Here is a 72,089-nt window from a genome sequence, read left to right as displayed (position 1 = left end):
CTAGGAGGACCACTGTGCAGCAGGGGGAGGACAGACCCAGGGAACCGACTCTCCCGGAGGCACTCACAATTGCCCTGGGGGCTTACCAACAATCCCAGAACAAGATGTGCCAGATCCTTACCAACATGCAGGAGAACAAGCAGCTTCAAGAGGAACACCATCTGGAGATCAGGGAGGCTTTGCAGGCCCTCAACACCACCATGGTCTCCATAGCAGTGGTGCTGGCAGATATGGGCAACATAATGAGGGAATGGACAGCACACCAGTGGGCCCTTACCACTAGCCAGTCTACTGACCAGCCCTCCACTTCCGCTGCAGCTAGTGGGCACGAGGCCCTACCACAGGACCCACAGGCCACCAGTACCCCTCCCCCTGCAGAAGGTGAACCACCCAGCAAAGGTTCCCTGCGACCCAGACAGAAGCCAGAGACACTTGCCAAGACCAAGACCACCGCCAGGAAATGAGACCGTCCAGAATGTCCCACTCTATCACCCTGTCCACTTTGATCTGCCTTTGCTCCTCTTCATATGGACCCTTGGACACTGGAGTTGTGCGACAAACAGACTGGACCAATACCCTGATCTTTCCTCTACCATCATCCCCTTCCATTGCACTTTTTCATCAATTATTTGCACTACAATAAACACTCTTGAACACAACTTGAGTGAAAGTGTTTTATGTGATGAAAATGTGCATTTATGGAAACAGTCACATCTTGTGCAAATGATCAGAAACACTGTGATAGCATACAATTAATGACATGTCGCTGTCTGTAGTCATCACATCAGTACACAGTTGTTATATCATCAACATCTGCAAAAGGAGAACCCATAGGTGACAGCAAGTTGAGATGCAAAGGAAGTGTCTGCCATCCTGCTATAGCCACACCGAAAACATCAATATTTAGAGGAATGGTCAGTTCCACTGCCTCACCTGTGTGTTATTAGAAGTATTGAGGTATAACTGAAGTTATGTTGTCCACATCCTCATACTCTACCTCCTCATCGTCAATGTCCTCATGGTCCTCTGCTGCCACAGGGGCATCTCCAGTCTCCTCCTCCGGCAAATAAGGCACATGTTGTCTAAGGGCCAGGTTGTGCAACATGCAGCATGCTTCTACTATCTGGCAGACCTACGGGTGAGTAGCATAGTGATCCACCTGTCAAATGAAGGCATCTGAACCTGGCCTTCAGGAGGCCTAAGGTCCTTTCAATAACTCTCCTGGTTCACCCATGCGCATCATTATAATGATTCTCAGGCCCTGTCCTGGCATCCCTCACAGGGGTCAGGAGCCATGGTAGGTTTGGGTAGCTAGAGTCACCTGAAAGTATTGAGGGACAATCATTAGCATAACACACTGCTATGGGGTTAACACCAGAAGGCATACACTGACATACATTGGGTGGGGAGTCAGGCTCACATATTAGCCGCACCCAATGCCTCTGTAGTTGTACCATCACATTTGGGATGCTGCTATTCCTCACGATGAAGGCGTCATGAACTGACCCAGGATACTTGGCAGTGACGTGAGAGATGTACTGGTCCGCCAGGCACACCATTTGCACATTGAATGAGTGGAAACTCTTCCAATTCCTGAACACATGTTCATTCTGGTGGTGGTGGGGGGGCAACTGCAATATGTGTACCGTCAATCACCCCAATAATATTGAGTATATGTCCCATTACATAGAATCCTGCCTTCACAGCAGCCAAATCTTCCACTTGGGGGAAAGCAATGTAGCTCCATGTGTGTTTGACCAAGGCAGACAAAACCATTGCCAGCACGGTTGAGAACATAGGCTGTGACATTCCTGCTGCCAAGCCCACTGACACTTGGAAAGAACCAGCTGCCAGTAAATGGAGCATTGATAGGACCTGCGCAAGAGGGGGGATCCCAGTGGGTTGACAGATAGCTGATATCAGATCAGGCTCCAACTGGGCACACAGCTCTGTGATTGTGACCTTGTCCAGTCTATAGGTGCGTATTATGTGCTTGTCCTCCAGTGTAGGCAAGTCCACAGGGGGTCTGTACACAGGGGCTTGTCTCCTCTTCCTATTCATCCACAGTGGTAGGTATCCAAAGGACACAAGAGTGAGTAGGGTGTCAAAATGTGAACAATAGAACCACCACCTCAGTGTACATTGAGCATTGATGTGATGGGACAATGGGAATGGCAATGTATGTGCAAATTGCAGCAATGACGCAGCTATGGATTATCTGATGGTAACTCCACTGACGTTGGGCGTCATGGCAGAAGGCTGTATTGCACTGCCGTTCAATTCATCAGTGGCTAATATGGGGTTCTAGGGAGTACAGTGGCCAATGGAGATCACCGGCCGCGGTGACGGTGTACACTACTGCGGACGTGGCTGCCATTTTCAATCTAAATCTGCACTTGATTCCTGACTTTCCACAGGACTACACCTACACTGTATGTGCTGCTGTGACCTGTGTCTGGATCCTGCCATAGCCTGCGTGACCGGTGACAGGGCCCCTGCCTTCACTTCAGAGGAGTTGGAGCGCTTGGGGATGGGGTTCTACCCCAGTGTGGATAGCTGTATGGGCCTCCAGACCAACAGGTGAGTACACCTTGGGCACGATGCATGTGACAAGATTGCATTGGGATGAGTGTGCAAGCATTGTGTCATTTAGGGGGGTGGTATGGCTAATGGTAGTGTACATGGTGGGCGCTGGGTGATGTGTGTGCCAATGGAGATGGAAATGGGATTTGTGGGCCATATGTGTGACAGGCTGGATGGTATGTGTAATGGTGACCTCCTGTCTGTGTATTCTCTGGAGGTCAGCGCCCATCAGAAGAAGGGATTGTGGTGTGCCATTGTCAAGGACGTGCAGACCCTGGGGGTCTACAGCAGGCAGAGCACCCACAGTAGGAAAAGGTGGGAGGACCTAAGACGTTGGCCCCAGAAGACTGCTATGGCCCGCTGGGGATACCCTCCCAATGAGAAGGGAGTGCCTGTCGGAACCTGGCCCCTCTGATGGCCCGCATACTGGCAGTGGCCTACCCAGGGCTGGATGGGCGCTTGAGGGCATCCCAGCAGCCACAAGGGGTGAGTACATGGGCGTTACAACTATAATTGGTAGGTGGCATGGGATCCTGGTGGTGCGTGTGAGTTAGTGAGTGCCCCTTACTATCAGCTCATACATTGCGGTGAGATCCAGCTCAAGGATAATTGATGTATTGCAAAATCTGGTAACCTAGCTAGGCTGCAGTCCATGTCAGACAGGACTTAGTGGGTCCCAGAAGGGATGCAATTGGCAGTGGTTGGCTCTCATCTTGCTGTGGTACCTAGCCAAAGGAATACCAGGGTGATGCATGGTGCTCAATCCTGATCCCTGTGTGTGACGGTAATGTGTATGCTATCTGTGGTGTTGGTGCTGTAATGGACCCAGTGCTCCCCCAGTGCTCCCTTTCTCTCCTCCCTTTTTTCTTCTGTCATCCTGTCCATGTATTTATAAGCACCATCTGGCGAAAGAGCAGGGGCTCCAGTGACAGAGGGAGCTGCATCCCACAGGCCTCAGGAGGCAGAGTCCACTGACGCCGAGGGAAACAGTGGTACGAAGGGCGAGGGGAGCACCACGGCGGTGACAGGAGGTGACAACACTGACTCTGATTCTCCCTCCGATGGAAGCTCCCTGTTGGAGGCAGACACATCTGGGACCACCCCAGCTACAGGTACAGTCGCCACCCCGTACCAGTAGCACCCTCCCAGCAGCCCCTCACCGAGTTGCCCGTGCCCAATCACCCAGGAGGGTGGGCATCCCCTTTGCCCCGGGCACGTCAGGCTGCCTCAGTGAGCCCTCTTGCCCTCAGTGAGGAGGCTATTGACCTCCCGAGATCCATCTCTTCAGGGCAGTCAACCATTTCCGAATGCCATACAGGGGCTGGCATCCCAGATGCAGCAATGCAATGCATTCCTAGAGGTCAGTCATGGTGGATTGGTGGCCCAACAGAGATCGTTTCAGGCTCTGGCTTCCTCACTGATGGCAGCCATTGTCCCTGTTACTACCGTCCCCCCTCCAACTACCACTTCCCTGTCTCAGTCTCCTCAACCCCAACCCATCCCTGGCACACATACAGACAGGCATGCACACAAAACATCAGACAAGAGTGGAACAGACAAATATGTGCAGCACACTTCAGGCCACAAGCACTCACACAAACAACAGACAGTTGCACACACAACAACATCTACTGCCTCCACTGTCTCCCCCTCCTTCTCCTCCTCCTCGTCCCTCACAGTCACATCTGCACTCACACCCGCAGGCACTGCATCAAAAGCCACCATCACAACACCAAGTAGCACACCCACCTCACTTGCAGACTCCTCCACAACATTCATCCACATGTCCCCATGTCCTCTCCCACCCTGTCTGCCCCCCTCATAAGAGACACAAATGCATGCACTCAGATTCTCAACAGTTATCCACCTCACATCAACACACTGCCCATGCACCTGCACTCAAGTCCAGCAGACATACACCTCCAACAACCACTCCCTCAACCTCCACTCCCATCCCTCCTCCCGCCCAACCGTCCTTAAGAAGCTTTTCCTTGCCCAATTTAACCTCTTCCCTCCCCCTTCACCCCCATCCTGCCCGTAAGAGCAGGGTCACAACGACCCAGCCCAGCACCTCAGCCAAACAGTCCACAGAGACAGTGGAGGCACCTCCTAGTTGTGGAGGCAAGAAAGGGAGAGCTCTCACTCCACCACCCAGTGGTGCTGGTGGCGGTGCTGGCAGTGGTGGGGGTCGGATTCAGCCCATCCCCTGCAGCCTTGGATGGCTGCCCACTGAGGCTACTGCTGCTGGCAGTGGTGCTGGTGGCGGTGCTGATGGCAGTGCTGGTGGCGGTGCTGGTGGAGGAGCAGGCAGTGTTAGGGGGAGGCTCCAGCCCTTCCCCTGCTGCCTCGGAAGGCTGCACCACCATGGTTTGTGTTGGGGGCTCCTACTGAGTCCCTACACCAGGCCACTTGTCTCTACTGTCTGCTGTTGCAGGCCCCTTGCCTCTCCTTCCTGCCGCTGGGGCTGCCTCCGTGCCCTTCCATCCTGCAACTGGGGCTGCCTCCTTGCCCTTCGGTCCAACAGCTGGTGCTGCCTCCTTGTACTTCCGTTCTGCACCTGGGGCTGACTCCTTGCCCTTCCTTGGCGCACTTGGGGCTGGCACCGTGTCAGTCTGGCTGAATGGTGGAGGGGATCCTTTCCCACCCGGAGTATTTGGGGCACTACTGTGCCCGTGGACTGGGTGGCCAAGGTGTTTCCTGGGTTTTGACCGCCCTGGCCTGACGTGAGGGATGAGGAGGAGGGTGGAGATGAAAAGCTTCTTAGGGACATTGGGGCGGGAAGAGGGAGATGGTTTGAGAGTGGAGGAAGAGGGAGTGGTTGTAGGCGGTGTCAGTCTACTGTGTTTGGGTGGAGGTGCATGGGCTGGATGCTTTTGTGAGGTGGATGGCTGTTGGGTGTCTGAGTGCTTGCGTTTCTGTACATTGGGAGGAGTGGGCACAGACACAGTGGGTGAGGACACAGAGGACGTGTGCATGGATGTGGGGGTGGTGACTGCCAGTGAGGGGCGTGTACTGTTAGGTGTGCTGGTGATGGTGGTAGTGGATGAGGATGTAGTGCATGCAGGTGTGAGTGTAGATGCAACTGGGAGGGAGGTGGAGGACAAGGAGTAGGGGGCCACAGTGGAGGCAGTGGATGTTGGTATGTCTGCTTCTGGATGGTGTTTTTGTGAGTGCCTGTGGGATGAAGTATGGTGCTTGTGTTTGCCGTTGTCCTGGGTGCATGCTCGTCTGGCTGTGTGCTTGGGATAGGTTGGGGTTGAGGAGAATGGGATTGGGAAGAGGAAGTTGGGGGGGGGGGCTGGAAACAGGGACAATGGCTGCCATCAGAGAGGATGCCAGAGTCTGGATTGATCTATGTTGTGCCACCAAGCCAGTGTGAATGCCCTCCAGGAATGCATGTGTTTGTTGCATTTGGGCTGCCAGCCCCTGAATGGCATTCACAATGGTTGACTGCCCAACAGAGATGAATCACAGGAGTTCAATAGCCTCCTCACTCAGGGCAGCAGGGCTAACTGGGGCAGGACCTGAGGTGCCTGTGGCGAAGGAGATGCCCACCCTCCTGGGTGAGTAGGCACGGGAAACTCGCTTAGGGGCTGCTAGGTGGGTGGTGCTGGTACGGGGTGGCTGCTGTACCTGTAGCTGGGGTGGGCACAGAAATGTCAGCCACCACCAGGGAGCTCCCATCGGAGGAGGTATCTGTGTCCGAACTGTCTCCTCCTGTCTCCGCCATGGTGCTCCCCTCACCCTCTGTCCCATTGGTGCCCTCACCATCGGTTGATTTGGCTCCTGGGTCATGTGGGATGCAGCTCCCTCCGTCGCCGGTGCCTCTGCTCCTCCGCCAGATGATGCTAATGCACATAAGGACAGGGTGACAAAATAAAAAGGGGGGAAGAGACAAACGTAACACTTTGTCAATGGCACCAACAACACCACTGTTGGCGTACACGACACATTCACACACAGGGAACAGCCCCACGCACTAGGCAATGTACTACCAGTCACAATGCTAGTCACCAGCCCATGGATAGGGACACCTAATGCCAATTACAGCATAACTGAGACCCACAGACCCCTGCCCAGTAGTGGATGCCTATTAGCTTGGTTGGAGTACTTTCACATCAGAACCCTGCCCAACATGGGACCTACCTTGCAATGCCAGATTTGGGCTATGGGCACCCGCAGGGCCCACACGCCCCACTCGGATACCACCCCACCAGGCGCAAGTTGCATATTGGGGCACTGTACTCACCCCTTTGTTGCTGCTGTGATGCCCCCAAGTGCCCATCCAGCTCCGGATAGGCCACTGCCTGTATGCGGGCCATCAGGGAGGTCAGGGTTCGACAGGCACCCCTTCCTGCTGAACCTCCGTGCTCTTCCATGCCCAGCATCTCAGGTCCCCCCACCGTTTCCAACAGTGGGTGCTCCACCTGCTGTAGACCACAGGGTCCGCACATCCTTGGCAATGGCATGCCATACACCCTTCTTTGATGGGCACTGACCTGCAGGGAAATAGACACAGTGAAGAATATTAGTCCGACCATCCTGCCTGTTACACTCATGGCCCAGCTCCTTCCCATCCCCATTAGCAAAGACATGGACGACAATACATGCTGCACACTGCCCATGGCCCATCCGCCACCCACCCCCTACATGAGGCCTTCACACACAGCACTCCATGCATTCACGTCCCATGCATCTTACTCACGGTGTACTCACCTGTTGGTCTGGAGGCCCATACATTCGGTACTGGGGTAGGACCCCATCCACCAGTCGCTCCAACTCCGCCGAGGTGAAGGCAGGGGCGCTTTTCCCAGTCACACGAACCATCAATTCCAGACACAGGTCACAGCAGCACATGCAGTGTAGGTCCTCTCCTGTTGAAGGTCAGGAAGCAAGTGAATAATTAGATAGAAAATGGCGGTCACGTCCGTGGCGGTGCATAACGTCCCCGCCGGTGTACATCACCATTGGCCACTATACCCCATAGGGCCCAATGTTAACCAATGAGGAATTGAAGGGCGGTTCTCGACCGCCTACTGCAACGGCACACAACGTCAGCGGAATTACCTCATTTCCACCTGTCTTTCCATACAGGTCAGGCAGATGCCATTTCGGGTGTCAGGGCAGGCCATGGATCCTAATTGCGTCACAGTACGCAAATGCACCATCTGGACATCTCCAACAAAATACTGTCACAATCACAACATGCATTAAACTGTTGTGGTTGGAATATAGAGATAATGACAAGCTGCTCAATATTTTACCCCATAGTTTACAACCACTGCGGATTCATAGGAGATGGAGACATCCCCCATGGACAGACCCCTGGTGGACTTGGCAACAATGGAGGTCAGGCACATTATCCTCACCTATAGACTTGACAGGGCCACAATCATGGAGCTGTGTGCCCAATTGGAGCCTGACCTAATCTCTGCTATCCGTCACCCCACCGGGATCCCCTGTGCAAGTGCTGTCAGTGCTCCATTTGTTGGCAATTGGCTCCTTCCAAGTGACAGTGGGCTTGGCAGCAGGAATGTCTCAGCCAATGTTCTCATAGTGCTGACCAGAGTGTTGTCTGCCCTGATTAAACACATGTGCAGCTACATCGTTTTCCCCCAGGTTGAGGACTTGGCCACAGGAAAAGCTGATTTCTATGCAATGGGGCAAATTCCCAACATTATTGGGGCTATTGATGGAACACATATTGCATTTGCTCCCCCCCCAGCAAAATGAACAGGTGTTCAGGAATTGAAAGAGCTTTCACTCCATGAATGTGCAGATGGTGTGTTTGGCGGACCAGTACATCTCCGACGTCAATGCAAAGTATCCTGGGTCTGTGCATGATGCCTTTATTCTGAGGAATAGCAGCGTCTCAAATGTGATGACTCAACTCCAGAGGCACAGTTTGTGGCTAATAGGTGAGCTCTCGTTCCCACCCAGTATATGTTGCTGTATGGGTATGGTGTGGGCCGTAAGGGTTAGTGTGTGGCTAACAGTTGTCCCTCGATATTTGCAGGTGACTCTGATTACCCCAACCTCTCATGGCTACTGACCCCTGTGAGGAATCCCAGGACAAGGGCAGAGGAATGTTACAATGAGACACATGGGTGAACAAGAAGAATTATAGAGAGGACATTTGGCCTCCTGAAGGCCAGGTTTCGTTGTCTCCATCTAATAGGTGGATCCCTATAAAAAAAAAAAATAAAAAAAAATACCCTTCGATATTAGCTTTCCAACATAAAACAGATCCAGGAAATGAAGTAGTTTGTGGTATCCTAAGGGGTACATCATGAGTGTGTGATCTCCTGTTAAAAGCACCCAAAGCAATTTGCATCACGATTACTAAGGATAAACAGTGACACTGTGAATCTCTCATAATCTCCCCGAACTCCCAGGAAGTTGACTGGGGCTGGTTTCCTCATAGATTAAAGGATGGTCTAAATCTGTGCTCCTAATTCTGACATGGAATTTAGGGAAAGAAGACGTGAGCGGTCATCAAACTGTCTTGCAATTTTAACCTGGAACATGTGTGGTCCTACAAAGATCGTTCGAGATCAGAATACATTACTACGGGAGAAAGTACGTTCCATAGCAGCAAGACACCAGCTCTCCAGAAATGTGAAGTTTCACTGTCTCACCTCCTCTCGCACAACTCACAGAATGGGAGGAGCGGATACTGGCAATACTGTGTCCTGAGGGACTCGCTGGAGTAGCCGGAGGATTGGACACTTGTAAGTCAACATTTAATACTTATCACCCCAATACCTTCATGCTATCTCACACCCTCACCCTCACTCCCATCACTCTACTCCGTCCCACAGACTGCACCCAAACATCTCACTAATCCCAATGCCAAGCCCTACATGGCATACCAATGCATGGACACCCCTCGCCAGCCCTGCATGGACACCTATCACTAAAGCATGCACAGCATAGGGAAACTAACAGTCCCACAATACATCATCATACACAAGCAAAAGCTGGCAGGGTGACACCAACCATAGAGGGGAAGCTACAGAAGTACAAATGTCATACACTTGAAGCATAATACATCACTGACAGGTACCCCAGCCATGTCAGTGGAGAGGAGGTGCCACCACAATCCAGTCCCCCAACGGAAGAGGCCCCCAATGTTGACAGTAAGTCTGGAATTCAGGATCTGGAGGACCTACCTGGCCCATCAGGGACCACTTGACAGTCAGTCACCAAAGCCCACTCACAGACCACCAAAGAGCCTCCCCCATCAGGAACCCCACCACAGCACCCACTCAGCGTACCCACACCTCTGTCCTCAGGACACGTCAATCAGCAGTGTGCCCATCTGTACAGGGACCCCAGGCCACATCTCACAGCCAAGACAATCAGGACCTGGGGTCAGTGGCAGTGGCACATTGTTCAGGGGACAGAGGCACAGGCCAACAGGGACACTGGGAAGACTGCTGTGCACCAGGGGGAGGCCAGGGCAAGGGAACCTACTCTCCAGGAGGCACTCTCCGAGATCCTGGGAGCCTATCAACATTCCCAGGACACGATGGGCCAGATCCTTGACAACGTGCAGGAGAATAGGGGACTGCAGGAGGGACAGTATCGGGTGATCAGGGAGGACTTGCAGGCCATCAACACCACCCTGATCTCCATAGCAGGAGTGCTGGCTGACATGGCCAGCATCATGAGGAAAGCTACACCACACCAGCGGGCCCATACCACTAGCCAGACCATCAACCAGCCTCCACTTCCGCTGCCGCTAGTGGGCAGGAGGCCCCGCCACAGGACCAACAGGCCACCAGCTCCCCTCCCCCTGCAGAAGGTGAACCATCCAGCGAACGTTCCCTGTGAACCAGACAGAAGTCAGAGACAATTGCCAAGACCACTGCCAGGAAATTAGACTCTCCTGATTATTCCCCTTGTGTCCAACTCTGTCACCTTGTCCACCTTGAACTACCATTGCTTGCCTTCCTATGTCCCCCTTGGACACTGCACCTGTGCTACAAACAAACTGGAGCAATACCCTGGACTTTCCTCCATCATCACCCTATGCCATTGCACTTTCCCCTCTATTTTTTAGCACTACAATAAACACCCTTAGATAAAACTTGACTACTAGTATTTCATGTATTGCAAATTTGTATTGATTGAAACAGCTACAACCATTGCAAATGAACTATGCCTAATGAGAGTATAGAATGAATGACCTGTTGCTGGCTGTTGTGATCACATCAGGACATTGTTTTCATCTCACCAACATCTGTAAAATGACAATCCATAGGTAACAGTAAGTAGGAGAAACAAGTGGGTAATGCCAGCATGCCAATGCCACACAGAATACAACAATACTCATAGAAATGTGAAGTTGCACTGTCTCACCTGTGTGTCATTGGAAGTACAGACAGATCTCTAATGTTCTGTTCACATCCTCATCCTCTGCCTCTTCATCCTCACTGACCTCAGGGTCCACTGATGCCACAGGGGCATTTCCAGTCTCTTCCTGCAGAAAAGGTATATGGCGTCTGAGGGACAGGTTTTGCAACATGCAGCATGCCACGGCTATCTGGCAGACCTTCTTGTGTGAGTAGCACAGGGATCCACCTGTCAGATGGAGGCACCTGAACCCAGCCTGCAGGAGGCCGAAGGTTCTCTCAATTATCCTTCTGGTTCACCCATGTGCCTCATTATAACATTCTTCTGCCCTTGGCCTGGCATTCCACACTGGGGTCAGCAGCCACAATAGGTTTGGGTAACCAGAGTCACCTGCAAATATTGAGGGACAACATTTAGCCACACACAATCCTTTTTGGTCAACAGCATAGGCATACACCAACATGCACTGGGTGGGGACCAAGGCTCACCTATAAGCCACACCCTGTGCCTCTGTAGTTGGGCCATCACATTTGGGATGCTGCTATTCCTCAGGACAAAGGCATCATGCACCAACCCAGGATACTTAGCATTGACCTGGGAGATGTACTGGTCCGTCAGGCACACCATCTGCACATTCATGGAGTGGAAACTCTAACAATTCCTGTACACCTGTTCATTTTGCTGGAGGGAGGACAAACGCTATATGTGTTCCATCAGTCGCCCCAATTATATTGAGGATATGTTTCATTGCATAAAAGTCGGCCTTCACAGTAGCCAAATCTTCCACCTCGGGGAAAGCCATGTAGCTGCACATGTGTTTTACCAGGGCGGACAAGACTCTTGCCAGCACTATTGAGAACATTGGCTGTGATATTCCTGCTGCCCAGCCCACTGTCACTTGAAAATAACTATTTGCCAGGAAATAGAGCACTGATATAACTTGCACAAGAGGGGGATCCCAATCTGATAACGGATAGCTGATATCAGGTCTGGCACCAACTGGGCACACAGCTCTGTGATTCTGGCCCTGTCCAGTCTATAGGTGAGTATTATGGTCCTGTCCTCCAGTGTAGCTAAGTCCACCAGGGATGTGTACATGGGGGTATGTCTCCATCTCCTATTCATCAGCAGCGGTAGGTATCCAAGGGACACAAGAGTGAGTAGGTTGTCACAATTGGAACAACTATACCACAACAGCAGTCCACATTGTGCAATCATGTTTTGGGACAGTGGAATTTAAAAGTATGTGTATTTTATCCTGTGGTGCAGCAATTATCGATAGGCCTGTTCACCCCCCAATGAAGTGTCCTGTGTGGAGGGACTGGTGGAAATGAGGTAATTCCACTGACGTTGTGAGCCATGGCGTGAGAATATAGTGATCCGCCGTGCAATCCCCCATTGGATAATATTGGGCCCTATGGGGTACAGTGGCCAATGGGGATGTACGCCGGCGGTGATGGTATGCACCGCTGCAGACGTGACCACCATTTTATTTCACATTCCTCACTTGTTTCCTGACCTTCCTAAAGAGAGGACCTACACTGCATGTCCTGCTGTGACCTGTGTCTGGAACCTAACATGGCCTGTGTGACTGGGGAAAGGGCCCCAGCCTTCACGTCGGAGGAGTTGGAGCGACTGGTGGATGGGGTCCTACCCCAGTACGGACTGGTGTATGGGCCTCCAGACCAACAGGTGAGTACACTCTGGGCACGATGCATGTGGCATGAATGCATGGAGTTGTGTGCGAAGGCATTGTGTAAAGGTAAGTGGGGGTGGCTGGATTTCCTCTTGGCGGTGTACATGTTGTGAGCTGGCCTATGTGTTTTGCAATGTTGATGGGATCAGGTATGGTGGGCCAAGTGTGTGACAGGCTGGACTATTCGTTTAAAGGATTTCTCCTGTATGTATTTCCCCTGCAGGTCAGCGCCCATCAAAAGAAGGGATTATGGCGTGCCATCGGCAAGGAGGTGCGGACCCTGGGGTCTATGGCAGGCGGAGCACCCACTGTTGCAAACGGTGGGAGGACATGAGACGCTAGGCACGGAAGACGGCGGAGACCCAGCTGGGGATGGCCTCCCAACAAGGAAACGGTGCCCGTCGGACTCAGACCCACCTGATGGCCCACATACTGGCAGTGGCCTACCCTGAGCTGGATGGGTGCTTGAGGGCATCACAGCAGCCACAAGGGGGTGAGTACAGTTGGTACCATTACAACTTATGGCTTGTGGGGTGATATAAGGGTGGTGGTTGGGTGTTAGTGGGAGACCCTAAGGCCAGGCCAGACATAGCAGCATAGGTCCTCTGAAGGGTAATGGTTGCATGGCAAATACAGGTATCCTAGATTGTTAGTATTCACTTCCAGGCAGGGCTGCGTGGGTCCCAGGTGTGCTGCAGTTGTGGGTGTGTGCTCCTACTCATGCCTTGGTTACTAGCCATATCACTGGTAGTGCACTGTATAGTGTGTAGGCCTGCTCCCTGTGTGTGAGTGTGCTGTGTATGCCAATGGTGGTGTTGGTGCAGTCATTGACCCAGTGTATCCTTTGTCTCTCTCCCCTTTCTTGTTTTGTCATCCTGTCCTTATATGCATTAGCATGATCTGGCGGAGGAGCAGAGGCACCGGTGACAGAGGGAGCTGCATCTCACAGGACACTCGAGGCAAAGTCCACCAATGCCGAGGGAACCAGTGGGGCGGAGGGCGAGGGGAGCACCACAGCAGAGACTGGAGGGGACAACACAGACTCTGATACTTCCTCCGAAGGGAGCTTCCTGGTGGTTGCTGACACCTCTGTGACCACTCCAGCTGCAAGTACAGCTGCCACCCCGTACCAGCACCACCCTCCCAGTGCCCCCTCAGCGAGTTGCCCGAGGCTGGGCATCTCCTTCACCCCAGGCACCTCAGGCCCTGCCCCAGTAAGCCATGCTGCCCTGAGTGAGGAGGTTTTTCACCTCCTGAGATCCATCTCTGTAGGGCAGTCAACCATTGTGAATGCCATCCAGGGGCTGGCATCCCAGATGCAGCAATGCAATGCATTCCTGGAGGACATTCATGATGAATTGGCGGCCCAACAGAGATTGATTCAGGCTCTGGCCTCTTCTCTGATGGCAGCCATTGTCCGTTGCTCCCGTCCCAACTTCAACTTCACAGTCCCATTCTCCTCAACCCCAACCCATCCCAAGCCCACAAACAGATGAGCATGCACACAAGACAACACCCAAGAGTGTCACAGGCATCACATTTCATCCCACAGGTACTCACACAAACGCCAGACACGGCAAAATCCACTGCTTCCACTGTCTCCCCCCCTCCTCCTCCACCTCCCTCCAAGTTACGTCCACACTCACACCTGCATGTACTGCATCAATATCCACTACCAGCATCACCACACCAAGCAGACAAACACCTCACTGACAGACACCTCCACAACATCCATGCACGCATCCCCTGTGTCCACTCCCATTGTGTCTGTCCCCCCTCCTCAAGGACACAAACGCAAGCACACAGACACCCAACAGCCATCCACCTCACAACAGCATACAGCCCATGCACATACACCCAAATTTAGCAGTCATACACCTCCAACAACCACTCCCTCATCCTCCACTCTCATTACTCCCTCTTCCCACCCAAACGTCCCTAAAAAGGTTTCCTTTCCCAACTTGACCTCTTCCCTACCCTTCCCCCCGTCCTGCACATATAGGCAGGGTACCAAGGACACAGCCCAGCACCTCAGCCAAACAGTCCACGGGACAGTGGTAGCACCACCTACTCGTGGTGGTAAGGATACAAGACCTACAACACTGACGCGGAAGGAGCCAGCACCAGCTGTGATGAAGGGGAATGAGCCTGCACCAGCTGTGAGGAAGGGGAAGGAGCATGCACCAGTTGTGAGAAAGGTTAAGGAGCCTGCACCAGCTGTGAAGAATGGGAAGGAGCCTGCACCAGCTGTGAGGAAGGGGAAGGAGCTTGCTCCACCAGGCAGAGAGGGGAAGACCCCATCTACCCCTACCAGAAAGGGTAAGGGATCCCCGACCCATAAACAGGAGGACAAGAGGCACTCTATGCCAGCGGAAGCTGTTAGGCTATCACCGCCACCACCACCACCACCGGCTTTCACGGGGCCCCCACCACCAGCCGTGGATGTGCAGTCATCAGTGAGTGCACGGGCTGCCCAGGAGCCTCCCCCAACCACCACTACCATGCAGCCATCACCGCCGGCAGATGCTATGTAGTCCACCCTCCAGGGGCTAATGCGTAGGCTGCCCCCTCCAGTGGGCAAGACAACCACTCGAGAGACTGTGGCCTTGTTCTTCACAGGACAAAGCAATGGGCATGTTGCCCCCTTCAGAACCAGTGGGCAAGACACCCACTTGACAGACTGTGGCCTTGCACTCCCCAGGACAAAGCAATGGGCATGGTCCCCCCTCCAGAACTAGTGGGCTTGTTCCCGCATCCGGCTGAGGTGCCCCCCTCCCCCTAAGGTGCCTGCCTATTTGCAAACTGATGCCCCTGCAGTGTTCTATCCGAATGTGCTCAAGATTCAAGTTGAGCCTTAGACTGTGCCCTGTGGCCAAGTGGGCCCTTTGAACTTTGGACTGGGCAGTGTCCCTTTTCTGTACATGTGTACATATCTGTTTCATTTCCAAATCAACTTATTGATTTTGATGTTTATCTGATTACAGTCACTTTCATCAATTCTTGTTGTCCTTGCATTATTCTGCCGATTTTCAGGGACAAATTGTTTTTGTAGTGCTGCTGGTTGTGTGTATGGTGTGTGTGTGTAAAACAAAAGCATGATGGACGGAGTGCTGAACAATGCAAACACTCACTCTCAGTCACAGATATGGGTTTAATCCATTGTTTTTTTGCTCACCATGCCACTCCAGTTTGGACCCAGCCATGTGCAAATCAATCTTGACCCTGTTCCTCATGGGAACAGTCCAGCCCAAACTGCCAAGCCAGGTCCTCCCTGGACCGGAAACAAGCATCCTGGGACCGACTTCACCCTTCATCAGCCAGGCTAGCTTGAATCCAGTGGCACAGTGAGCAAGGGACCCACGTCTGGGCATACCCTTCCCACTTAGGGCAACTTTAGAAAAATAAAAGGATGATGGACGGAGTGCTGAACAATGCAAACACTCCCCCCCAGTCACAGATCTGGGTTTAATCCATTGTTTTTTTGTTCACCATGCCACCCCAGTTTGGACCCAACCATATGCAAATCAGTCTTGACCTGTTCCTTATGGGAACAGTCCAGCCCGAACTGTCAAGCCAAGTCCTCCCTGGACCGGAAACAAGCATCCTGGGACCGGTTTCAGGGTTTCACCCTTCATCAGCGAGGCTAGCTGGAATCCAGTGGCACAGTGAGCAAGGGACCCACGTCTGGGCATACCCTTCCCACTTAGGGCAACTTTAGCAAAACAAAAGGATGATGGATGGAGTGCTGAACAATGCAAACACTCACCCCCACTCACAGATCTGGGTTTAATCCATCGTTTTTTTGCTCACTATGCCACCCCAATTTGGACCCAGATATATGGTGTGTGTGTGTGTCAGGTGTGTCGTGAATGTGTGTGTCACTCTCTTTTTTTCCCTCCAACCCTTGCTTGTGTGCTAGGCGGCTGTACTCACCGTTGTCGTCTTCGTCGGAGTTGGTGTTCCAGGTGGAGCATAACATAGAAGATCATCGGGAAAACTTGCAGTTCAGGTTCCATGGCGGCGTGGTTTTCCCTGTATCTCCAGTGGTGAGTCCATTCACTTCTGAGCTCTGTTTCCACCAGGCTTTTGTTGGCGTTGGTACCACCCTTGAAAAGGTGGCGGTTTCTTGTGTCAAAATATGGTGGGTGGAACTTTGTATTCTGCCTGGCTGTTATTGGCTACACCCGTGGTGACTGTTGTTTCTGCCCTGGCGGTTGGTGTGGTACGTTGGCTGCCTATGGGAGATATCACTGCCATGGTCATAATTTGGTGGTAATTACGCCAGCCTGTTGGCGGTATTTACCGCCACTTTATCACCCACCACCAGGGTCGAAATGAGGGCCAATATGTATTTTTGAGACTTGGAGTAAATACCATATCCCCATTGACTTTTTCCAAGTATTTGCAACCCAAGCAGTCTTGTGCAGCACGTTTGGCAGACCATCAGGTGCTGTCAACAAATACCTTGACTGGCATAAAAGCAAACAGGAGACTGCTAAACTCAGCCTGACCATTCTTTCAAGATATTGCAATAGAAAAAATAGCTACCTTTAACTTAATATACAGGATGCATCTGCTAAATGTCTTTCTCAATGTACACAACATTGATCAAAAAGGACTGGTGAAATGCTTCCTAAAAGAGTTAAAATCAGTAGTTTGTGTTTTTCCATAATTTAGTGTGATAATGACAGGCACCCTTTAACTCACAATAATGGATAAAGACAGCTCTGTGGCACACACAAATATGTACAACACCCTCAGAATGAATCAACGAAAGCATGATCCTTTGGAAAAATAAATTGCTGATTATCTTGCAAGATGTCTGCTGGTTCCCTTGACGCTTTTGCAGTAAACTCTGAGCAACCCGCAGAATGACTCACCACAAACTGAGCAGAAGATTCATTATAGATTATACATATATATGTCACAATCTTCCCACCCGCTGCTGGGGCTTTTCTGTTCTACAGTGTTCTGAAATTGATCTTAACCCTACAATAGCAACCCTCAATCTTGCATCCTTAGGAACCACCAACTTATTCTACCTCTATATTAGTCAATCGAATAACAAGCTAGTTAAACTCAAATTGTCGTCTGATGCCAAAGAGGAACTGCTCAGGTGGAAAAAATCTTGGCATACTATCCCATGGAAAGAAAAGCTATTGAGTGCAGCATCGCTGAGAAACATAATATCAATTTGGCTAGAATTGATTGAGTCTTTTCAAGAGGTGTTCTCCAAGCCCCATACTGTTAATTCAATGCTTCATGTTGTGCAGAACATCAATCGCCTAGTGCATCATAGTCATAAAAACAAAAACAAATGATTTTCTTGAAAGCTCATGACATAAAAGACACAGCTTCCAGCAATACAGAAAAATATAAACAAAGATATCCCTGACTCTCCTTTTATAGAAAAATTCTAGGTGCCTAAAAACCACTATAAAAAGAAGCTGTGGAAGAAAAGACCAAGGGGAAGATTTAAGAAAATTGGAGCTGCACCTACTCACTGAATCCACAAAGGAAATAAGTCTTGACCAGACTCACATCTGGATACAAAAGACTCACACAAACTGTAACACAAGAAATTCCATACATGGGACCATGTGTTCATGTGCTAAACAATACATTGGAAAGATCACTAGACCTGTCAAAGTAAAGATAACAGAACATCGTAGTGGCATCCTATGTAAAAGAACTACCACTAGGATGAGCACTCACAACCTCAGTTATAACCATACTCCCAATGACATGCACTGGACCAGTTTAGAAGCACACCAACATATAAACGAACAGACTCTTCCGGAGGGAGAAAACCTGAATATTCAATTTGGCCACAGATAAGACAGGCTTGAGGGATGATATTCCTTGAAGATGGATAATTACGTTCCAGTGCCTATCTCAATCATCATTGGCAATGGTATATGACTTGTGAGACATAATGGGTTCACACAGTTTTTCCATACCTATTATCACTGACACATGACCAGTAGGACCTCAATATTAGAGTTGGATATCCTTTGCCATTATGACCTGATGATTGCACACTGCTTATCTGAGGAAGGCTTTTTAATTTAACTTATTTTTCCACATTTACAATGGTGCCTAGCAGGTGGCATACTGCCTGTTTGAGGAATGCTATTTAATTTAATTTATTTTTCTGTATTTTCAGTTGTGCTTAGGAAGTACCACAGAACCCTTTTGCGAATCATGGGCATTGGATTTGATAATACCCTTTTCTGTTCGAAGATGGCAGCCCATTTTCTGTCTCAGTGTGACCATGAGACAATGCCCCACTATTTGCTCGTCTTTTTCTGATAATGGAACCTTGCCTGGCCCGGCGGGCATTATTGTGCTTCCTCGAGGTAGGAAAGGGCTGTTGGTACCTATTCCCAGCATTCATGCTAACGGGTAGGTCTGACTCACACTCCCTAAATGCTGGGCTATCTCCCAAGCATTCAGCTATAAGATGGTGATGGATACGCCCCCTAAGAACTTTGCAGGGTTGCTTCAGCATTTTCCAAGCCTTCATCAGTGACTCCTGTATGCCATTAGTACTTCAGTGTCCAGGATAAAAGACCTCTGTCCCTGCTCCCTCAGTACTTTCAGGGGAGCATAGAGGCCTAGGTCACTGCTTTTTGGGGCACTCAGGACTATGTGAGCATTTTGGTGTAACTTTCACTTCTTTGATACGTATTGTCAAACAGGACTAATGTCAATTCTTTTCTTCCTTCAGTTTTATTCCCAGCTAGTGCGGTCTATGCCAGAAACCTAAGGGGTCAGTAGTTCATCAAATTTTGGTAAACTACGTCACAATTACAGCTTACACAGATAAACAACATTACTTTGAACCCTTATGTGTGATCTGTTGGAAGTGTATTGGATTACCTCACCCATGTGTTAACTGCCTGTTTGTTTGTTTGTGTATCTCACTGTAGGAAAGTCCTTTTTTTTGCCTGATCACCCCCACTCTTTCTGGATAGGTACTGGTGGTTACTGACTCTTGGCTGTGCCCTGGGTACTGCTTACCAGTCCCAGGGCCAGTGCTCTGTGTAAAATGGATATGCAAATTAGGCTAATTATAATTGGCTAAGTTAACCTACCTATAAGTCCCTAGTATATGGTAGGGCATGTAGGTTTAGGGACCACAGCATAGGTGGTGCACACCTAGGTGCATTGCTGAGGTGCCCAGTGTCATTTTAAAAGCAAGCCTGCCTTGCTGGCTGCTTTTAAATTAAAGTTATATGCAAATTCGACTTTGGAATTAAAGGTACTTCCAAAGTTTTAAACTACCTTATTTTTACATATAAGTCACCCCTAAGGTGTGCCCTATGTGCCCCTAGGGCTGGGTGCCATGTAACTATAAGCAGGGACTTTATAAAAATAGATTTATAAGCCCTGGTGAGGTAAAAACAGCCAAATTCGTTTTTCCCTCATTGAAGTAAATGGCCTTCATAGGCTAGAATGGGCAGACTTTATTTTAAATTTTAAAGTCTCCTTAAATGTTACATACCAAGAATTTGGTATCAAATTGATTGTTATAATAAATCCCACAACTTCCAGTTGTTGGATTTAATATAACTAGTGCAGGTAAAAAGTTTAGACTTTACCTAAAAAGTTGCCAATTTCAGCTCTGCATTGTTTTTGCTGCTGTGCTCTGATTGGCCAGCCTGCAGCAGCTTCTGCCAGGCTACTTTAATGAGGTGTGAAGTGGCCTGACTTCACACAAAGGAATGTGCTTGGGGGAGAGAATCTCCCCTCAGCAGATGGGGAAGCAGGAAGGGGGAGGGCTGCCAAACTGGTCTTCAAAGGCAGAGCAGGACATCTGGAGCACCCAGCAACACCCCCACATCCTGCAACCCCAGACAGCTAGGTGCCCCCTTGATTAGATTAGGAGAGGGCAGGAGAGGGGTGTGTTTATGATTTTTAGCCACACCAGTGGGTGGGCTCAGCCAGATCTCTCCTCCAAAAATCAGATTCATCCATTTTGGATTTTTAGAGACTATTGCCTTCTGGGATGGATTTTTTCCACACTTCCCAGGAAGTGGTCATCACAGGGGGACGACCCTGTCCCTGATTGGAGGACCAGGGCCCCCCTGCTTTTCACCCAGGAGCAAGGATAAAACTGGCAGACCTGCACCCACGCCTCAGATCCCCACCAAATTTCAAGAAGAAAGAACTACAAGAAGAAGAAGGACTGCCCTGCTGGACCCCTGGCCTGCACCTGGACCCTGCACTCAGAAAGACTGCACCAGCTGCACACTTGGGCTTCACCACAAGAAGGACTTTGCCTGGCTTCCACTGGTTCAAGGAGGGACTCCCTGTTTGCTACAGGTGAAAAATTGCTAACCAGAGTCCCCTGCACCAACTCCTGAAAAAGTGACCAGCTGACCACTGCCCAGTGGCCAAAAAGGAGTTTGCGCCAGGTGCACTCTGGGAGTTGAAGTCCGCACTTCCCAAGGACCATCACAGAACTTCTGGACCCTTGGGGTGAGCTGTGGACCCCAAAAGAACCTTAAAAGAACATCTGGGTGAAGCCCCAGAAGTTTGGAAAAGATTGGAGAAATTTTAGAAAAAAAGCTCCATAAAGTGACCGACTCGACGCGGAAATTCTAGCCGGCTTGCCTCAACCGCGACCCGGCCTGACTTCGTGGTTCGTCCCGGTCAAGAAAAACATCCGAAAAAAAGACTACGTCCGAACGTAAAAAGTTGACCGGGACCTTCCAGCCATCGTATCCGAGAAGGGCTCCACGGACGTCGGATCAAGATCCAGGTTTACCCCGGTCGAAGGATTTTCATCTCGAAAAAACGACTAAGTCCGAAGGTAGAAATCACCACCGAGGAAACCGACTTCGCGTATCCGGACAAGGGCTCCAGGAGGTCGGATCCAACTGGCAGGTTCGTCCCGGTGAAGAAAAACTTCAAAATAAAGACTAAGTCAGAAGGTAACTTTTTAACCGAGGCTTCCCGCGACCTGTAGCCGAGCAGGGCTCCATCGCGGTCGGCCTGAAAGTTTGACTTTGTCCCGGTCCTGGTGCAACCAGATGACCCGATTGGCGCTTTTTGTTTCTATGCGCTAGAAAATAATAATACTTTAAAAATTCATATCTCCGGTTCCCCTGAACCGATTTTAATCGTTTTTGTGTCATTTTAAAGATAAAAATATAAGCTATTTTTATAAATTGGTTTTGGATTTGTAAACTGTTTCCTGTGTTTTATTTAATTACTGTTTTGTGATATTTGAATGCTTTACACTTTGTCTCCTAAGTTAAGCCTTGACGCTCGATGCTAAGCTACCAAGGGTAGAGCTGGGATTAATTTACTGAGACCTAACTGTACTTTTGTGGAGGTTTGTGGCTTGTTGCTAGGTGTAGGTACCTACCTGCCCTATCAATAACCCATTTTCCAACATAATTAGAAGCAGCGACGGGATCCTGTACTTGTGTTCAATATCACATTACAGTTTTAGATAAAACAAATTAAAAATCCTTTAAATTGTCCTAGTGCAAAAATTGTTTTTAATTTTTAATTCTAATTTTTTTTAAATTAATTTGGATTAATTTCAATTATTGAATTTTTGTAATTTTTCTAAATTCTTGTTTCCAATTTTTGCAAAAAGCTTTTGTTGACACAAAACTAGGGAACCATGGAGCTTGATCTGGCTAGCCTACCCACACTGACAGTAGTCCAGCTTAGGGGGTTGTGTATTGAGAGGGGGTTGCCTGCAACCACTAATCTCAGGAAGGAAATCCTGATTAAATCCCTGACAGCATGGGCTGAGGCCCAAGAGGTAGAGACAGAGGAAGCTCCAGAGGAGGAACCAAAAGAGGATGATGCTAACTCTAACCACTCAGGGGAGGAAAGGCATCAGACCCCAAGTGAGGAAGAGGAGGAACGGTCCTCACTGGACACAGTCACTAGGGGCAGACCCAAAGCTAGTGGTAGGAAGAGGGTCCTTTCAGGAGGAGAGAACCCATCCATCAGGGAGAGAGAGCTGGAAGCCCAGCTAGCCTACATAGCTTTGGAGGCAGATAAGCTTGCCCTAGAAAAAAAGAAGTGGGCAAGCAAAGAAAAAAAAGATGGAAGCAGCGAGAAAGAAACTGAGGTGTCCCTGGGTGGGGGTTTTGCCCCCAGATTACCCAAAGGGGTGGTTCCTGCCTATGTAGAGGGGGATGACATCGATAAGTGGCTGGGGGCCTTTGAGAGGGCCCTCCAGATGAGGAAAGTCAAGCCTCAGTACTGGGGTTCACTCCTTTGGGAGTTAGTTCCCAACTCTGGGAGGGATAGGCTCCTAACCATGAGTGGGGAGGATGCAGACTCATACCCCAGTATGAAGAGATGCTTGACTAAAAAGTTTGGTCTAACCCCAGAGCAGTATAGGCTTAAGTTTAGGGACACCCAAAAGACAAGCACCCAGTCCTGGGTGGACTTTGTGGACATTTCAGTGAAAGCACTGGAGGGCTGGATACAGGGCAACAGGGTAAGTACCTTTGAGGGGCTGTACAATTTGATTATGAGGGAGCACCTTCTAACTAATTGTGTCCAAGAGAGGCTCCGCCAGTATCTAGTAGACTCTAGGTTGACCAACCCCAGAGAGCTGGGGGAGGCAGCAGATGACTGGTTAAGAACTAGAGTTAACCAGAGACCCCCAGGGGGTGATCAGAAAAAGGGAGGACATGGTTCTTCTCAGGGGAAGAACCAGGGGAAAGATGACAAAAAACCCAAAGAGTCCTCACAAGAGTCCCCAAAAACTTCTCAGGGAGGGGGAGCCCCGAGCCAATTCACTTCTAAAGGGAAAGGGTATCAGGGAAAGAATTTTGATCCTGCTAAAGCAGGAAGGTTTCAGGAGCTTGCTAAGGCCGGCAAGTGTTTTGACTGTTATCAGCCAGGACATAAAAGAGGAGATGCTATCTGCACCAAGAAGCCCCCCACTGGTGGGCAATCCCAGGGGATTGCTAGTGTAGGGTTGGGGGTGGAAGTTGGCCCAGGGGTGGAATCAGGGTACACTGAAGTCACCTTAGTATCCGTGGGTGGGGTGGACATTGCAACTATGGCCACCTTACCTCCCATCATGCAGAGGTATAGGCAGAGGCCTAAAGTCAATGGGACTGAAGTGGAAGCTCTGAGAGATACAGGAGCCAGTGTGACAATGGTCACAGAAAAGCTGGTTTCTCCAGAGCAGGTCTTACCTGGTGTCTTCCACCAGGTGACTTATGCAGATAGCAGAACCAAACTCCATCCCATGGCTATGGTAAGTCTGGAATGGGGAGGTGTGACTGGCCCTAAAAAAGTAGCTGTAGCTCCTGCCCTCCCAGTAGAGTGTCTGCTGGGAAATGATCTTGAAGCATCTGAATGGTCAGAAGTGGAGAGAAGGGTCCATGCAAAGATGCTGGATCTCCCTGAATGGGTGTGTGCTGTGACCAGGTCACAGGCAGCACAACAGGGAAATGCTGGACACTTGGACCCTGGAACAATGGGCCAAGCCTCCAAGAAGAAGAGAAAGGGCACTGGGTCTGGCTTACCAGCCCCAACAAGTACAGAGGGTCAGGAAGAATCCAACCCTGAGGGGGAGGATCTGAACTCTGAGGTAGGGACACCTTCCCTGCAAACTCTGCCTGACTTGGCAGAACTGCAAGGGGCAGGTGGGCCCACCAGAGAAGATTTGTGCCAGGGACAAAGAGAGTGTCCCACTCTTGAGGGCCTGAGACAGACTGCTGCCAGGCAAGAACAAGGGGATACCAGTGGTACCCACAAGGTTTACTGGGAGGATGGAGTTCTCTACACTGAGGCTAGGACCCTCAAAGAAGGGGCTACTAGGAGAGTAGTGGTCCCCCAAAAGTATAGAGAATTCCTCCTTACCTTAAGCCATGATATCCCCTTAGCTGGTCATTTGGGACAGACCAAGACCTGGAACAGGCTGGTCAACCATTTTTTTTGGCCTGAAATGTCAGAAAAAGTCAGGGAGTTTTGCAGCTCCTGTGTCACCTGTCAAGCCAGTGGCAAGACAGGGGGCAAGCCAAAGGCTCCCTTAATTCCACTGCCAGTGGTTGGGACTCCCTTTGAGAGGGTGGGGATTGACATTGTTGGTCCCCTAGACCCACCAACTGCTTCAGGTAACAGGTACATTGTGGTGGTAGAGGACCATGCCACCAGGTACCCTGAGGCAATACCCCTCCGGACAATCACTGCACCCACAGTGGCTAGGGCCCTACTTGGTGTGTTCACCAGAGTGGGATTCCCAAAGGAGGTGGTCTCAGATAGGGGCACAAACTTTATGTCAGCCTATCTGAAAGCCATGTGGGAGGAGTGTGGTGTTACTTATAAGTTCAGCACACCCTACCATCCACAGACCAATGGTCTAGTGGAAAGATTCAATAAGACCCTGAAGGGCATGATCATGGGTTTGTCTGACAAACTCAGGAGGAGGTGGGATGTCCTCCTCCCATGCCTGCTGTTTGCCTACAGGGAGGTGCCACAGAAGGGGGTTGGATTCAGCCCCTTTGAGTTACTGTTTGGGCACCCTGTAAGAGGCCCATTGTGCTTGGTGAGAGAGTCTTGGGAAAAGCCTCTCAAGGAAGCCAAGGAGAATGTGCTGGATTATGTACTAGGCCTGCGGTCTCGCATGGCTGAGTATATGAAGAAGGCAAGCAGGAACCTGGAGGCCAGTCAGGAGCTCATGAAGCTCTGGCATGATCAAAAGGCTACCATGCCTGAGTATCACCCAGGACAGCTGGTGTGGGTTTTGGAGCCCATGGCTCCTAGGGCACTACAGGCCAAATGGACTGGGCCCTATCCAATCCTAGAAAAAAAAGGTGAGGTCACCTACTTGGTGGACCTTGGCACCCCCAGGAATCCTCACAGGATCCTGCATGTTAATAGGATGAAACCCCACCAGGACAGGGCAGACATGACCATGCTGATGGTCACTGATGAAGGGAAGGAGGAGGAGGGTGAACCTCTGCCAGACCTCCTGTCCTCAAAGGAAAAAGATGGGTCAGTGGAGGGAGTGGTACTCTCTCCCAAACTGACAGATCAGCAACAACAGGACTGTAAGCAAGTCTTGGGACAGTTTGCTAGTCTGTTCTCCCTGACCCCTGGACTCACCAATTGGTGTGTCCATGATGTTGACACTGGTGACAGCTTGCCTGTCAAGAACAAGCTGTACAGGCTGTCTGACCAGGTCAAGGCCAACATCAAAGCTGAAGTGGCTAAGATGTTGGACCTGAAGGTAATTGAGCCCTCTGATAGTCCTTGGTCCAGTCCAGTGGTACTGGTACCCAAAGCTAATCCCCAAGGTGGGAAGAAAGAATTAAGATTCTGTGTGGACTACAGAGGTCTAAATGCAGTCACTAGGACTGATGCTCACCCCATACCTAGAGCTGATGAGCTCATTGACAGGTTGGGGGCTGCCAAATTCCTGAGCACATTTGATCTGACCTCAGGATATTGGCAGATTGCCTTAAGTCCAAGAGCTAAGGAGAGGTCAGCATTTTCCACACCAGAGGGCCACTTTCAGTTCAAGGTGATGCCCTTTGGGATGAAAAATGCTCCTGCCACCTTCCAACGGTTGGTGAATAGAGTCCTATCTGGGTTGGAATCTTTTAGTGCAGCTTATCTGGATGATATAGCTGTATTTAGTTCCACCTGGAGGGACCACCTGGTCCACCTGAAGGAAGTGCTTCAGGCCCTGCTTCAAGCAGGCCTGACTATCAAGGCAAGCAAGTGCCAGATAGGGCAAAGTTCTGTTGTGTACCTGGGCCACCTTGTTGGTGGAGGCCAGGTACAACCTCTCCAGCCCAAGATCCAGACTATCCTGGATTGGGAGGCTCCAAAAACCCAGACTCAGGTCAGGGCCTTTCTTGGCCTGACTGGGTATTACAGGAGGTTTGTTCAGAATTTTGGGACCATAGTGGCCCCTCTGACTGAGCTTACCTCCAAGAAACAACCCAAGAAGGTCATTTGGACCCCAGAGTGTCAGAAAGCTTTTGACACCCTAAAACAGGCTATGTGTTCAGCACCAGTGTTACTGGCCCCTGACTATAGCAAGGAGTTTGTAGTGCAAACAGATGCTTCAGAGGAAGGGATTGGGGCAGTGTTAGCACAAGTTAATGAAGAGGGCCATGATCACCCAGTTGCCTTCATCAGCAGGCGACTACTCCCCAGAGAGAAAAAATGGAGTGCCATTGAGAGGGAGGCCTTTGCTGTGGTTTGGTCCCTGAAGAAGTTGAGGCCTTACTTGTTTGGCACTCACTTCCGTGTACAAACTGACCACAGACCTCTCAGATGGTTGATGCAGATGAGGGGGGAGAACCCTAAACTGTTAAGGTGGTCCATTTCCCTACAGGGGATGGACTTCACAGTGGAGCACAGACCTGGGACTGCTCATGCCAATGCAGATGGCCTTTCCAGGTTTTTCCACTTAGCTGATGAGGACTACCAGGGTGTAGGTTAGTACCCATCACCTTTCATCTGGGGGGGGGCAGTGTAGGAAAGTCCTTTTTTTTGCCTGATCACCCCCACTCTTTCTGGATAGGTACTGGTGGTTACTGACTCTTGGCTGTGCCCTGGGTACTGCTTACCAGTCCCAGGGCCAGTGCTCTGTGTAAAATGGATATGCAAATTAGGCTAATTATAATTGGCTAAGTTAACCTACCTATAAGTCCCTAGTATATGGTAGGGCATGTAGGTTTAGGGACCACAGCATAGGTGGTGCACACCTAGGTGCATTGCTGAGGTGCCCAGTGTCATTTTAAAAGCAAGCCTGCCTTGCTGGCTGCTTTTAAATTAAAGTTATATGCAAATTCGACTTTGGAATTAAAGGTACTTCCAAAGTTTTAAACTACCTTATTTTTACATATAAGTCACCCCTAAGGTGTGCCCTATGTGCCCCTAGGGCTGGGTGCCATGTAACTATAAGCAGGGACTTTATAAAAATAGATTTATAAGCCCTGGTGAGGTAAAAACAGCCAAATTCGTTTTTCCCTCATTGAAGTAAATGGCCTTCATAGGCTAGAATGGGCAGACTTTATTTTAAATTTTAAAGTCTCCTTAAATGTTACATACCAAGAATTTGGTATCAAATTGATTGTTATAATAAATCCCACAACTTCCAGTTGTTGGATTTAATATAACTAGTGCAGGTAAAAAGTTTAGACTTTACCTAAAAAGTTGCCAATTTCAGCTCTGCATTGTTTTTGCTGCTGTGCTCTGATTGGCCAGCCTGCAGCAGCTTCTGCCAGGCAACTTTAATGAGGTGTGAAGTGGCCTGACTTCACACAAAGGAATGTGCTTGGGGGAGAGAATCTCCCCTCAGCAGATGGGGAAGCAGGAAGGGGGAGGGCTGCCAAACTGGTCTTCAAAGGCAGAGCAGGACATCTGGAGCACCCAGCAACACCCCCACATCCTGCAACCCCAGACAGCTAGGTGCCCCCTTGATTAGATTAGGAGAGGGCAGGAGAGGGGTGTGTTTATGATTTTTAGCCACACCAGTGGGTGGGCTCAGCCAGATCTCTCCTCCAAAAATCAGATTCATCCATTTTGGATTTTTAGAGACTATTGCCTTCTGGGATGGATTTTTGCCACACTTCCCAGGAAGTGGTCATCACAGGGGGACGACCCTGTCCCTGATTGGAGGACCAGGGCCCCCCTGCTTTTCACCCAGGAGCAAGGATAAAACTGGCAGACCTGCACCCACGCCTCAGATCCCCACCAAATTTCAAGAAGAAAGAACTACAAGAAGAAGAAGGACTGCCCTGCTGGACCCCTGCCCTGCACCTGGACCCTGCACTCAGAAAGACTGCACCAGCTGCACACTTGGGCTTCACCACAAGAAGGACTTTGCCTGGCTTCCACTGGTTCAAGGAGGGACTCCCTGTTTGCTACAGGTGAAAAATTGCTAACCAGAGTCCCCTGCACCAACTCCTGAAAAAGTGACCAGCTGACCACTGCCCAGTGGCCAAAAAGGAGTTTGCGCCAGGTGCACTCTGGGAGTTGAAGTCCGCACTTCCCAAGGACCATCACAGAACTTCTGGACCCTTGGGGTGAGCTGTGGACCCCAAAAGAACCTTAAAAGAACATCTGGGTGAAGCCCCAGAAGTTTGGAAAAGATTGGAGACATTTTAGAAAAAAGCTCCATAAAGTGACCGACTCGACGCGGAAATTCTAGCCGGCTTGCCTCAACCGCGACCCGGCCTGACTTCGTGGTTCGTCCCGGTCAAGAAAAACATCCGAAAAAAAGACTACGTCCGAACGTAAAAAGTTGACCGGGACCTTCCAGCCATCGTATCCGAGAAGGGCTCCACGGACGTCGGATCAAGATCCAGGTTTACCCCGGTCGAAGGATTTTCATCTCGAAAAAACGACTAAGTCCGAAGGTAGAAATCACCACCGAGGAAACCGACTTCGCGTATCCGGACAAGGGCTCCAGGAGGTCGGATCCAACTGGCAGGTTCGTCCCGGTGAAGAAAAACTTCAAAATAAAGACTAAGTCAGAAGGTAACTTTTTAACTGAGGCTTCCCGCGACCTGTAGCCGAGCAGGGCTCCATCGCGGTCGGCCTGAAAGTTTGACTTTGTCCCGGTCCTGGTGCAACCAGATGACCCGATTGGCGCTTTTTGTTTCTATGCGCTAGAAAATAATAATACTTTAAAAATTCATATCTCCGGTTCCCCTGAACCGATTTTAATCGTTTTTGTGTCATTTTAAAGATAAAAATATAAGCTATTTTTATAAATTGGTTTTGGATTTTTAAACTGTTTCCTGTGTTTTATTTAATTACTGTTTTGTGATATTTGAATGCTTTACACTTTGTCTCCTAAGTTAAGCCTTGACGCTCGATGCTAAGCTACCAAGGGTAGAGCTGGGATTAATTTACTGAGACCTAACTGTACTTTTGTGGAGGTTTGTGGCTTGTTGCTAGGTGTAGGTACCTACCTGCCCTATCAATAACCCATTTTCCAACACTCACGTATTTCACGATTTGGTACATTCATAGATGTAATTTCACCATGCCATCTAACTATAAAAGACTGCCTAATGCATTTTTGTCTTAATCATAGGTATGCCGATTTGGATACCTTTACTATTTCAGGTCTGTTTTTAGACATACCCAGGTGCACTACAATCATTAAGGGTTATGTTAGCATTTTATGTGATTGGGAACTTTAGGTAATAATTCACTTACCATTCCCCAATCACAATTAGATTAGGGCCCTGATTTAAGAAAAGTGGAGCTGCACCTAGTGCAGCACCAATTTCTTGCACCCCTTAGCACCCCCTTAATGCCACCATGTGTGCGCCGTATCTAAGATATGGCGCACCATGGCAGTCGTTAAGGGAACTAAAGTCAACATTTTTTATGCTAGTTTGGAGCTTTGCAGGATGAGTGTCATCCAATTGAGGCCCATTGAAAACAAGGGTATGCCTCCTTTTAATACCTGCTCTGAGCAGATGTTAAAAGTGCCGAAATAAGTGACACAATGCACTGATTTTTCAGCCCCCCTAATGTGGGAATGCCCACTTTGCAAACATTATGCCTGTCACATGCATAATGTAGCTCAAAGGGTTACAAAGAGGCGCAATGCATGTATTACGTCACTGAAAATATGGTGCGCCCATTTTGGCCTTGTTGGGGCACATTAGCGTAACAAAAAAAAACACTATGTGGCACAAGGAGACAGTAGGGGCACTTAGATCAGCCTCTAGGTTTCAGGTCCTGAAGCACTGCCTTGATCGATAGCAAGAACCATTGGCAAAAAACATGTTGACCTATATTAGAGCCATTTCATGAGCTGCATTGGATCGTTCCCTCTACATTGAGCTACCCACTGCTTTTAGTCATCATAATTAGAGGACCCACCTATTGAATTTGCTAGGGTACCTCTTAGATGTTTTTAACTCAATTTACACCAATCTATACTTAGCGCACCTCCTCCTACACTTCACAACAGCAACTTATTTCAAAATACCTCCCCAAAGAGCCCCCTCGAGGGGCCCATTGGGATTGCAACACTGGTCCAATGAGGAGCTGGCCGATGAAGAAGCATGACACCCATCTGGGTGTATGAGAGCTCTTGTTTCTGAGCAATCAGATCTTTCTTTTGACTCTAGAGGAACTACATACCCTATTAGACCATGTAAATGGTATGTGATCTTCAGTATTTAAAACCGATAAAGAATATTAGGTCTGACCTGCCTGTTCAGGGTCTCTTTTTTAGAGCATTCAGTTGTGGACTCCTGGCAGGTTTCAATCTTGCACCCACTCTACAAGAACAAGGGTAGCAGATCAGACCCTTCCAACTATATTAGACATTGAAGGAAAAGCCCATGCAAAGATTGTGTTACAAGAACTTGAAATCTGGGCTTCTAGAAAGAATATCATCCCCTTTTTCCAAATTGAAATTAGACCAAACTGCAGCACCATTTATAATACTGTGATAATTTCCTTCTTAGTCCACCAAGCAAGAGGTTCTTGAGGCCCTCCACTATATGCCTGTTTTATTGATTATACTGCAGTCTCCAGATTGGTTGATCAGCACATACTGTGAAGTAAGTTAGCAGCTTCGGGCATTTTATCTACTCTCCTTCAAGCAGTACTTTCCCTTTACTCTCATACCTGAGTTTGGGTTAAGGTTGTAGAAGGGGTCACAAAAAGATTTACACGAATAGGAGCTTAAAGCAGGGCTGTGTCCTTGCCCATCTATTGTTAAACCTCTACACTGCTGGTATTGGGCCAGCCCTTAGGAAGGCAGGGTAATTTCCAACTAAGATCCTAAATACACATTCACAAATTTTACAGTATGCAAATTATATTGCCCTTCTCCATTCTACATATATAGAGCCACAAAGGGCACTAATGAATTACATGTTTATGATTCTGCAAATAAGGAAGAACTGAATCTTTTTTAATTCAGTATAATGAAATTCTGAAAAGTCCAGAAGTAAACTAAGAACATATGGTTTTCATGCACATGCCAGATAAGGTATTCCTCATGCGAAAATATCTGAGCATATGACCTAGGGAGAAACATTCACCAAGATACCATCAGGCGAGTCGAAGAGTAAAGGCACCTCAGTGGCATATGTCTTTTACCAAACTTCAGAGTCCTGCAGCCGTAGCAATTCTGCATGTCACAAGAGTAAAATGAATTCCATCTATTTCATATAGTCATCAGGGCTTTGCCGGCCGTTTTGCCTCCATATTAGAACTCATATAGTGCAATATAGTGGCAGGACCTTGAACTGGCGAGAAAGGCAAAGCTGGAATAACTGAAATCAATAATGATGTCCATTCTGATACAAGATGCTTCTTCCACAAATTTATGGGCCTCCTGCTTTCTGTCCTCTGTCAAAGTCATGGAAGTCTGGTCAATTTGGGAACATGATCTCATGCATGCAGCCTTTAAAGCTGCCCTGACAACAGAAGTCCTGCTGCTTAGAAGGCTAGCTGATGTATCAGCATTGGCAACTTTTAAGGACACACTATGGACTCATATAACACAATTTCACCATACTATTACTTATTGGCACCTTTGTGTAGCTCAGTTACACTATCTATCATTCGTTTGCGGTTCTTATTACTTCACATCAAAGAACTGAGTGACAGCATTCACAGTGTTATGGGTGTAGATTACGTAAACATGAACAAGAATCACTGGCACATATCACCTGCTTATGTACAGGAATGCACAAGGAAAGACACTTTTTTAAAACAGATTTAAAAAAAAATCTTAGACATTGCAATGATGGTCTTAAGCATTGTTTAAACAGTGAGCAAATCATGGGTCTATGTCAAGCTGCTGGATTGTTTTTAGAGAAGTCTCCTCAAAACTTGCTTTGTGTTAATGCATTTTTCCCATGTGTATTGCATTGCATTACATTGTTGTTTTTGTTATAGTAAAATAATTTTATGGCTGCATTCTAAAACTGAATTATAAAGACGTTTAACTTATTTAATTTAATTCTTTGTACTCCTATTACTGGAACAAAATAGTGATTGTTTTAAGGTGTCTTTTATGTAAGATTTAGTTCATCAATAATAAAAAAAAAATATTATGTATTTTTGTGAATTGTGTTTTTCAACTGCATGAATGTATTATATTGTATTTAGTTATTTATAAACCGCATTCCGGCAAGAAGCATCGAAGCGCTAAACTGAGGAAGTAAACGGGAGAACAAAGTGCTCCTCCAAAAAAGACAGCGTGTCTATTGCAAAAAAAGGCAAGTTTTCAGATTTTTTCTAAAAATGGTGTGGGTGGCTGTTTGATGAAGCGCAAGAGGTAGTGCATTCCATAGCCTTGCGGCTTCTACCATAAACACAAGGTCCCCTCATCTAGCCCTATTGCATCGGGAAACCGGGATCATATGTTTGGAAGAGGATCTCAAATTTCTGGTAGGTTGGTATTGTCGCAGGGTATACTTCAGGTATTCTCAACCCTCAAACTGTAAAGCTCTATGAGTTAAACAGAGTGTCTTGAAAATAATTCTCTTATTAATAGGTAGCCAGTGTAGTAATTTCAAACTGCTACTGGCAGAAGAGGACTGGGGAAGATTCAAAATCAGACGGGCCGCCGTATTATGAATGGACTGTAATTTGCCAACGGAAGTTTTATTGGCATTTAACAAAAGTGCATTGCAGTAATCCAGTCTTGAAGTGACAAGAGCCAGAACGACCAGCGTTCTTTTCTTAAGTCTTCCTCCAAAAAATGCATAATTTTCCTAAGAGGTTTTAGGTTCCAAAAGCAGACTTTGACAATTTGGTTGATCTGTAGATTAAAGGAAAGAGAAGTGTCAAATATAATGGCAAGATTTTTGGCAGAAAGACTGGGTGAAGGGCACCCCCCACAGGCTTCTGGCCACCAACTGCTGTCCCAGGGAATATTATTACATCCAAAGCTCAAAATAATGGTCTTATCCCCATTAGGTTTAAGCCAATTGCTAGCCATCCAGTTATTGATTGCTGCCACGCAGAGTCGAAATTTCTCTCTGGATTCTTCCCAGTTGCGAGATACAGGAATAATCAACTGAATATCATCAGCATAGGCTACGATCTGGAAACTGAAAGAGCGTACCAGGCCCGCTAGGGGCGCCACATACAAATTAAAAAGGGTAGGGCTACGGGATGACCCCTGCGGCACTCCACAAGGAAGTTGAAAGGGGGAGGCACGTTGCTCACCACAGGCCACTGTAATGGTTATATCAGATAGAAAAGGTAGTTTCCAAGCTTTGCCCCTCTTTCCAGCCTGATGGAGGCACCAAAGTAAAATGAGAGGAGAGATGGTATCAAATGCGGCAGACAAGTCAAGTAAAACTAGAATTGTGCCTTCTACCATATCCCCTCTTCTGCGGATTGTATCCGAAGTAGAGATTAAAGCCGATTCGGTGCTGTGAGCATGACGGAAACCATGTTGGGAGGGGTCCAGCCTTCCGTTTGCTTGAAGGAACTCAGCGAGCTCCTGGTTGAGGTGTTTTTCTAGCATTTTGGCCAGGACGGGTAGAAGTGAAATCGGGCGGAGGTTAGAAAGATCTGTGGCATCTTTGCCAGGTTTTTTAGTAAGCGGAATAACCGTGGATTGTTTCCAATCTGCAGGGAAACTACCTTCCAGCAGGATTTCTGCGAACACTGGCCCCAAAGCAGAGGCAATCAGAGTGGGAGCTAGTTTTAAAATACGTGGCGGGCAAGCATCATTAGGTGAGACGGATTTCACCGACAACAATAGATCTTCAATTCTATTGACAGAGAGAGGTTGAAAGCAAAGTAATTGCTTACCTAAGTCGGAGTGTGGCAGAGCTTCGTCCCATTCATCCTCTAAATCCGGGGGGGGGGGAGACCTGAAATCTATCAGCAAATTGACGATTTTGTCGTTAAAAAAGTCAGCCACCTTTTTGCAGTACAGAGGTGAATTCTCTGAGACAGGAAATCCTGTACTAATCGGCATGGTCGTCAGAGCTCGTATTGTTTTAAACAATTCTTTAGGTACGTTGATCGCCTCTCTAATGGCTTTGGAATAATAATGTGTTTTAGCTGACCTGATGGCCGACTTATACTTTCTGAGAGTGTCTCTGAGTATATCTCTTTCCTTTTGAGTTTTATTCAATAGCCATTTACGCTCCTGCCTGCGATAAACACTTTGCAAATTTTTCAACTCCTCTGAGTTCCAAGGCGCTGAGGGAGGCCGTTGAACTTTAAGGATTGCCAGAGTCTGAGGGGCAAGCAGGTCAATAGCCCTTTTCAGACCAAGATAAAAAATCTTTAAGTGCGTACGGTCGTCTGCTTTCGCCTGATCCCAGCCAAGTTTGAGCGCCTGAGAGAAAATAATCTTGTTAATTTTATGCCATGGACTTTTTGCAGCCGTTAATGTAAGTTGATTAGGAGTGGGGCCAAGTCTAATTAACTTAAAAGATAGCAAATAGTGATCGGTCCAATCCAAAGCTCTATTATCATATCTGGAAATCTGTCCCGGTCTAGTAAAGATAGCGTCAAGCATGTGGCCCGCAATGTGGGAAGGCGACGTGACTCCCAAATGCCAGTCTAAACTCTGCATGAAGCTGATAAAATCTATAATGGCTGGGTCACATACGTCTTCCAGATGTAAGTTAAAATCTCCTAGAACAGTAGCATTCTTTACTAACATCAGCGGTTCAAGAATAGAGGGCCATACGGCAAGGAAGGCCTTTTTGGGGCTGGAGGGGTCTGTAGAGGAGGAGGCCCTCCATTAACATAATATTTTGAGATTTGATTTTAAAATAAGAGCCTTCACATACCGGCTGTCTGCTTTTGAGCAACTCCAGCAAACAACTCAAATAATTTTTAAAAATGATGGCAAGCCCCCCTCCTCTCTTCTCACCTCTAACTTGTCTCACACAAGAATACCCCAAAGGTGCTGCATTAAGAAAATCTGGGTTGGAGTTGGCTCTCGCCCAGGTTTCAATAATGAAGAGGCAATCGAGGTTTGATGTCTTAATCAACTCATGAATTTCGAGAGCATGTTTGATTAAGGAGCGAGCATTAATTAAGCCCCAGGTCACAGCACTATCTGTAATATCATGCGGAGGCTTAGCAGTCTCCTTACTGGCGTCTTGATAACTAGGAGCGCAATCTTCAAGGCTAGTTCTACATTTCCAGCTACAAGAATTACAGACAGTAGCTTTGTCCAAGGAGAAATCTATACGCCTGCAGTTCTGGTTAAGGGAATCCTTGTGAAAAGATCGAAGTTCGTGATTCAAATAGGAAATACAGCTAGGTGTACAAATATTTTGATCACGGTGGCTGGCCCTTCGCCCTTTCTGGATGCGGACGGGCGCAGACGTCTGCAATTATGCCACCGGGATCCCCAAACAATAATTGAGTCAGCCGGCAACTAGACCGCTGACTGACATGACACTCAAAATGGCTGCCAAATCAAAAAAAGCCACCGAAAGTGAGGCGGGCTCTAACTGACCCAAACCTCAACACGCCGAAAACCGGATGAAAAAATAAAATCACTCATGAAAAAACACCTACAAATTAAAACTTAAAAAATAAGGCTAGGAGTATAATAAGGCAAAAGTTCATTTGACACGAACACATACAAAAAGTCAAAGCACAGCACACAACAAAATCAAATAAAAGTAAAAAGAGGACGCACAATAAATCCCTTACTCGTCAGGAGGCGCGTCTGATTCAGCATCCGCATTTATGCCAACGGGATCCCCAAACAATTATTGAGTCAGCCAGCAACTAGACCGCTGACTCAGATGACACTCAAAATGGCCACCACAGCACACATAAGTAAAAAGAGGTCGCACAATAAATCCCTTACTCGTCAGGTAAGTTTCTATTATTTTTATATCATATATGTTTTTTTAGTTACAAATAATTTTTTTAAATATGTTTTTGATTATATAATTAAATACTTCTTTAGTGGAGCACTAAGTGTAAATGTATTCATTGCAAAACAACTTTCTCTAAATGATTTAGGGCCTCCTTACAAGGCTGGCGGTCTTGAGCCCTCCAGGCACACATTGAGGGTCGAACTGCTGCACTCCTGGCACTCTGACTGCCACATTATTACACTGGCTGTCGCACCACCAGATGACTGTCACCACCAGCAGGAATATAGTTCCTGGAGGCATGGCAGTGGTCAGACTCGTAGTCATTCACATCAATGCTGAGTTCAGCGTCGCTGTGCTGATCATGAGTCCAGTTTCTGTCAGCTTTTTCATGGCAGGGGCCCGCCATGAAAAGGCTTGTGGAAACCCAGTGCTGAGGGCCTCCATGCCAACCATGTAGTGGACAGCGCAGGGGCCTCCATGCCCAGCACCCTCAGAATGCACGCTGTCTAGTACATCAGTGTGTATTTCGAGAATGCTGAGAGCGCCCTCTGTGCAACGGCATTGGCCTCAACTTTATGAGGAGCCAAGGACAATGCTGCCACACGGTGTCTGCTGTGCTGACCGGTAGAAACCTCAGAACCTTGTAATCTGCTTTGGGGGAAGATGCCAGCTCTGTGGGGGTCCCCTCTCCACAGGGCTGGCAGGTGGACATACATTTACCTGCAGTATAGGATGCATTTCCTGCTGCCAAACTTGAAGCCTTGCCTACCATCACTTCAGCTGGGGTCGGACTTTATTCACAAGCCTCCTGTGCACTTCAGAGGGCTGGCCATGCACAAACATACTGTGATGCATTATTAAAGCACAGACATTTACCCACAGCGTGGGATGAGGACAGTGCGCAACCGGGCTTGCACCTGGGTGAAGACTGGGGCAAGACCAGGCCCATCTATGTCCATCATCTGCTGGTAGAGGCCGGGCGGGGCCACTCCTCTTGCTTTTAGTGGTCCTATCTCAACTTTACTAATTGAAGATATGTTAACAGGTTACACATACTAGCACATCAACAGAGAAGACAAACGTTGCATCCTCTGGCAATCAGGAAAATCTCCTATCAACAAAGTCATCTATTACAAATGATCTGTCGACTGTAATAGGGGTGATCACCTCAGAACTTCAGCCAGTAGAAGAGAGAATAGACACAGTACAAAACCAAGCCCACAATCCCCCTTTGGAACTGGAGCTAATTTTTCTAATCAGGGCACAATATCAACGGCCACAATTTTGAACAGTTTGGAAGTATGGCAGCCCATGAATGGGCCTTTAAACAGTGTAGTACTACCTTTGCCCCCTCCTTCATGGTTTAGAGATGAGCAACTGGTTGGGAGGCAGTTCTCAGTACTGGTAAGTCCTCCTGCAAAGAAAAGGAGGTAGGCTGGGAGCAGAACACTTTGTAATCAGGATAAAAGCCAGCAAAGAACATATCAAACAGAGGTCTTAAGATCAACTTTTAGGGGGTCAGATCAAGAAGATGATAATGAGTCCCTTGTGCTGAGATGTTTAACCAGTTTGCGGTAAAAACAGAGTTCAAACTGGATGACTTATGCAGGAAATTTGAACCAAAATTAACCTTTATAATAAAGAAGGAGCTGAATGTCCTCATTAGTCAATATTCCCCATTAAACCAGGGGTCCAGAATATAAGACCATGCTCAGAGTTACATCAGCCAGTGGGGCACCCTGCAATGAGCTGCCCTGTTTTGGCCAAGCAGCGTGTTAATGAAAGAGAACCCTATGTGGCAGGCCCCAGTCAGGTTCAAAGATAGAGGGTTGGCAACCTCTCAGTATAAATCAAGCACCACTGACATGGTTTAGCACATGAATAGAACATTAGAAAGCCCCAGTGTAAGATGTTTACAGCTACAAACTGAATGTACCCCTTATGTTACTGTTTTTACAAATGTATCATCATTTCTGGAGGGGGCACAAGAGGATGATGAGTCATTAAAACAGAAGGCCGCTCATTGGCTGCGGAATATAGCAGTGGTACCGGGGGACCTGAACAACAAGATCCTTTATACCAGAAGGGTGCATTGGGTAGGGCATTTACCCCAAAATACAGAGGAGGACTGTGTAGTAATAAATTCCTGAATTCGTGAGCTTACTGTTACACCATTTAAGGGTGGCACCTAGAATCCATATAGAAGTCCATTAGATTTATTTTGTATACTTGGCCACATTTAGACAAAGAGCCCCTAACACTTCATCTTATTTGCAAAACAAGTTTAATGTACCTCTGAGGTACCACTTTGCCCCTCTGAATTATCTGGATATGCCAGATTGACAACAATTACTAGGAACAGTCATCCCGCAAATAAGGGAGGGGGAGCCCCTTCGGGAAGGGACTCATATAAAACAGGAGATACATTCTGGTGGGCCTTTAATTTAAAAAAAAAAAGGTATAGCTTGTCAGACAAAATGGGTTTAACTCATGGAACATAGCGGGTCCCTGATCTAAGTTAGATGACCCAGACTGGCAGGCTATGTATCTGTGTTTCATCTGTTGCCAAGAAACGTGGGCTACAGAGCTACTACACAAAGAGAGGTACTGCTCCCTGGAATAGCCAGCTCTCCCATTTCATGCGGGGAGAGCAAAGGTTGACTTGCCACTTTTGTGTCCATCTCATTGGAAGGTGTTAAATTTGTACTGGTATGGTCCTCACATTTGTACTGGTATGGTCCAACAACACTATCCACTGTTCGCTCCACACAGACCACCTGTCATAATAACAATACCCAAACCCTGCATTCAAAGACATCATCTACAAACACTCTTCCCCTCTCCTCACCAATTATACACAACCATACAATCCCCACATTTCACTCCACCACACATATTACCTCTTCCGGTCATCTCAACTAATACGTACTTCCCTGACACACACCCATCACCTCTTACACACCTCATACATTCATCTCCAAAACACATCAACACCCCATCTAACACTCAAATTCCACTTAGCAGCACTAACTCACATACAAATCCCTCACCAAAAACAACTACACCAATATCCCCTCTCATTATTCCACAAAAACAATACCGACCACAAACATCAGCACATCAAAGCAACACAAACTTAAATTACACTCATTGTCATACCCACTCCCACCCCCAGGACTACACAAAGGATACAAATTCCATCCTATCTCCACCCCTACCCCCCGAACTCTTCACAAACACCTACCACAAGCAACCCAACTCAGCAACTTTCATTCACTCGCCTCTCCTCCATTGCACAATTTAGAGCCTTACATCATGATCCACGTGCTCCTCCACCACCCCTAACCCATACTCCATTCACACTAAACAAACGCAAACAAAATAAAAAACATGCCACTCATAGCAACCTCGCATCCCCTTGTCTGTTACATAATAAAACTACCCTACAAAAAACACTACACTCCTCAAGGCTCTCTTAGCCACCAAGTCCACCACCCACACACACAGACCAAACAAAATGCCTCCTTAACCTGCTGAAAGAGGAACACTATATTGAAAAGCAAGACTATTGTGAGCCTCAAACAGTTATCACAACTAGCAACACTCCTGCTTCAAGCTCACATTACACTACTTACCCTTCTACTAAACAAAACAACACTACCACTAACACACCTTATCTAAACTGCCAGCTCATAAATGCTCGATCACTCTAAAAAAACAAGCACCACATCTACGACCTGCTCACAGACACACAACCTGACTTATTATTCAATACAGAATCCTGGTTGGGAGATGACATGGCACCAGTGTTGCACAAAGCCCTTCCTCCGGGCTATCAAACCATCACACAAAAACGTATAGGCAAGAGAGGAGGTGGACTAGCTATTATATTCAAACACGCAATGAACCTCAGTAAAACAGACAACATCTCCATACAAGGTTGTGAAGCCCTCCTTACCAGATGCCACCCTACTCCAACTTCCTCCTGTAACTTTCTCCTCCTTTACAGACCTCCAGCTAACAACTCCACTTTCCCAGATGCTTTTCTTGACACAGTCTCAAACCTTATTACACTATACTCCAATCTATGCATTCTTGGGGATCTAAACATTTGGTTTGACAAACCCAATGTGCCCCATCCAAAAGCTATCACCAGTGGCCTACTCGCATTGAACCTACATCAGATTGTACACAATCCCACACACATTGCTGGTCACATCCTAGATGTAATTTTTGCTAAACCTGAACTCGTTACTATTCATAGCATCACACCAACCACCTGGTCAGACCACCATATGATAACTTTCCGACATACAACTCCACAAACCAACACACCCCACAACTACTTACATACATACACCTATCAACCATGGAGCAAACTCAATTTAGATCACTTAGAAACACAACTAACAGCAAACACAGATCTAGATACAATTAATTCTGTACCAAAACTTTATGAGTGGCTACAGAAAGCTTTTGATGTCCTAATACCACTCAGAAAAACTAAACACAACAAAAGAAAACCAACACCTTGGAGAAACACAGAACTTAAAAAGATAAAGCAACAAATCAGAAAGTTGCAGCGGACCTGGCTCAAAACAAACAACAGTCAAGACAAACTGCAGCTACACAAACTTAACAGGATATACAAATCATCAATCAAAAAAGCTAAAAAAAAGATACTACTCAGACAGAATTCAAAATGCTCAATCTACAACCAAGGAATTTTATAAAATTCTCAATGAATTTTGAAAACCTACATGCATGGAAGGAAGTCATCCCACCACTCAAGATTTCACAAACAAATTGGCAAGTCACTACACAACCAAGGCAGACACATTGGACTCCTATTTAAAACAGAAGAAAACCATCACCACCAACCCCTTTACTAAAATACCCTTTAAGAATAAACCATCCCAACCTCTACAGTCCTTCAAACAAATATCCCAGGATGAATTTATGGATTTGGTCAAAGCAAGCAGACCTTCTGGTTGCCCTTCTGACCCTTGCCCACCACAAATCTTCAAGAACATCCTGCTGTCTACTTCTGCTGCCACACCTGTAAGAAGAATCATCAACAACTCTTTAACTTCAGGAACTTTTCCTGCAGACCTGAAAAAGGCATACATACGACCATTATTAAAGAAAACAAACCTAGACCCGCAAGACCCCAACAACTACAGACCAATCACAAATGGACCTTTCCTGGGCAAATTGATAGAAAGAGCAGCATTCGCCCAGATGTCACAATTCATTGAAGACAATTCTATACTTTCAGACTTCCAAACTGGATTCCGCCAAGGAAGAAGCACTGAATCGGCACTCATGGCAATCTGGGACGGTCTTAAAAACACAGTCGACCAAAATGGAGTTGCTGCATTACTTCTCTTGGACCTCTCAACTGCCTTTGATACGGTTGACCATGACACCCTAACTCAAAGACTCCACGAAGATGGCATACAAGGGATTGCTCTTGACTGGATTACTTCCTATCTTCAAAAAAGAGCGAATATCATCCACTCGCCCCCCTTCTCGTCCGAACCCTACCTCACAAAAGCAGGGGTCCCCCAAGGGTCAATCATCTGACCTTTGCTTTTCAACATCTACATGATATCTTTACCAGAACTGATCAATGATTTCCATCTCACATGCTACAACTATGCAGAAGACACACAAATACTACTTAAATTAGAAGACCCCAAAAACATTGAAAACTCACAAATCTTCAGCTGCCATCAGAGCCGTTGTTCAGTGGATGACCTGGAGCCATCTCAAACTAAATACCTCCAAAACAGAAATACTCATATGTGGTGACTGGAAAAATTATGACCCTCTGTGCGTCTGGCCTGACGATCTTGGACCACCTCCTCAGTCATCCAAGGAAGTTAAAAATGAATGAATGCCCACATAGACAAATTAGCACGCACAAGCTTCATCACCTTAAAGACTTTAGGACGCATCTTCCCCCACCTCGGATTTCCACACAAGGTGCAAGCTACTATCTCGCGTGTACTATCCAAACTGGATTATGCCAATAGCCTCTACCATGGATCATCTCTATCTGTTATGAAAAAACTACAACGTATCCAGAATTCCGCAGTCAGGCTACTACTACATATAAATCCGCAAGCCCACATCTCCCCTGCCTTGAGAGTACTACACTGGTTACCCGTTGCCAGAAGATGCACTTTCAAGCTGCTTTGTATCACCCACAAAGCTATACATGGAACAGGACCGCTTTTTATCAGAAAAAAAATTACCAAATAAATCCAACAAAGAACCCTTCGCTCAAGACTGGCACCCCGCCTTAGAACACCACCATACAAGAAAAAGACTATAGGTGGTACATCCTTCTCTGTCCAAGCAGCCAAACTATGGAATTCATTATCCCCAACTATAAGAGCCACAGATAACTTTCTTGTCTTCAGAAAACTACTCAAGAGTTGGCTCTTTCCTTCATAACCACCTTTTTCAAACAACTATGAACTGCATATGCCTATGTGGATAAATATTATTTTTCAGAGTATATGTATATTTCTATTTATTTATAGTTTCTTTGGAAAATATGTATTGCTACTATGTCATAAAAATAAAAAACACACACTCTTTAAACCTGTCTGACTAAGTATTTTTTACCCATGATTCTAATTATGTATTGTATGTGCATATGTGTGTGTATTCATGTGTGTGTGTGCATATATATATATATATATATATATATATATATATATATATATGTATATGTTGTTTCTGTGCTTGGCATGTTCGTGGATCATTGCATGGCTCCTGGTTTTGGGTTGTTATACTAGATGTCTATGAATTCCTGCTCTCATCTTATCACACTTATCTACTCATCACTCTTATGTCATGTCTCTATCAAACTATCCTCCATTCTCACTCTGATTCATCCCAAATCCCTTCTACCACTTTCATCTCCTAAATATCTCTGCCCAAGCTCTTCCTTCCACATCTAACTCACCAAACCTCACTCTACCTCTGTGACCTCCCACACAACCCTACTAAATTCTCCTGCATTCATCTCACCCTGCTACTATGCTCTCCCTAACCCTTCCACATACTCTTCCCCCTCCGCCCCCCTTTACTCATCCCAAGCCTTTGGGTTGAGTAAATAAAGGATATACTCCCAATTAACACTTCTGGATTTCTTTCCTCCTCCACCCCTCCATTACTCCAGTCAATCTAACTAACAAACTCTCATATCCGCGGCTCAAATTAACTCATAATAATGCTAAAACTGTACTCATTATTCAAGGATACTAATCCATCACTAATTCTTGTTGGGATCCGGAGTAGCGTGCTACTCATCGAAAAGTGCTGCGACGCCCAGTCAGGGGTAGTAAACGCTATATAAATACGATTACGATTACAATACAATTTCTTTTTGGCTACTCAGCTAGTACTTGCTATGGAGCTTGACATTCTTATAATTAATTTTTATAATAATTTTAGTCAGAGGATTGGAAACATAGTAGGAAACTAGATAGCTTACTGGAGGACCTCAGCTCACAGCCAAATCAAACGACAGCCACAGTTTGGAAAGGGGATTTTACTATTTCACTTTTCCACCCTAGTGGGAAACAAGTTTGTGACTTTTTATGTAAGGATGAAGATCGGTCCTATTTTAGGCATACAGATCTCAGTTAAACAATAAACGCTTGTGTACTAAAATATGATTTGATGTTTGCGGGGATATAGTGCACAGGGCAGGAAATCACTTAACTTCTTTTATAGGGAATTTGGGTGGTAGCACCCTTGATTTTATTCTAATCTCTGACAAATTCTCTCCTTGTCTCTCCAAGTTTAAAAGTGTTCTTAAGTGCAATAGTCACCATAATCCACTCACTAATGTTGTACATCCCCACCTGAGGAAAAATAATGGTAAAAACATAGGAAATGCATTATTATTGAGAGAATAAGTGTCTGAGAGTAAAATGGGCGAATGTTAATTCTTTGTTATTTAACTAGAACATTGTAAAAGAAAATTTGCAGATGGTGCTAAACTGTGCCCTCTGTTGACCCACGCACTGAGGAGTGCAGTAAAAAGCTACATTCCCACTTCTTGGAGGACAGCCATAGTGGTTCCAATTTTTTAAAAAAGGTGATAGGTTATCACCTGCTTGTTAGAGGCCAATTTCCCTGCTAGACTCTAGTGTCAAGATTTTGGGGTACATAATCTTGTCCTCACTAAAAACACGGGCATCCAAGAAAAACATTCTGATGTATACCCAGTATGGATTTAGGCCAGATATTAGGACAGTAGAACAATCTTTAAACCTTTATCTCTTTGCAAGGAAGTTTGGTATGGCCAAGGGTTCCCTTCATTTGACTTTTATAGATCTGACATGCACTTTGAATATGGTAAATAGAACTATGGCTGGTTATGGAAAATCTGGGGATGGAACTTGATATGCTGGACCTTATTAAGCCTCTACACCATGACTTAACAGTCTCCATCTGGTACAGCCTGCAGGGGCAAAACACATCACAGATTTATTCACTATGTGGGATGAAGCAGGATTGCATTTTAGCCCCTTCTTTGTTTCTCCTATATATAAAAGTGGTCAGAAAGTACCTTATAGCAGCAGGGAAGGATGAGGAATAAACACATGCCAATCGTACTGTACGCAGATGATGCACATTTAATATCTCACACTGCAAATGGCTTATAGTTGTGAATTGATTTTTTTTTTGGTCCTATATGCAAATCTTGGATTTAAAAGTTAACCTTGCCAAAACATTTGTTATTACCTGTGGGAGACTAAATATGAAAACAAGATATTTAACGATGTAAAATTGTAGCTTTTTGGCCATTAACTTCAGTTCATCCCCTAGCTGGAAGGAAATAATAAGTACAAAGGAAAAACAACTGGTAAGGAATATGGAGGTTATCTGTAGATATGCTAGGGAATTAAACAACAAAACTATTTAAAAAATGCTATCTTTGTATAGAAGGAAATGCACTTCTTCTGGGCTATAAGGTGCATGCTTATGGGGCTATGGGAATGTGGAACCCCTCCAGAAGCTGAAAAATGCTTTTGCTTGTAGGTTATTGGCAGTATCAAAAAATAAAGCAAACTTCATTGTCCATGAGGAATTAAGATTGCCATATATCAAGGATCAAATAGGGTTGGCCCCAATACTATTATGGAGGAAATGATGGGGAAATCCTGAGGCTATCCTAGTGAGATCATGCTTAGCTGATTGTTTGGCTTTAGATTGTATCAACAGAATTCCCTGGCTTGTTTATGTAAGGAATATTGCCAGCAAATTAGGACTGCCAGAGCTTTTTACCAACCCCCCAGAGTTTAACCTAAATCATAAGTAGCTCATTAAAAACCATCATTTAGAGATGTGTAGTGAAGCTAGAATGGAGAGCTCCCTGGATTTAACAACTGTAGGGAGGTATGTGTCGGTGTCTACTACCAGGCTTTGAGAACCATTTTTGACATTGGTAGTAAATTTACACCAGCGCCATTTCCTAACTTTTTTCAGGCTAAATTCTGTCCAGTATAAAGTGGCTTTTACATCTCCGAAGGGCTGGCAGTACGACTTCCCACCAAGTTGCTGCAATAACCTGACCAAACAGAGTAAATCCCACTCTATTTTGTTCTGTGTGCTGTATTTGGTCCAACATCAAATGTTTTTAGCACACATGTCACGTAAGTTAAAAGTTGGAAAGCACTAGTTGAGTCTAGAATGTTTGCAACTACTGTCAACCGAAAAATTGTGCTGTGCTTTTAAACTTCCTGAAGGGAGCAGTAAAAATTAAGAAACACTACAAGGAGATAATGCTTGAATACTGAGAATTGATTAACTTCTATAATTGGGTGCCTAGTATGAGGTGTGAACTCTAAACCTTTCACTATTGCACTAGTCACTTTATAGTTTGGCTTTATGAGATTTTACATGATATGTAATTTTGGCCACAGAGGATGATGTTTATGTCCCTATGTGCTTATCTTAACTGTACCTAGTATGGGGTGTGAAAACCAAACCCCTCATTATTGTATTAGTCACTATGAGCCTGATTACAACTTTGGAGGAAGTGATAATCCGTCCCAAATGTGACGGATATACCACCAGCCGTATTACGAGTTCCATAGGATATAATGGACTCGTAATACGGCTGGTGGTATATCCATCACTTTTGGGACGGATTAACACCTTCCTCCAAAGTTGTAATCAGGCCCTATATAATTTGGTTTTCTGAGATTTTTTGTGAGATGCGAATTTGACCATAGATGGTGATATTTATGTCACTATGTGCTTTTCTTAAGCTGTACCTAATTTGATTTTATACAGTTTAATTGTTTGGAATGGACTGTATAAGCCCAAATAAAGCTTATTTTGAATTGAAATTGATTGTAAGTATTTTTATTGGTTAGTTTGTTTTACAGTCAATTTTATTGGATAGTATTCATTTAAATTGATATTTTTTCAGTTATCACCTATATTGGTAGACTCTAATTAATGTTTCTGTTTTAATGTGAAATATATTTAGTATTGTTTTTTGCTATTATGCATTTCTTTAATGTTAAATTTTTAAAGTTCATATTTGAAATGTTTATATTATGTTTGCATTATTTTTTAAATAGTTTATTTATGAAAAGGTTAATTTTGTGTGTTTATTTTTATTTGTATGTAATTATATTTTATTAATGTGTTTTATTTACATATATATTTTAGGATTAATTTTTTTGTTTTATAATGTAAATAAGAATATGTTATTGTAATTTGTAAAATTTTGGCGTATTTGTAGCAGTATTATTGTAGTCAATGTTGTGTTTTTAATGTTTTTTTTTTATATACTTAGTTAAAGACCTCAATATTTTTGTAACCAATGTTTGTGTTCCCAATATTAGTAAGTATAGGTATTTTTTAGGCCAATAGTATGCTCATTGATATTTGTGTTTTTGTTCAATGAATATGGGCTGACAATATTTTTGCATCTGTAATTTTTTTACAATATTTTGTGAGTTCTATATTGTTTTACATGATATTATGGCATTGATCCAATAATGTACAAAATTAAAAATACCCAAACGAAAATACATGAACCTAATACACAAAAATTCAGAGAACAGAATGAAGACTCAAATGTTTACATTGTGAGTACAGTAAATGCTTAGGGAACAACCCTGGTTGCCATCCTCAGGGTGTACCGTGCTGGAAATATAAGAAAGGGACATTTTGCCAGTAGAGAAGGGGATTACAAGAAAGTACATATTATTTCCATGGACAGTTCAGAAAAGGGTAAAACAGTATTTAAACTGGACTCGAATGAAAAAAAAAACCCTATCAGGCATCACAACAAACCCGCCCAACCCCTCAGCTTCTTGCCATGTCGGCCCTCACCCTATCGGAGAAAAGACCATGAATTCTCACCAGACACCCTTTTTCCACAACTCAGGCATAGGAAACTCACTAGATATCTATCATAAAACCCTCAAACCCATGAGCAATACCGCCACAAAATACTCTGCACAACCTGCCACTGATCAGTCCCATCTAGGTAATATAGTTCTAATGGTTAACGTTCCCAAGTTAACCACATTGACACGCAAGGAAGGGGTAGACTCTATCAAAAACAAGGCAATCCATTGGATTCGCCATGTTAGAGGCTGCCGATCCATAATACGTGAGGACCTAATTAATGTAGTACGACGGCCAGACCCGGGAACTCACTTTGATATCCTAAAACTGACACTCAAGAACAGGACCATGGCGAACAATCTGGTGGCCCTAGACGCAAGAACAAGCCCACCAGGACACTCACGCATCCAGTTTAAACACCCCAGGCCACCCACGCTCCACGAGGAGTGCCCGAGTTACCACCCAGCAGAAAACCTATCCTCTCTTGGTAAATACGATTGACTCACAGCCCCACCTAAAATCCTAGCAGGCAAACCTTGCAACCCTCTAACATCTACCAACCCCAGATCCCCCTTTTATCCTACCACTGTCTGCCCATGTATTCCCCCCCTTACCCATGACACCGAGACCACTTCTGGTTCACTGAGCAATCATGACAACGATGCTCCTTCCATCTTGCAGGCACATTGCCCACCAAACCAAGTGCTGTTGCCTAGGCCTGCAAGCACCTCCTGGATCAGGACCAGGCCAGTTCCAACAGAGGAACATCACCAACCACCGCAAGCCTCACAGGCCTACATTGGTATCAACCCATCTCTGCTCCCTCAACCACATCTCCCAGACCAACCCCCGACAGCCAACCTTACAAACCCCAGGCATCTAGACAGGATAACTCAGCCACAATCTGGGGTACGACTTGTTTCATGGAACGTGGCAGGTCTGAAATCTATTCTTCCCCTTCCATCCTTCTCCTCATTTATTGATGAACATGACATATGTCTCCTCCAGGAAACATGGTCACTCGACCCACTCTTCCGAACAGGCTACACAAATTTCCACATCCCCGCTGTGGCCAGCACGAGAGGCAGACCCTCAGGGGGTCTGACAACCTGGATCAAAACATCACTTAGTTGCCATATATCACAGCTACCTACCGTCTCTCCCGACCTGTTAGGCCTTCGTCTATCCTTTGGGCCTGACTCTGTGGTGAACATCTTTAATATCTACACTCGAGGTGTTAGGGGGGGTCAAGTCTCCAAAACCCTCTGCGCCCTCGTAGCCCTCTTACAAAATTATCCCCGCCATCACAAAACCATTGTGGCTGGGTACTTCAACGTCACATTCGAACCCCTTGACTGGGACGATCTCAGGTCCACTCGCGAGGAAGATCAAGTCTGGTCTATCCCCGCCCTGTCAATCCCACCCATCAAGAGATGGACGTCGGTCGCTATTCAGGTCAAATCCCTGACCATGGAGTTTGGACTCAGGGCGCTAAATGGCAGAACCAATTCAGACACCAACGGTAGTCACACGTACAACAAAACAAACCACTCCAGCAGAATCGATTATTGCTTATTCGATATAAGATTATGGCCTTTAGTCATCGATATGACGATCATCGAAAGGACTGAAAGTGATCACAACCCTCTCTCTGTCCACACATTAGACCTAGGTAACCCCCCAGCTATGTCTAACCCCGCAGCAGTAGCACCTGAGGGTATTAGCCTGGCCAACAATAAAAGACACCTAAAATGGGACAATATCGTGGCTCGACCCGCACTCATCAACGCTGCCAATAACACCCTAAAATCCACACTCATGGACTTAGAGGCAGGTTCTGCAACTCCCCACCAGGAAATAAGCTCAATCCACACCTCCTGCTTTAAGGACATTGCAGCTCACTTCTCAGCACCCCCAGCCCACGACGACAAACGACCCAAAGGTAGGCACCACTGGTTCAACAAAACGTGTCGGTCCCTAAACAAGCGCCTAGTTCAAGCCATTAAATCCAAGGACCCCACCGCCATCCGCGTAGCTAGGAAGTCCTATAAATCTGCAATAAGCATAGCCAAGCGTGACCAAGATAACAAATGGTGGACAGCACTCAGCGACGCTGTGCGCGAGAGGAACTATAATCTGTTCTGGTCCCTGGCAGCGCGAGGCCCAGATACCAGTGGTTTGGACATTACAACCAACATTGCCCCAAGAGACTGGATAGTTCACTTTAGTAATCTGTACTCCCCTGATCATGATAGCCCCACCTCTGTTTGCACGGGCCCCCCCCTATTTCACTCATTAGCACCCATCACTGCAGCTCCCCTGTTGTTCTCCCAAAGCGATATAACCTACTCTCTAAGCACTTTAAAACGCGGCAGGGCCCCTGGATCAGACTGCGTCCCAGCAGACCTATTCTCAACAGACCTAGCATCCTGGTCAAGATACCTCACCATTCTAGCTAACGCAATAGCATCTGGGGCGCCAATTCCCGACTCTTGGAAAGCGGCCATTGTTATTCCAATTTTTAAAAAGGGCGACAGAACTCTTCCCTATAACTATAGACCTATTAGCCTAATTGACTGTGTCCAAAAAGTCTTCTGCCATTGCCTCCTTGGGAAGATCGAAGAATGGATAACTGACCACGATATCCTTAGCCCCCTCCAAGCCGGTTTCCGAAAGAAGATTTCCACCATTGATCAAGCCCTCAGATTCCTATTATTATATTGGAAAACAGTGTTCATTGGTAAAGGCAGCCTTTATGTAGCTTTTGTGGACCTCAAATCCGCTTTTGACCTAGTACCTCGCAACAAACTCTGGGTCACTCTCTCTCGGATGGGAATCCCGGAGCACATTCTTGCCATTTTGATACGACTCCATGAGGACAACTACGCACAAGTCAGGTGGGGCAACAAGGGCCAACTAACTGATAGAATCCACGTTTCCCGGGGTGTGCGGCAAGGTTGCGTACTTGCCCCGACCCTCTTTTCCCTGTATATCAATGAAATTGTCCCCTCCCTCCTCAGACTGCAGGCTGACGCACCTTCACTTGGACACAAAAAATCCCAGTCTTACTCTTTGCCGATGACACTCTTTTGATATCCAAGACCCCCAGTGGTCTAAGGAAACTCCTTGCGTGCTTTGAGCATTTCTGCTCATCTCAGGGTCTCGAAATCAACGCCTCGAAAACAAAATTAATGACTCTTAATCCCCACAGATCCTTCAAAGGGAAATTTTCTTTAGAGGGCTCCTCACTTGAGAAGGTGGGCATTTTCAGCTACCTGGGCATAACATTCACTGACAACATGTCCTGGAAGCCACACATAGGAAAACAAGCCCTAAAATTAAGACAAACAACTGTGGCTCTACTAAAAAATTTCCACCTCTCACACACAAAACCAATTCGCCCAGTATTACAGTTATACGAAGCCCAAGCCATTTCCTCAGCGCTCTACGGGGCTGAACTTTGGGGCTACACCAAAACCCAAGACCTAACCACCGCTGAAAACAACTTCCTAAGAAACCTTGTGTCCCTCCCGCTATGCACCCCACTGTTCCCTCTTGTCAAGGATCTCGGCATCAAACGCATTGGTCACAAAGCCCGCCTGCGACCTCTGCTGTACTGGCGGCACCTCTGGACCACCACGGAGCTTGACATCTTCACTGAAGCTCTACAGGTCATCCTAAAAGCCGACCACTCTCACAGAATCCCCTGGCTACGATCTATCAAGGATCTACTATACTCACTCGGGCTCGATGATCTCTGGAACTCACCAGCCACGTCAGTCTTTCCCTCGAAAAGCGAACTAAGGAAACTATACTGGCAAATGGCCAACCACGAAGACACAAGGGCTGCACTCCACACTACATTATCTTGTGACTTTGTCAACCTAAAAGAGTCATGCAAGTACGAAACTTTTTGGGACCTAATCACGGCCCCAAGGGACAGGAAACTGTACTTCCAGCTCCGCATTGGAACACTCCCATTAAGACTTTTCACCAGCAGCTGGTCACAAAATGAATCCACCACATGCCCTGCTTGCAAAGCCCCCGTGGAGAATCTCCCTCACCTCCTTTTTGCATGCCCCGCGTATACCGCCCCCCCGTAGGAAATGGCTGGCCCCGGCATGCAGACTACTGGGAGTACGCTGCTCTGCGCTAGCCCTGCGAATCCTTAGATCAGACACCAGACCAACGCTAGTGATCGCTATCGCCAAATTCCTCGGAGCCAGTTGGCTTATCAGAGGGAAAACTCTTCTGGACAAAGACTCCAAATAAGACTGTCCCAACATCCTGCGCAGCGCATTTAATTTCATTTCATTTCATTTCATTTTATCTCATTTTATTCCATTTTTATTCCATTTTTATCTCACTCCTTTCATTTTTCTCTTATCTTTTACTCCCTTTTATCATTATATTTACCTGCAATTTTATTATGTGTATTTATTTGTAGTTATTACTGCTCGAGCTTTTTTGGCTCTTGTAGCCGCAATAAAGCTTCTTTGAATTGAATTGAAAAAAAAACAGTTTTCCTGGCACATGTGCAACATTAGCTTAAATGGGGTGCTTTCCGGGGTATTTGCAGATTCATGCTCTCCTTACATTGTCATAGACAGTAACAACTTTAAAAGTATATTTCAAGGGAAGGAATTTAACATAGAACTACCTGACATTGAGGAAGGTGGCGACAATAAAGACCCCATACCACTGGAGGGAATGATAAGACCACTGTGAGCAAGGTATGCTTGACCAAGCAAGGATAAAAAATTTTGGTTGGAGGCACCAAATTCATTTAGGAATCAAATTAGTTTCCAATACTGAGGAAGAAATGTGTTAGTCAATGGATTTGACACAGAAATACAAATATAAAAGGGAATTTCTGATTTTTAATCAACCTGGTATTTCTCAAAAATGTCTTTAATAAAATCAAACTTAAAAACGAAGCTAAACCCTTTGTGGACAAACCACTTCTCATTTCCCAACTGATGCAAGAACCATTGAGAAATCAGTTAAACAGACTAGTGGAACAAAGAGCAAATAAACAGTCTGGATGTTCTGAATAGCTAGCCCCCACTGTCATCAGTAGGAGGAGGGATGGTAAAGACATTCCCCTTTGTCTTGATCTTAAAGACTTTAACTCATTTCTCGGAATTATTGAAATACTCAGTGTCATTCAGGGTGAGACTGTTTTAGTTTATTAGATCTTTCCTCAACATAGCACCAAGTAGCCCTACACCTTGAAGCTAGACCATTGACATCTTTCATAAATCCTTTTGGGGCACATAAGTATATCATGTCCTGGCTTCAGCTGCGGCAACATTCCAGAAAATAATTTGTAACATATTTTAAATGGCTCACAATATGTTGTTTGATTGATGATACACTGGTTTTTGGCTCATCTGAAACAGAATATGATGAATCATTAAGGAAAGTCTTCGCAAACTCTAGTAAAGCATGTCTTAGGGGCCGATTACAATCTCAGTGGTAAAACAGCCAGTCCGCCAATCCGAGGGTGGGGAGGTGGCCGCTAAGACGGCAGCCTCCCAACAGCATTATTAAAAATGTTCTGCTGGGATGACCGGTGGAAACAGTGCAACAGTATTGGCATCAGCTCTCAGAGAGAGCCAAGGCCAATACTGCCGTGCACAACACACTCAGAATGTGCAATTTCTGCCATGGCAAACAGTGTGCATTATAAGTCTGTGACAGGGGGGGGCCTGCACTGCCTACAACATAGTCGTGAGCAGTACAGGGGCCCCACTGTGGCCCCAACTCTGCCTTTCTGCCAGCCTTTTAATGACAGGGACCCTGCCATGAAACAGCTGGTGGAAGGGAAAGTTGTTTTCAGCACGGTGGTGCCCAACTTGCCACAGCTGTTGCGGACCACGACTTTCACCGGCAACAACCCATCGGCATCACTGATTCTGGTGGCAATGTTGTGGAAATACAACCACTAGCAACGTAATTTGGTGGGTGGACTGTCAGGGAAGCAGTGGTCAGATCACCACCAACAGTACGGCGGTCCAAGGGACTGCGGTATTTGTAATTAGGCCCTAACTGTCAAAATGAAAAATAGGAGGGGGTTTTGTGGAACACATAGGTCACATAATTTCTGGAGAAGGCATAAAACTTAAATGTAGTTTCAATGTTGCTGTGAAAAAAATACCTTCACGTTTTGAAAAAGATGAGCTCTAATACTAGCGATGTCTGGTGGAAAATATGTCAAAATATGTAAATCAGTTTGCTGAATATGCACATTGCCTTAGGTCATTACTAAAAAAAGATGTTCTGTTTAAATGGATTCTTGAATGTCAAAATGTTTTTTATACTGTCAAAACTGACATAGTTAACAGTAGTCAAATTTGGTGTCAAACACAAACCTATATTTACAATAGATGCTAGCAATAAAAGACTGGGGGCTACTCTTTCTGAGAAAGTAGAGGGAAAAGAAAGAATTGCTTTTATCCCAATGTTCCTTACATACCCTGATCATAACTACTCAGTTAAAAAAGAGGCTCTAGCTTGTTATTGTGCAATATACAGGATGTCCTCTGTTCATCTTGAGAACAGTTCACAAACCACTGATATATACATTTTCCTCTAAATTACTAGAACGAACACCACCTCACCCCGTTAACAAAGTGGATGCTGGGCTTAGTAGGGTAAATTCTTTCCATGAAGACTATCCCAGGTAATTGTACTCAATTTGTTGATTGACTTCCCTGCATTCCCACTGTGACAGCCATGAATGTTGAGTGTTGAGCCTACAAATAAAAAAACTATTCTGTCGATAGATGTCCCATCTATCCTGCAGAGTGAATGGGAGGAAAGCATGAAAGAGGACGAAACTCCAACTCTAGTAAGAAAATTAATTGTTAAGTGTTAGCCAAATAAATGTAGAGATGTACCTGATGTAGTCACACCATACCGGGAACTCAGGAATGAATGTAGTCTTGAATGGAATTCCCCAATGAGAGCACGCAAAATTGTACTTCCTGAAGAAATGAGAGAACGCATATGCAAATTACCCGCTTTATATTTGTTGGATGTAAATGCCATCCAGAGGATTTAAACTGGACCAAGGAAAAACAACAAACCCATCTACAGGCATGTTCTGACTCTGTGATCAGAGGATGTGAATTAAAGGCATAACATGATTTAAAATCAAGATAATTGACAGGCAAGTAGCTTTCTTGTACTGAACATTGAATAGTTGCAGATAACTGTCACAGGCACAATAGAAAGAGAGCTGGATTCAATTACCAAGCATGTCCTCTAATTGCACACCACAGACTGACATGGAGGAGGCAGCATATATGCCTTTCTCCTCGCACATAAATGCACATGTACATGCAGTGAATCCATGTTTTTGTGTACAAGGACAGAACCAGTACCAAGCCGTAACATCAATAAGTCGTGCTGTTCTGCACACAATTCATTTCCACTATAGACTCCCACAGGTCCTGTTTATATGGAACACAAGATAAATCTGGGTTACTCTCTAATCGCTGGTTAATATTTACCTATGAAGTGCATGCCATACATATTTCACCATGTCTTCATCTGCAAATTGGGTTAGTGGTGTCTCATAATTATAGGTTGCTCTTGCCTGGCTTTTCTGGTTTTCTTGTTGTGACATTTTGTTTTTTCATAAATCTAATCCTTTTCATCAGTGGGTCATTCTCTATGTAGTGTTTGCTACAAAACGATGTCGGCATAAGGGAGGGGTGTTTGTTTCTTAAGGATTCACATTTGTTTTTCAAAGTCTGGTGCCTGAAGCCAATCTGATGTCTCTTTTAATTTTTTTATGTTTAAAAATTCACAGATTCTTCACAGATCTCCCTGTAGACACAGTATTATGGAACTACTAGTCTTTTCCTCGATCGGGATCTCTCATGTGATTATGGAGAAGGGACCCCTTCCAAGATCTGCAAATCTGAGAAGAAGTTTGTTGAGCCTTGTAATTTTTTAAAACATGGTTGTATGAAAATAAATTGTAAAATGTCGCTTAAAATTTTGTTAAAAAGTCGCAGATTTAGCATTACAATTCAATTTTTCAATGTTTTAGGCATTCTATGTATCAACTTACTAGGAACCGGAACCATGAATCCAGAGCGTGCCAAACCCTTCCTGGCCTTTTTTCAGAGTCTCCAGTGGGCCCAGTAATTCTTATGGATAACTGCAGAGGTTTGATGGGTTACTGGGAATTTATGATTCCACAATCAATTAGTTCTTGCCTTTCATACACAGATCATTAAACAGGAGTTGCAAACCTTAAATTTCTTGAGGATACAAACATTTTGTTCTTTTTCAATGGCTTCTGGACAAGAAAAACAGGAGAGTGGAAATCCTGGGGAACATGGAGAGGGATGAAATGAAGAACGGGAAGTAGTTCAGAATGAGGATTCAAGATTGCCATCAGGATTTATTTGCGGGGAAGTGTTTTTAATTCTACTGGATTAAATAAATTGACATCCGTATACAGAACATGCACATTTTGCAACTAGAAGCTCAGAACAGGTAGTTGAGCATAGTACAGTTTCAGGGCATCTTAAATGCACATGCACGCTAATGCTAGGCATGATCAGCAGTTCAATGCTGAAAAGAGGAGGAAGGGTGCAGAAAAGGTGAGTTCATATTCTTCAGTGATACAACACACTCTCTTTTCTGGTGAGAATTTGTCTGGAGTTGTCATACAGGAGGAGCAAGAAGAGGCGATCTCTGCTGTGCAACCTGAGGCTTGCATTGCTTTGTTTAGACAAGGTTGTCTTTTGAAGAGAGCGAAATCAAAGAGCATGCAAAACTCTAATACTTTTCCATCAAAAGTGTTGTAAAAGTAACCTTTTGGTGGACGATCGTGTTTCCCCCGCTGTTGAATTTGCATTCTTGGTACATTTTTCTGAAAAAAAGTCAAACACAATAATACAAGCTTTTTAAAAACATAAAAGTCCTCTTCATAACTAAACGTTTATGGTTTAAAAAAAGATTAGCATATATGTGTTGTTTGTTTTTATGTGAGTGAGATTGAGTGTAAGTGGTGAAGTGGGAAGAGATGGCTGAGTTACACAATGAATGAGAGAGAGTGTAAAAGAGGAAATGAGTGCGAGGGGGTGTGCCTTGGGGTGGGCTAGAAGGCCTGGCCTTGATTATGAGGGTTAACACTGATATGAGGGGTTTCACTATTTACCGGTTTTACAATTTGTCACCATTTCTGCTTATGTACATCGGAACTGGGAAACACATGCTAATAGATGATGTTACATCATTTGCCATCCAATTATGAAGCAGATTTCAGAAAATCATCTGAGCAAAGAACCTAGGTGTGCACAATTTCTTACTATCTTGCAGAGCTGCTGTGGTAGAAAATATTTGCATCTAAAATGGGAATAATATGCATCTCAAATGAGGGCCTGAAATGTTATAGTAGAGAATAAAAAAGCAATGCCATATTGCTGGCATTAGTGATTGAGCCCAAGATATTTTCTTGGTTTTTGTTTCTTTAGCTCAAATATTATATACATTAAATTCTTAAATGCAATTTTGGTGTGCATTCCAATATCTTAACTTCTGTAAAGACTGAACTTCTGTTCAGTAGCATTAGAGAAATGTAACTTTCAGGAGAATTTAGGGGGTCATTCTGACTTTGACGGGCGGCGGAGGCCGCCCGCCAAAGTCCCGCCGGCAGAATACCGCTACGCGAAGAATTCTGAGTTTCCCGCTGGGCTGGCGGGCGACCGCCAGAAGGCCGCCCGCCAGCCCAGTGGGAAACCCCCTTCCATGAGGATGCCGGCTCCGAATGGAGCCGGCGGAGTGGAAGGGGTGCGACGGGTGCAGTTGCACCTGTCGCAATTTTCAGTGTCTGCTTGGCAGACACTGAAAATCTTGGTGGGGCCCTGTTAGGGGGCCCCTGCAGTGCCCATGCCATTGGCATGGGCACTGCAGGGGCCCCCAGGGGCCCCACGACACCCGTTACCGCCAGCCAGGTTCTGGCGGTCAAAACCGCCAGAACCAGGCTGGCGGTAAGGGGGTCGGAATCCCCAGCGCCGCCATGGAGGATTCCCCTGGGCAGCGGGAAACTGGCGGGACACCGCCGGTTTCCCGTATCTGACCGCGGCTGTACCGCCGCGGTCAGAATGCCCATGGGAGCACCACCAGCCTGTTGGCGGTGCTCCAGCGGTCGTTGGCCCTGGCGGTAGTCTACCGCCAGGGTCAGAATGACCCCCTTAGTCATCATTCATTCTTTTAAAAAATGTACATATTTAGTTATAAAAGAAACCTACAGAAAGTACCATTGCACTGCTTTAAAGGAACAATGAATACATAGTAATGGATTAGTGTGGAAGGAAAGAGGAAGAAGAGTACATTCACTGTGCAAGCACACATACTTTGAAACATTTAGGGGCATATTTAAGAAAAGTGGTGCTGCACCTCTTTCCTTTCTCCCATTAGCGCCCCTAATACCACCATGTGTGCTCTGCATTTAAAATACAGTGCACCATGGTGCAAGGTAGGAGGCAATAGAGCATTTTCTTTTTTTTACTCTATTGATGTAGTCTGCAGGAGTAGCGCCAACCTTTTGGCCCTACTCCTGCAGAGTACATAGGGGCCCATTATAAATAATGGAAGCTTCCTTTTAACCTCTTAGCTGCTGGGCCTTCCCCCCCCCCCCGTGCAGAGCCCTTTTTTGGCTATTTGGAGTAGTTCGGGCTTAGGCCTTCATAACTTTTTGTCCACATAAGCTATCCACGCCAAATTTACGTCCTTTTTTTCCAACATCCTAGGGATTCTAATGGTACCCAGAGTTTGTGGTTTCCCCTGGAGGAGACCAAGAAATTAGCCAAAATACAGTGAAAAGTTCGTTTTTTTCAAAAAAATTGGAAAAAAGGGCTTCCGATGAAGGCTTGTGGTTTTTGTCCCTGAAAATGGCATCAACAAAGGGTTTCTGGTGCTAAAATAACCATCTTCCCACCTTTCAGGAACGGGCAGACTTGAATCAGCAAACCACATTTTTTCAACACAATTTTGGCATTTTACTGGGACATACCCCATTTTTACTATTTTTGGTGCTTTCAGCCTCCTTCCAGTTAGTGACAGGAATGTGTGTGAAACCAATGCTCGATCCCGGAAAGCTAAACATTTCTGAAAAGTAGACAAAATTCTGAATTCAGCAAGGGGTCATTTGTGTAGATCCTTCAATGTTTTCCTACAGAAAATAACAGCTGAAATAAAAAAATATTGAAAGTGAGCTGAAAAAAACAACAATTTTTCTCCACGTTTTACTCTGTAACTTTTTCCTGCAATGTCAGATTTTTTTTTAAAGCAATATACCATTATGTGTGCTGGACTCTTCCGGTTGCAAGGATATATAGGGCTTGTAGGTTCATCAAGATCCCTGGGTACCCAGAGCCAATAAATGAGGTGCACCTTGCAATGGGTTTTCATTCTATAGCGGGTATACAGCAATTCATTCGCTGAAATATAAAGAGTGAAAAATAGGTATCAAGAAAACCTTTGTATTTCCAAAATGGGCATAAGATAAGGTGTTGAGAAGCAGTGGTTATTTGCACAACTCTGAATTCTGGGGTGCCCATACTAGCATGTGAATTACAGGCCATTTCTCAAATAGACGTCTTTTTTACACACTGTCTTACATTTGGAAGGAAAATATGTAGAGAAAGACAAGGGGCAATAACACTTGTTTTGCTATTCTGTGTTCCCCAAGTCTCCCGGTAAAAATGGTACCTCACTTGCGTGGGTAGGCCTAATGCTCGCGACAGGAAACGCAACATGGACACATCACATTTTTACATTGAAATCTGGCATGTTTTTTGAAAGTGCCTAGCTGTAGATTTTGGCCTCTAGCTCAGCCGGCACCTAGGGAAACCTACCAAACCTGTGCCTTTTTGAAAACTAGAGACCTAGGGGAATCCAAGATGGGGTGACTTGTGGGGCTCTGCCCAGGTTCTGTTACCCAGAATCCTTTGCAAACCTCAAACTTTGGCTAAAAAAACAAATTTTCCTCACATTTCGGTGACAAAAAGTTCTGGAATCTGAGAGGAGCCACAAATTTCCTTCATTCCAGCATTCCCTCAAGTCTCCCGATAAAATTGGTACCTCACTTGTGTGGGTAGGCCTAGCGCCCGCAACAGGAAATGCCCCAAAACACAACGTGGACACATCCCATTTTTTGACAGAAAACAGAGGTGTTTTTTGCAAAGTGCCTACCTGTAGATTTTGGCCTCTAGCTCAGCCAGCACCTAGGGAAACCTACCAAAACTGTGCATTCTTTTAAACTAGATACCTAGGGGAATCCAAGATGGGGTGACTTGTGGCGCCCTGACCAGGTTCTGTTACCCAGAATCCTTTGCAAACCTCAAAATGTGGCTAAAAAACAATTTTTCCTCATATTTCGGTGACAGAAAGTTCTGGAATCTGAGAGAAGCCACAAATTTCCTTCCACCCAGTGTTCCCCCAAGTCTCCTGATAAGAATGGTACCTCACTTGTGCGATAGGCCTGGTGCCCGCGACAGGAATAGATCACGCAACGGTCAATGTTGGTTCTTCCATGAGGCAGCTGTTGACCCTGGGGTGATCCATTCCTGACGCAGACACTAGGTATAGGCACTCAAGTGGGGTAGTGTTTTTATCAGGACAGGTGAGGAATCACTGGGTGGTAGAAATTGTGTGAATCCCAGCATATTCCTGTAGTTTGTGTGACAGAAATGCGAGAAAAATAGAGTTTTTATTCAACATTTCAGTTTTGCAGGGTATTCTGGGTAAGAAAACTTTGGTGAATCCACACAAGTCACACCTCTGTGGACTCCCCCGAATGTCTAGTTTCCAGAAATGTTTGGGTTTAGTATGTTTCTCTATATAGCCGCCGAACCCAGAACCAAAAACACAGGTGCCTGCCTTACAAAACCAGTTTGTTTTGTGATAGATAATTTTGATGTCTCCACAATACGATTTGGGCGGTGGAATTTGGGGCTGAACTAAATTGGGGAGCTCCCAAGAGAGCACTCTCTCTCTCTCTGCTTGCCGCCGCATTCACCTGCTCTCTGGGTTGGGCTAACCCACTATTACCCCGTTGCACAGACTGTGCTTGCGAAGGGACATCAGGACTGTCCTCATCATGTCCCTCATAATTTACTGGATGAGGAGTTATCGAATGGGACTCCTCCGACTGAAAAATCACTCCCAGAGTCTACGCCATTGTCCTATCCCTCAGATGCTGTCTCAGTATCTGATGTCTCAGTCTCTGATCCTAAGTCGGAGCTGTCCTCTATAACCCGAGTGACGGCAGCAGTCATCCATCAAGATGCCATCTCTGCTATTGGCTAAACTGTTGCTCTAAAACACTAGCCTACGTAGAGAGTCACAAAATCTATGGTGTGTGTGAGATAGGTGCAACAGTAGAGGTCACCTTACCTGTGCTTCTTCCCTCAATCAGCACGTTCTTTCAAGACACTCAAAAAACACCTTGTCACATACCATTCGTCACAGTCTTTAGCACCTCCTGCACCCAGTCCAACAATCATTATTGGTGCTCCCACTCCCTCCTCCTCGGATTCCCTTATTACCACCCACCAAAAGTGCCCTTCATCTCTCCATAGCCGCCCTCCACCCCGCTCATACATTTCATTTGTATTATAGCGCAGGTAATGGCTGACTTTACTAATGTACTCAGCTATTTACATAAAATACAGATTTGCTCTTTGCAGTAGGTATATAAACCTTCTGCGCTTGTTTATAGCACTAAAACTGCCACTAGACAAAAGTCTGACCCTTTTGTAGCAGAAACATAATCACAATACTTACTTGACTTTTTTATTGCTGCCTAAAAGCTACAGTTGAAATGCGTCAGTTGAAGTGTGTGCATTGCTTTGAAGACGCAAGCTGCAACTTCAAGACAACTGGTGGTATATATATATATATATATATATATATATATACACATATATATCGCGATCGGGCCGCCCCCCAGGGGACACCTACCTTTTTTTTTTTTAATATGCCCCCGGGGGGGGCGGCCCGTTTTCCGAGGGGGCCAACCCCCCCAAGTGAAATCCCTGGTGTCTAGTGGTGTTTCCTGGCCCCCAATGGCAGCTGTGCTGCGATCGGGGGCCAGGAAACAATTTCAGGAAGGCCTCGTAAGAAAGGGGAGAGTCTCCCCTTTCTTACGAGGCCTTCCCGAATGTGGGGAATGCCGTTTGGGGCCGTTGTCCCCATTGGAGCAGGAAGCGGCCTTCTGATGGGGAAATCAACAAAGTGACGTCAGCGCGCCTCGCGCCACTCTGACATCACAAAGGGGCGGGTAGGGGGCGGGGGGAGACAGGGAAAAGCTTCCGCAACCGAGGATTTATTAACCCCCTCCCTGGTGTCGGCCACTGGTCGTGACCCGCACCCAAGGGGTTAATGCATGCTTTGAGCAAGCGTTAAAAGTGCTGATTTCCTTGTGCCATTTTTTTGGCCCCCCTAATGGGGGAATGGCCCCTTGGCATACCTTATAACTGGCGCACGCATAATGTGGCGCAAGTGTTTTCAAAGTGGAGTAATGCATGCGTTGCACCACTTTGTAAATATGGTGCGGGAAATATGCCACTTTAGCTCCGCCTTACCATAAAAAAATTACACTATGATGGCGCTAAGATGGCACCAGGGGCTCTCAAATCTGCCCCTTGGTCTTTAACAGCCTTACGCTTAAAGCTCTTTTGGGTATGTTCAAACCTCAAATTGTAACTTTGTTACTTGTAACTTGTAGCTATAACTTGATTTGTGAACCTGTTACCAAATCACAAAATAGGTTTGTGATTACATACAGAATTGCAAATTGAAAGGGGTGTGTTTAAGACACTCTTACAATTTACAAATTCCTGTGTTATGTTCCAATGGTTTGCTACAGGAATTGTGGTCACAAATCATTTATAGTAACTGACACCGCAAAAGAGGTAGCAACCCATTTGCAAACAGGAAGGGGTCATTTAAGGACAGACGTATTCCCCTTTCTGAACATTGTACAAACCATTTTTTAGGAGTAAGCAGTGGTCCCCTAGAATTATTTTGCCTTCAAGGAAACCAAGCTGCATTAAAAAAAAAAAAAGATTGCTTTATTTAAAGCAATCACAGACATGATAGTCTGCTGACACCAGCAGGCCACTATTCTGGTTTTGTCACTGGTTCATGGTGGGTCGCAATTTACGACCTACCTCCAGCATAATAATAAGGTATGTCAAATTCCAAGCCTCTACAAATTAAAATTTTGCAAACTAACATGTTTGTACATATGTTCTTTGTAAAAAAACAATGCTTTTGGCAAAAGTTGTGTGCACATTGCAACCACTTTTGCAGATTGCTTTTTAAGAAGATAAGGCCTTACATTCTTACAGTATGTCAAGAACAATGAGGCAACTTTAAATTTTCAGGTAAGTATTTCCATGGTGATAGGGTACACTCAGTTTCAGTTTTCAGTTTTTGGGAGGTACTAAATGTATGAGTGAATTGCTGCTTTTCTTTTATGCAGCTAAGGATTTCAAAGATAATGTGAGCTTTTTTTATTAGTGATTTCCTGTGACAATGACAACTTTCTTGTGCAGGTAGGTGGCATATGCAAGTGAGTGTACAGATTCTGAGACTGCTATTTGAAGCGAGAATGTATATTTTCATGAGGCTTTGGATCCAGTACAGATAACATTGTCTAGGAGATGAGTCTTGCCTCACTGACTTATCTGCTTGATTCTGCTTCTCCATTCCCACCTGTTTCACAACAGATCTGCCTAGTAGTTCTGAGCTTCATTTGGGCTATTATGCCTCTCTGGCAGATTACTTAACTTCTGTGTCAACAACCGAACAATTCGCCATACACGGATACTGGAGAATGGCACCTAGCACTTTTCCTCAAAGAAACAGGTCCACCTTTAACAACGCCGATTCCTAAGCAACAGCAGGGCACATTTATAAGCCCCTAGTGACACCTTGTGACACATTTGAGGCATTTATTTGGATGCAAATGTGGTGTTAAGGTAACATTTCCCACGCACCATATTTACATGCTTGCTTTATTGCTTGCATTGCGCCACTTTTTATAGCCTTCTGCCATATTATGCCTGCACCAGGCATAATGTATGCAAGAGGGGTGTACATTAATAAAATAATGGTGCAATGAAATCTAAGAGATTTCTTTCGCCATTTTTAACACCTGCTCAGAGCAGGTGTTACAAGGGGGCATACCATTATTTGTAACGGGCTCCTATTTACTCTACATTTTGGCTCTACTCCTGCAGAGTACAGCAATGGCGTCAAAAGAAAAGATGCGATTGTCCCCTACCCTGCGCCCTGGTGTGCTGTATTTTAAATATGGTGCACACATTGTGGTGGCAGGGGGGCCCTAAGGGGTGCAAGGAAAGTGGTGCTGCACTAGGTGCAGCACCACTTCACTTAAATCCGCCCTTGCGTGTTTGGTGGGAAAAAAACAGCTGATATTGACAGTGAAGAGTTGACAAAGGGAACCATCTTATAAATTTCCAGTTGCTCATTTTGGGATTCCATTATGAAAACGCGACTTTCAACTTGCAGGACTGGATCCTACAATGAAGATACTTTAAAATACTGACAAACACATTCCTAGAACTTTGACAGATGCTTCTAAAGCACCCTTCACAATAAACTTTCCAAGGTCCCCCACCAACATGTGGCAGACGACCAGACCAGTTTATGATCACACAGTGGTTACCTGCACCAGCAAAGGCTTTTCACAAAAAAGTCCTAGTACTGACAGGAAACTTAGGGCCAGATGTAGCAAAGGGTTTGCGCCTCGCAAACGGCGAAAATCGCCGTTTGCGAGGCGCAAAAGCCTCTTTGCTATTCAGAAATGCATATTGCGAGTCGGTACCGACTCGCAATATGCATTTCAGAATAGCAAATAGGAAGGGGTGTTCCCTTCCTATTTGCGAGTCTGAGTGGTATGCAATACCATTTGCGACCGCGTACACGGTCGCAAATGGTATCGCAGTTACCATCCACTTCAAGTGGATGGTAACCCATTCGCAAATTGGAAGGGGTCCCCATGGGACCCCTTCCACTTTGTGAATGGACCCAAAAATATTTTTTCAGGGCAGGGAGTGGTCCCAGGGACCACTCCCTGCCCTGAAAAAATACCGAACCTAAAGGTTTCGTTTTTTTTTTTAAGTGCAGCTCGTTTTCCTTTAAGGAAAACGGGCTACACTTAAAAAAAAAAAAAAAACTGCTTTATTGAAAGCAGTCACGAACATGGAGGTCTGCTGACGACAGCAGGCCTCCATGTTTGCGAGTGCCTATACTCGCTATGGGGCCGCAATTTGCGACCCACCTCATGAATATTCATGAGTTGGGTCATTGCGACCCCATAGCGAGTTGCAGTCGGTTTCTGAGACACAGTACTGCATACCAATTTGCGAGGTGCAAATTGCGAGTCGCATGGACTCGCACTTTGCACCTCGCAAATTGTTACGTTGCTACATCTGGCCCATACTTCCTTAAAGAATAGTACATAACAACTAAGTAACATATTACCTCCATGCTCAGAACCGAGCTTCCTCTCCAGTAACTCATTGACTGTATGTTTGCCTTTGCCCTTGTGCAGCACTCCTTAAACTTTCTGGCTAGAAAATGTACACCCAGCCACAGTCTTTCAAAGTGTAGCTTCTTATAAGAAAAACATAGGCAATTGCATTTCAAACTGTAATGTGTCACTTTTTATTTTGAATAGAGAATTATTTTAACCTCGATAAATTCCCCCTTGCTGAAGATCTGACTAACTCCACATGACTATACATGCTCCTTGCACCACCAGGGCATGTGTACAAGCCCCAAGCACCACCCTGCGCCACCACAGCATCATTTTTTGTACACTAAGGTGGCGTAATGAAGGGCTTTCTTCCTCGCCGTATTTACAAAGTGCCACAATGCAAGCATTGTTGTAAACCCTTGCACCTCATTATGCCTGTGCAGGTATAATGCATGCAAGGAGGGCGTCTGATGTAGGGACGCCAACAAAAAAGGGCGCAGTGAAATTTACATTTCACTGTGCCCTTTTTTTCCATCAATTTTAATACCTGCTCAGAGAAGGCATTAAACATAAAAACGACACACCCTTAGCAAATACAGCTCAACCATGGTGTCGTTAGTTGGGCCAGGGGAGACACAACAAAAGTGCCGTATCTGGACTGATGCACCAGTTTCTTGTAAATATGCCCCCCAGATCTGTTCCCGGGAGCGCTTTGAACAATGTGTCGCACTCCGCTCCCCTCTTTTCCTCTCTCCTCGCAGCTGTCCTCTCTGCTGCCCCTCCTTCGCACACTTTCCATCCAAGACTCTTCTATTAAACAAAAGTTGTTAAGTTTCAGGCAATAGAAATGCAGGACAATGATGTAAAATCACATTTCTTGTTTTTGTTCCTTCCTTTCCCTTCCTTCTCCCTGCAGCGCTTTAAAGTGGTCTCAGGATGAGACATAATCACTACACAAGCACCAGCGTGAAAAAAGAATGCAGGAATACCCATTATGTTTTATCTTGGAGAAAAAGATGAGCATTCAGAAAAATGCGCTAAGGGAACTTGGAGCATCACGAAGAGATCAAACGAAGCATTTATGCACATAAATAGAGCTTTCATCTTCAAGCAGACCTCAGAGCAAACTAAATAGTATCTTGTGGTTTTCACAGGTAATAGCAGAAAAAAGGCAACCTTTTTTTTTCTAGTTCAATGCTAAATAGTTACACGTTGTTTTTATCTTCTGTTAATTCGGGACGGACATGGTTTACATTTTTAATGCAGCAACATCCAATGCAATTTCAGACTTTATAAAGTAAGAAAAAATCATGCTAAATCATTAAAATCAAATTAGTGTGTTGACGATTTTTTTCATCACTGTTATGCATGCAAAAGGATGTTCGTGCTCCTTCATATGTTTCTCGCGAATATCGGACTCAACAATGCCGGTCTTTACCCCGCAGGCCTTTGGCATTTATGAAGTATGAATCATGCCAAATTGTTAAGTCAAATTATTTTATTGATAAACTTTGACAAACCTTATCACCACCTCCATGCATGCGAAAAGAGTTTTTCGTGTTCTTTCATATTTACGTTACAAATATCAAATTCTACATGCTGGTCTTTAATGAGCACGGCTTTACCCTACTCAACCCATTGGGCATTACAAAGTGGTGACCTTTGTAATGCATTGTAATACTACGCAGGTTTTTACAACACATGCCTTTATCCTGCAATTCTGTTGTAATGTATGATATACTGCACTACGAGTCCCCGAGTACTAAAATAGCTACCATCACATCTTTGTTGATGTAGTGGTAGCTAATCATATCCTATTTATAGATCTGTCTGCTCTGTAATACATACATACATTTTGAACCTTATTTTCTCAAAAACTACTGAAAGGATTTATACCAAATCACAATAAGCATGCTTTCACTGGGTAGTTATATTTAGGATTGTTCATTTTTGTGATCTGCTCATATCTATGGCACTATTTGCAGAATCTTTACAAAACTTTCCACCAAAAATGTGTTTCACTTCAGCTCCTTTTAGGAAGTTTTTGGGGTGATCTGTCAAGTGAGGGGCTGAGAAAAATAGGGCTACTCAAAAGGCGTTTTCCCCATTAATTTTTCCATTGGAGCTTTAGAAACAGCTTCAGCCCAAACAGCTGAATGGATTTACACCACATTTTGCAGAAATCTAGATCATGGTTCAGAATGAACTATTTGTGTTATTTGGCATAAAGCCATTCAATAGCTTTTGAGCAATTGATCCTCAAAAGCTTTGTATATATCACACACAAAGGATTTTGGAGCCAACAGAACTCACGCTCTCACTTAAAAAAAAAAAAGGTGGCATGTGGCCCCCTCTCCGCAAGCCTTACATTTTAGGGTAGGAGGATGTGTGACCCAGTTCTCAAGCCATTGTCAGGACCCAGGAGCCCATGCCCAGGGACCACAATACATTTTTAGGGAGGGGGTATGCGTCATTTCTTCCCAGGTCATTATGAGGCTCCTGGGGACCCAGTCCCTCAGGGCAGAAAAATATTTGCATACTGCATGGGTGCCCCTGTGTCCAACTGGGACATTTTCAGCAATTGTGGGTCATGGGTGCTGGGGAGCCCCAGGGCCCTCACAGTTCCCATCGGCTCCCAGCCTGCATTTATTGCAGCGTGGTGGGAGCTGGCTATACTCCCACCCAGCAGGAGCAGTATTTGAGCAACCATATGTTCCCTGCTTGCAAAAGCATGGGCAGAGATTTGAAGTTCTCCCTGCCGGTGCACTTGCAGACAGGGAACTGCAGTGTCCCTGTGCAATGGGGACCCTGGGATACTACTGTCATTGGGCCCAGGGGATCTAGACTTAGGGCCCTTGCTAGTCTCAGGGAGGGGTGCCTCACATCCCCTCCCTATGAAAAAATGAGCTGCAGGGGATGAGGTCCCATGGCCCTTAGATGGGGGAGAGGGTCCCCAAGCTCTCCTCCTCAAAAAATAAAACTCAGCCTGGTGGAAGAGGGCCAATAGGCCCCTAAGAGACTCAGGAAGGGGGCCTCATACCCTTTCCATTTAACAAAGAAATTCCCCTAAAATGGGACCTCAAGGTCCCTGCAAGGCTCATGCAGGTGGGCTGTACACCCACCTCCCACCAACAAAAATGATCCTTGAGGCCCTTAAGTAGCTCTGAGAGGGGGCCCACATGACCCCCTCCCCAAAAAATAAACGTCAGCCCTGGAGGATGATGCCTCATGGTCTTTTCATGGCTCAGGGAGGGGAGTCACATGCCCCCCCCCAAAAAAAACAGAATACAAAAAGAAGTGAATGTGAGATCAGCGGAGTAGTCGTTCATTTCAAATTCACTGCTTCACTTGCGGTGCAGCCCATATTGTCCTGAAGGCCGTGGTGCAGCCCATGTTGTCCTGCAAGGCTGCACACCCGATACCCGGTTAAATAATTGAATCACTCATGCAATTACTGTGCATGCCTTTACCACCATGTCCATGACCATATAATGCCTTTAACAATCATTGCCTTTACAAAGCATGCCTTTATTATGCATATGCTTTTACCACAGATAATTAAACAAAGGTTACAGGGACTTTATAGTTAGGCTCTGATTTTAAACGTACAAAACCTTACACAAACCATACAAAATCCACCTGCTACAGTTAGAGTTATCTCAAGTAACTATAACGCATGCCCTAAAGTAACTTTAACTTGCACCTTAATCAAGCACTGCTAATTACCCCACATGACACTCATGGCATCTTTGCTATCACTGATAATTTCAATGTAATATTTGAAGTTAAAAAAAAAAAAAAAATGTGCATGGCAGGAGCGCAAGTTGTAGTTACTTTAGGGCATGAGTAACAGTTACTTGAGATAACTCTAACAGGTGAATTTGGCAGTGCAAGGCAGGGGTTGGCTGCAAGGCTCATCCTCGCATCGCAATGCTTCAACCGTGCATGGTGCGATTGGAGGCAGGGCCGTTCTGCGGTCAACCCACTATAATCACCCAACTATGTGTTGCACATGGCCTTTGGCAGTGGAGTTGGGCCTCAGCAGCTGTTGAGAATAAATAACTTACTCATTACAGTCACTACATGATGCATTGCACTTGATAAACAGGCGAGGGTGCAAACACCTCCATCAAGGATTACAGATAACTTTTGAAAGAGGAAATGCAGAGAAAAAACACTTGCTTTGCCTTGGCCATGCACACAAAGTTAGAATGATTAGTACCTTACAAAAGTGGAGCTTCAACGTGGACACCTGCTTTGTTTATATCTGTAAGTGCTTTCCATTGATGTTTAATTTCTGAGATGACCATCAAGCCAAAATAAATCCTGCCTTGCGTATTTATCCAAGAAGAAGCCACCGTTTTGTACAAAATGTCTACCCAACTGGAGTACTTTCTACTAGCTAATTAGTACTGTAAAGTATTGTTGGGTAAATGTATAGTGCATCTCCTACATTACAGTTGCATAACTGGCAGCAAAGAAATGTCTCCAGTGACCTTGTGAGTCTGTAACTTTGTCAATGTGATTGTTCATCGAATCTGTATATATCAGATAATATTCAAGGTGGAACTGTAGATCTGATTTGAATAGAAGCTCCCTCCTTGTGGGGTTAATGTTTCCATCTCAGATATGCATGCAGGGAAAGAGATGAAAGCTCTGCTTTCAGCAAGCGGGGCCTGCTTGCCAGCTCCCTCTTGCTGAAAGTGGAGTCATGTTTGCTTTTGCTTGGTTGGAGCTGTGAGATTCCGCCAAGCAAAAGCAAACATCAACCTGCCAAGGGTTGTCACCTTGGGAGGTAGCAGGAGCCAGCCCTGAGGGAGGGAGTCCCCAGGGCCATCTATGGCTCTGTGAGATGGGGCTGATGGTCCCCAGTCCATTGTTCCATTTTAGCTCCGGGGGAGTGGTGTTCCCCCGGGCATGGGTGGGCTGTGCAGTCCCCCCATATATTATATTGATTGCCCCATGGTGGTGGTCGTCCTCAGGGCTGCAGACTACCATGCCGTACTGCCATACATTATAATCCTTATCCTGGGGAGTTGGTGGTACCTGGGGCTGTGGGGGGGAGGGCCTTTGTGGGCCACCAGCATATTTTATCAAGGATTAGTCCGAGGGAGGTAACGGTCCCCAGGGAACAGGGGGCATTGCATCTCCCCTGCATATTTTTACAAGTTTGACCCGGGAAAGTGGCGGTCCCAGAAATTCAGCAAGCCCTAGGAGTGGTGCCCCATGCACCACCTCTGTAAATAAATATACCCCCGGGACCTGGTCCACCCGGTGGCAAAAATAAAAGCAAGCACGGTAGGCCGCAATTGCTTCTGTTTAAAAAAATCATGGCATAATTCGTGAATATTCACAATTTTTGCTGTGATTTAAAAAGAAAATGCTTTTAGCCCTGGGTGTAGTCCCTGTAGTACTCTGCTTCAAGGCCATGGGTTAGGGTAATAATAACCTGCCCCTTTTTCTTTGTTGTTTTTTTTTTAAACTCAACTGAAGAAATATTTTTTTGACCCCCCTCTTTTTTCTCGTTACTCGCTTGACGGATCACCCCTAAACTTCCCATGTACAACAAGATCCTTGGGCACACATTGTTTGGAGAATTTCGTGAAGATTCGTCAAACAGCCTGAAATTATAGGCAAGTTCAAAAAAGCTTTTCCTATGAAAACTAGGTCATAAATATAACTGCCTACAGGCAGCCGCGAGTAGGTAACACACACACACTTTCATACACACACACACACACACGTGTTACCACCCTCGTGGGGACTCTGTGTGAATACCTGCCTTTTGGCAACTAACCTTTCCCAATACTTTTAAAATATAATAGTTACAGTAAAATGTGTAAAAAACAGATACAGGATCGTACTTCATATTTGAAAATATAGTTTTATTTAACCATGCGCACAGAAGCATCCTAATGGGGACCTGAACGCGTGTTACTAACTCCTCCAAAATGGCCATTTGTGATTGAATGCATTCATGAACAAATAGCAAACTGCTACTTTCTAGTGCTGTGTCTAAATTACATGTAGCTCCTTGTGTCCTAATGGCACACAGAAAATAGATTTTGATGATAATGCATTTCCCACAAGAAAGCCCTAGGATAACAAGTCCATTGAAAGGGATTCACATATATTTAGCCTATTTCTAAGTGAACACAAACTTTAAAGGAGAAGGAAACTGTTAGAAATGGGGTCTTTGGTTGGCAGTCAGGTTACTCCCTGTCCAAGCAAGGACCCTCACTGTAGTCAGGGTAAGTCACACACAATCTAAATTATCCTGTGCCCACCCTCTGGTAGCTTGGCACTGAGCAGTCAGACTTAACTTACAAGGCAATGTGTAAAGTATTTGTGCAATAAATCATACATTACCACCGTATAGCACCATACAAATACACCACACAGTGTTAGAACAATATATAATATTTATCTGATGAGCTGCAGCTCAATACAATTAAAATGCAATAAGTAAATGTTGAGATATCACTGTAAACGTGATATAAAGTGTCTTAAGTCTTTAAAAAACAATTGAATGTCTCTTGAAAACAAAAAAGGTCTCTTGCAAGCACAAAGTACCTGGTTTGCATTCAAAATCTCTGCAAGGGACTGCACAGGAGGCGATGCCTGGAAAATGGGGAGGTGTGCGTTAGTTTTGCCCCTTCGCACACCGACTTGCGTCGTTATTGCCACGCAGGGGAAGACTTTGCATTGATTTCCTGCA

This window comes from Pleurodeles waltl, chromosome 3_1, assembly GCF_031143425.1.
Source record: "Pleurodeles waltl isolate 20211129_DDA chromosome 3_1, aPleWal1.hap1.20221129, whole genome shotgun sequence".
Taxonomy (NCBI): Eukaryota; Metazoa; Chordata; class Amphibia; order Caudata; family Salamandridae; genus Pleurodeles; species Pleurodeles waltl.
Note: the sequence above shows the minus strand (reverse complement) of the source record.